Source organism: Gymnoscopelus microlampas (assembly GCF_963454915.1).
Source record: "Gymnoscopelus microlampas genome assembly, chromosome: 13".
NCBI lineage: Eukaryota > Metazoa > Chordata > Actinopteri > Myctophiformes > Myctophidae > Gymnoscopelus > Gymnoscopelus microlampas.
Window position 1 is genome coordinate 13,844,655 of NC_139950.1, and position 61,843 is coordinate 13,906,497.

The window sequence follows — 61,843 nt, forward strand, 5'->3', positions numbered from 1 at the left end:
ACTTAATGCAGTCTAATCCAGATCGTGTTTGTTAATCTAAATACATATAACCTGAGGAGATGAGATGGGGTTTTTAATCAACTTTATGAGAATTGGTCATTGTAGTATTATTATTTTTTCCCCTTTCATTTAGCTACTAGAACAGTAATTCTCCTGGAAAATCCCATTCAACACACATTATAATTTCATTTCTGCTCTCAATCATGTCGAGGGTAATCTTAAATAATCCAATAAGATTAATCATTATTTCTTTTCAATTTACTATTTATTGTTATATGTTTGTTTTGCCCCCAATAGATTGAATGGAACGGTGTCTGTCACTTTGGCTTATTGGTTTTGTTTGTCATTGTATCATTACCCCACTTACAATGAGGAGGGATTGAATTTGTTTTGGCATTAATCTGATATGTTTGTGGTTTACTTTCACTTAGACAATTCCTTGAATGTATGATTGAGCTTGGACACTGTAGGAGCGCTATGAATGTTATTACTGCATGTAGGCTAAAGCATAAATCACTTTATCACCAAGACAGATGTATGTTTATTGTACCTTGGCTGTTCAATTGGTTCTGATTGTTAACCAGTGAGTAATCTCTCAAAACACATTGCTAACAGCAGAAAACAATGGAATTGTCTTTCCCTTTTGTTCTTACCGAATGGTTTCCCAGCTTGACCTGTTCGAGTTTATTTGTATAGCACATTTCAACGAGGCCAGTTCAAAGTCATTTACATTAAGATATCAAGACAAAGAGCATAATAAATACATTTTAAATGACATTTTGCAAAAATCGACCTGCTGGTGTAACATGCCAATGTGAAAAGGGTGGCATTTCTTCCTCGGCCTAGTGTGAATGTGCGTGTAAAATTTCACGGAACTAGCTCGCTGCGTTCATGATTTGAGGCATTTTGTTCAATACGGACAAATCCTGCAAACTTTGGAAGTCAATCGTAGCCAATCAGGATGGAATATGGAAAGTCGGACAGATCCGTGTTTATCGCATGACTTTAGACGAATCCACAGACGCGCTGCCTGTAGCTGCCTGTAGGCGGCCATTGCTGCGGTGTCGCGTCCGCGGAGCATTGACACCGCAGCAATGGCCGCGCGCAGGGCAGCGCTCCGTGGATTCGTGTATAGAGATACTGTATACCGATTTGCGTGATGTTTTGACAAAATATGTAAATGAGTAATATTTAAAAAACTGTTTACAAAAATTGGCCTCATGGTGACGCTATAACAGGCCTATCAGAAACATTGGGGGCAGAGGTTCTGCTCTGGCATCCAGGGAGTGTGTGCACAGTTTCGCAGCGACCGGGCCAACAGTGCCAGTAGTATTTTGAAATGTACAGGGAGATCTATAAAAACTGGAGTGATATGGTCCACTGTGTAAAATGTATAATGGATAGATCTAATAGGATAGCTTATTGTGTTAATGTGATCATGCTAACTGATAACATTCAATAGTTGTGTCAGCTGTGTCACAAATAGTGTTAATTTGACTCTGAGCGTAGATGTGACTGTGTATCAGGTGAAAGCATCCATCCATAACGAACTGTTGGTTAGCATGTTAGGGCGTGGGTCTTCAACAGGGCGCCCAGGACACCTAGGCTTGTCGATCTGCTACTTTTGCTATTTTTGAATTTGAATCCTGAAAAGTTTTGGACTTATGAGGTTTCCACCCGACAGAGACGATATACAGAGAATAAGGTAGCCTACAGCTCAGTCCAGATGTCCTGCCAACGCTGCATCTTTTAATCCATGCACAAGAAGTACCTCCTCGTCTTACAAGATGAAAGTCAATCTTCAATTAATTATTATTCTAATATACTTACACTGAATTATATCCCCTCCATAAATCCTTCAAATTATTCCCTAATAATCCCTCTCATGGAATCTCATGGCTCAGATGTATGGCTCCAACTAGTGAGAGCTGGTCAGTCACATGGTTGAATTAAGGTTATTCTTGGGCAGGCAGGCAGGTGTCCTCTGAAGGAATGTGTGGACAGTGAATTCAATTCAATTCACTTGTAATAGCAACACCATGGTAAGTATGAAGCAAAGATGCAGGTAAGAGCAGAGAACAAGTACAGAATAAGTAGTAGGATGCATTTATCCGTTTCATCATCTCCTGATTGGATCAATTTAGTATCCTGATCTGAACATTTATTTTCTGTTAATTAAAGAGTTGGAGAGACAGGGAGACCCCTGTTCCTAAACATTCTATAGCAATGATTGCTATGGTAATGTAGAGCTATTTAACTTCTTTTAACCACAAAATATCACTTACTGCACCATAGTAGGGTAAACACAGGTGTAACTAATGATATTAATCAAGGCTTTGTTCCATTTACTGTAGCTGAGTCTTTTACAGTGTGCCAACATGCACAATAGCAGCACTTAAAATCACTTAAGGTCTATTTTATACTTCCTCATATGCCAGTGGTGTGCTGCAAAAACTGCCGATCTACTTGCCAATCTGCCATTTTCAAAAGAACAATATCTTTTGAACATTTCAGAAAATCGTATTTTTGAGAAATTGCAAAACGTTTTATTTTAAACAAAGATTATGTAGAACATTTTGGAAAATCTTGGCCTATAATGATGGCATGCCCAAAATAGGGACAGTGCAGGTTGAAAGTGATTTAAGGAAAGGTATTGTAAGGGTGTCCTCATATCCTCTGTGGTGTGTTGTCATGCCCTGTCGGCAAACCCTCCAGTTTTTCATTTTGTTGGGACTGCATTATAGTCAATCCAATTTTCATTTACTAGCACGGCTCCTCTAAAGGGGATGAGTGAATAAAACCACTTTGTTTCATTGTATGATAATGTTTCCAGAGGCCTCGCGCGCAGCACGACATATAATAATATTAATGGGATAATTTAATGCAATTTCCTTGACGTGATGCACCCTGATGCTCTGGGCTAATCTGAAAGCATTGTTTAAAATAAATTGAAACAACCGAGAGGAAAATAATAGACGAAGCGAGGTTTAATCTGTGATCCAGGGCACCCTGACACGCACAGGTGGAGGAGAAGAGAAACTTATCAGGGTTGAATAAGGGGGAAGTTACCAGACTTCAACGGACAGAAGCTTTCCAGCTTCCTTGTGTCTATCCTTTTGATTGTTGTGTGCTCATTTTAATACATTTCTGTTTCCATATGTTGACCGCTGGGTAACTTTGTCCACAGACTGAGCTCATAAGAGACTGAGAAAACAAATGATAGAGCATGACTTATAGCCTTCACTTTTTAATGCATTAATGGACTCGGTACGTTTTTTTTTTTATAGATTCACTAAAGGGTTTTATCATAACCGAATTTGCAGCACACCATACGTCAGTGCTGTATGAACAACATACGGTACATCCATTGGTTTAACACTAGTATTGCACAGATTGATGATCAAACACACACACACACACACACACACACACACACACACACACACACACACACACACACACACACACACACACACACACACACACACACACACACACACACACACACACACACACACACACACACACACACACACACACACACAGGCCTGATTTTATACTTCAAATTATCGTATTTTTAGGGTAAAAATAGCCAATCTGCAAGCTCACAACAGGGGGTCCCGGACCACACGTTGAGAACCGCTGTCCTAGACCAGCCCTAGCCTGGGATCAATACCATTTTCAGTTTTCTGATCCGGTCTGGAGCGGAAATAACTTCGCGGCATCCAAAATGATTCCCCTAGTTTAACTTTTTTTGGTTTATTGGTACAATCGTTTAGTTTCTTTTGGTATAATAATCGTTTGGTATATCTATCTTTTATTCTAACTTGTAGCGCGACTAGCGAGATCAACTAACTGATTCGCATTATGCGGGGAACAAAAATAATGCGACGCCATTCACACCAACAGGAATCCACCACCGGAACCCAATTTATGTATTATTTCTACCTTTTTTCTAAACTGGATCACACGGACCAGCCCAGGGCTCTAAATGAATGGTAAATAAATGGCAAGATTGTGCATTACATTCACCCATTCACACACACATTCATACACCGATGGCGCAGGAAACCATGCAAGGCACCAACCTGCTCATCGGGTTCAGCGTCTTGCTCAAGGACACTTCGACTCGGAGACCAACTCTGGGGGAGCCCGGGATCGAACTGGGAACCTCGCGGTTCCCATCAAACCGCTCTACTGGCCACTCTACCCCTGAGCCACTGCTGCAAATGAACTCTTCATTCCAGTCATGGAGAGAAGAGCTTATAGCCTCAGAGCCCAGTGACCTCAAGCTAACTTCCTACGTCCTAAATTAGAGTTTCGCCGCGCTAAGCTCCTCAATTCCTCCTTCCAGGCCGTGTCCCCCTTAATTTCCTGATAACCTGTTAATTGTATTGTTTTTGTTCCACTTGCATTACATGATTACCACAACGACCGGGTGAAAATCAAATCAAATCACTTAATGCATTACCCAGGGAGGCCTCCTCCTCTCTCCTCTGCCACAATAACTGTTGATATTTTGCTTTTAATTTAAGCAATCCCTGTACAAGACTCATTACTGCGGTAGATTAACTCATTCCAAAGCGGAGGTTATCCTTCTCTTAATGCCTTTTTTCCTCCCCATGCATGGCGGATAATCCCAGTTAACTTGGGATTGGAGACCCTACATAAGCAGTGAATGTGAAGGGGGGGGGGGGTTCCATTCTGAGCTGTGGGTTTTCTGACATCCAGAGAATAAGGATTGTTTCGTTTTTTTGTCATTTCTAAAACATCAGCCCCGCCCGGGAGGACTGCCAGTTTGATAATTTTGATCTCTGGGACCCCCAAACTATACACTGCACAATCTTCAGTGTTTAAAGGTGCTGTAGCAGCAAGTGATTTAAAAAATTGGTGGAAACAAAAAACTGTTTTTTGTTAAAAAGTTAAAGCTTTATATTATTATATTATCACCATCAGCTTTAGCTTAAATTGTATAGTGTTCCAGTTCCAATTTTGTCTGCTCATTTATGTGTTTCATCACTTCCAATTTCACTTATGATGTAGTATGACTTCTCTCTCCCGATTGGATTGGATTAAATTAATATCCCAACCTGAAAATGTCTGTTTGCTTAAGAGTTGGAGAGACCCCTGTTACTGAACAAACACTCTATAGAAATAATGACTATCAGTAGAGCTATCTAATACTTATTTTAACAAAAGAAAAGCACTTACAGCACCTATAATTTAACTCTAAGAGTGTGCAAATGTAACACACTCCAGAGTTACAGACCCCCGGAACCCTCCTTGAGAATCAGTGTCCTAGTCTAAAGACGGGATCTAATAACGACAGACAGACACACTTGGCAACAAAATGATTGTATTTATCCAGTGTTGTGTGTGTGTGTGTGTGTGTGTGTGTGTGTGTGTGTGTGTGTGTGTGTGTGTGTGTGTGTGTGTGTGTGTGTGTGTGTGTGTGTGTGTGTGTGTGTGTGTGTGTGTGTGTGTGTGTGCGCGTGTCCGTGCGTTTGAGTTGGGGGGGGTGTAATTTAGTCTTGACGTGGGTTTTAGCTCTTTAATAAATACTAAGTACAACAAAAACAGATTTCCCCCCAATGTCATGACAGGCAGCAGAATATTAGATAATCCATCAATAATGTAGGAACCCATATATGAGTTGAACGGTCTGCATGTTTCTATGATGTTGCTTCCATCTAAAGACACCATATGTCTCTTAACATATGTGACTATCCGCTCTGACACAGAAAAAGGGGCAATAGCTTCTTTTTTTAAACCCTCTAATAACAATAATCCATCCTTTTTTAATATTACAGTTGTTTCTCAAAAGCTGCGGCGGTGGATTCAACTTTCATCTCCTTTCATCTAATACTCTTAAAGGTTGCTCCTTTATCAAATGGTAAATGGACTGCATTTACATAGAGCTTTTCTCCATAGCGCTTTACAATGTATTTCACATTCACTTTCTCTTGTGTTGCCGACCACTTAAAGCTGCAATCTGGGACTTATTTTAATGAATAAAAGGTTACTTTAACCAGTCTGTCAGTGGATCCCAAACTGAGGGTCCCCAAATGATTGTGGGGGTCCCCAGATGATTAGCTTGATGTGCAACATTGTTTTTTCACTAAAGAGTACAAACTGTATACAGGGTATCTGTATTTCTAAAGTGTCAATTTAATGACTTTTAAGACCTTTTTAATACTGTACCTCTAAAATGAAAAAATAAATAAATAAACTAATAATGAGACTATTACTACCTCAAAAGTAACCAACAAACTATACTATAAAAACAATAAAACAAAAAATATTGCCTATGAAAGAGGCAAACATTTTGATATCCGGCTATTTTCACAATATTTATCTGTGGAACCGAGTCAAACTAAATGTAATGCCTCAATACTTACGATTCCAAGTGCTTGTCAGGGTTGGGGGGTCCCTAATTCAAACATGATTATTTTGGGGGGTCCCCAGTTCAAATGTGATTATTTGGGGGGGGTCACAACCTGAAGAGTTTGGGAACCCTTGTGGTAGAGCAGTGATTCTCAAACATTTTCATATCAAGGAGTCAGGACCCCTAAATTGTTACATATTCGGCCACTAAAGCAATTTTGTGCCAGAGACCCCATAGAGAGAGATTTGTTGACTTTTTTTTTAATGGCAGATCTACAGCAGTCATCATCAGCCACTGGAGTAGTCTGGTCGTGTTTACCTGCAGAAACACATCGCCCTCTCACTGTATTATGGTGTTTTCACTAGTTGTTTTGGTGACCCAAAAACGTCCCCGTTTACCAAAACAAAAAACACCAAAATACAGTAAGATGGCAGTGTGTTTCTGCAGGTAAACACCACCACAGATACTACTCCAGTGGTCGATGACTGCTGCTATGAAAGGATTGGTAAAACAATATATTTATTGTTTTGTTATATAGACAGAGGGCAGAGTTACATACGCCCTATTCTATTTAACCAAGTTCATATTTGTTGAGCAGTTAAATAAGCTTTATCACAACAAACAGTATTGAGTATTGAGGTCTAATTTGTCAACAGTATGGTGAACCAGTGATTCCCTCCACGGTGACCACAGACATTGTCATGGCAACACACCGTACCTAAACAGCTTACCAGTCAATAATCAATAATGCCAATAATTAATCATGTTCTCTTATCAGAGTAAGGTGATAGACTAGCTTGGGCTGCCATAAAGCAACGGCACACAAGCACAATTATGCAAATTATTGCATAACACTCCATGGATTTGGGTGTTAACTGTAATGGCTAAATAGTGAAGTTAGTTAGTTAATAATATCATGTAGTTATGGTTATGTTTTGGACTTAGATTTAGCGGTTATGTGTTGGATTACTGCAGATATAGCAGATCTACAAGCTCATAGTGCAGCCCGAAGTGACGCGCTATAAGCTTGTATATCTGCTATTTTTCAATAGCCAAAGTATAAAACATGGATAAAGTGGTTAAAATGATTGTGACGCTATATAAACTACTTTTGCTGAGGGTCCCCGGACACCACTTTGAGAACCAATGTGCTATATTCGGATATATAGCTAAAATCTAAAATGACGATTCTTTCCCTGTTTTAATGGGTTAAACTCTTCATGTTGTTCATGTGCACACACAGGTCATAATTAGAGTTTAGATTTAATTCCAATGGTAATACTGAAAATAACTTTACATTTCACGGTTCAAATATTTACCACCGAAGCCGAAATTAGCCGACCTACACGATCACAGCGTTGGATTTTTTTTATATTTCATGACACACAGAGGCCCAATATAGGCCAGGGGCACCGGGTTGAAAGTGGTTAACAGGGATCATTTTTCTTATTAAGTACTCAGGCTGTTTAATTATAGCAGTGGTTCGAGGACCCCCAAATTAATATATACCCCCATCTGAAAATATTTTATAACAGGGACCCCCATACAACATGTGTGTTGTTACAATGTTTCCAAAATGTATTTCACATTTAAAAAATCACACCCTGTGTGAAGGAAGCGGTGCCTTTGGGGCGGGGCTTAACTCATTTCAGTTCGTCCCTATTGGTCTGAGTCCACTTACCAAATTTGTACTTGGTAGCATGCTGCAAACTGGAATGATGGCTGTTTAAAGCCCAGCCAATGGGCAGACAGAGGGGGCGGGGCTTAAGTAATTACAGTTCGTCCCTATTGCTGGTTTTAGTGCATGTACAAAATTTGTACTCCGTAGCATGCTGCGAACTTGAGTTATGGCTGTTTGAAGGCCAGCCAATGGGAAGACAGAGGGGGCGGGGCTTCAGCAATTCATGCTGGTCCCTATTGGTGGTCTAAGTCCACATACCAAATGTGGACTTGGTGGCATGCTGCAAACTGGAGTTATAGCTGTTTAAAATCCCGTGCTCACACGGGCGGACGGACATAACATACGCTGGGGGTCCCTGGACCCCGCTTTGATAACTTCATCAATTCATGCTCGTCCCTATTGGTGGTCTAAGTCCACATACCAAATGTGGACTTGGTGGCATGCTGCAAACTGGAGTTATAGCTGTTTAAAATCCCGTGCTCATACGGGCGGATGGACATAACATACGCTGGGGGTCCCTGGACCCCGCTTTGATAACTTCATCAATTCATGCTCGTCCCTATTGGTGGTCTAAGTCCACATACCAAATGTGGACTTGGTGGCATGCTGCAAACTGGAGTTATAGCTGTTTAAAATCCCGTGCTCATCCCGTGCTCATACGGGCGCTGGGGGTCCCTGGACCCCTCTTTGATAAATTCATCAATGCATGCTCGAGCCTATTGGTGGTCTAAGTCCACATACCAAATGTGGACTTGGTGGCATGCTGCAAACTGGAGTTATAGCTGTTTAAAATCCCGTGCTCATTCATCCCAGGCTCAAACAAACGGACACACAGACAGAGTCAAACGTAGAGCGGTTGGCACCGCTAAAAATATATATATAAAGATTTGTTTTTGAATAGCAGATCTACAGTACAAGGTCACAACATGTAGTATCAGGAAGTGCTGTGAGCTTGTAGATCAGCTATTTTCAAACAGCCATTGTATACTGTAGGGTCAAAATGGTTAAACTGATTTGAGTTATTAACCAATTTTGCTGAGGAACCCCTCTAAGACCCTTGGGGTGCCCGGACCCCACTTTAACTATATAGAAAAGACAGTGTTTTCTGTATTTTATTACAGTATATGTATAAGCCACATTAAAATGTGACCTGACAAACTGTCTTTTCTATATATTATATTGTAGAATATACAATGGTCAATATGTTTCACAATTGAATTAAACTTGGAATGAAATCACATTGAAACTACCTTGATATAATTGATTAATTAATCAATCAATTCATTCATTCATTGTGTAACTAATTGTCTAATTGTTTAATTAGATCTATCAAACTACTTGTTTAATTATATTTTCCACTCCGTGCCTACAGCACGGCTGTTGAAATAATTGACTGGGAGGTCAGTTCACAGTGTAAGCGATAGCAGTAATTGCAGCCGTATATGATTCTGGTTCCAGACATCAGTCTCCCGCCCCAACACACACACACACACACACACACACACACACACACACACACACACACACACACACACACACACACACACACACACACACACACACACACACACACACACACACACACACACACACACACACACACACCCCGACAGGCAGCAGCAGCTCTCCATTGTTGGTGGTGTTGTTAATTGTTTTGCTGGTCTATTGTTTACCAAAGACAACGGAAAAGGGGGTGTGTGTGGGGTAGGGTGGGGGGGGGGGCTGTTGACAACAATAGTCTCGCCACGCGCCAGCCTCCTGCAGAGAAAGGGCTCTAGTTAAGGCTAAGTAATTATTCAAAAATGCACATTTATGCAAATAGGCTCCCCTTCCCTTATAGATTAACCTAATTCAGTGATGTAAACAACTCAGTGTCTGCCTGGGATTAAAGTTTTTTTTGGTCAATTAGAGACTGAAAGTCTGGAGTATGTGTACTGTCTCTTATTGACCCCCCCATCTCACACACACACACACACACACACACACATACACACACACACACACACACACACACACACACACACACACACACACACACACACACACACACACACACACACACACACACACACACATGCACACACATGCACACACGCCACCTCATTTACATGTCTGTAATCTCGGCCCTTAAAGTGATGCCAAGCCCCAGACATTATTAATAATAAATCTGCCCACAAACAGCACCCAGGCACATGGAGGGAGGAGATTGCATACTGTCTGGTAGCATTAACGCTAATGGCTAATGATTAAATACGTTAATGCAGCGCTGATGTCGTCTGGGACGCGTTTTCCTTAAACGTATACACCACCAACCGTCGGCGTGGCACACTTAAACTAACAGTGTCACCCCCATAATTGCAACGCGTGCCGTCCCGCGACCATATAATCTTGCATGCGTTATTAGGAGCATTATGCTAATTTACAATCGCTAACCACCGGTCTCGCTATACACGTTGTTTTTGCTTTGTTTTGTTTTGTTTTTATCAGTGGATGGGGGGGGGATGCACTTCTGTGTGCCATGGGGGAATCTGTTTTCCGATTTTAATCACTTAGTTTCAACCTGGGGGTATCCCTATTTTGAGGCATGTTATAGCCGGTCTGCTATTTGAGCTATTTCCGGGGGGAAAAAATATGGATAAAATATGGCTTTGGTGGTTAATTAAGCACTTCATACTGACACTGTGAATGCTGTGGAAAAATAAGGAAAGAAAAAGCGAAAAAACCAAAAGGTTGTATATTATGTCATTATTGTTTGTGTACATCCATGCGCCCGTGGAAACTGTCCAGAGGAGTCGGATGTCACTGATCTCTTAGGAAGAGGCGACAGACACTTTCACAGACCAATATCTCGGACCTTTGACCTGACACCTCCCCACACACACACAAACACACACACACCCTAAACCCCCACCACTCCTAGACCCACCCCACTAGCTGACCCTGGGCACTGCGTGAAGCGTGTAGCCTACTTAACCCTAATCCTAACGACCACTACCCCACCCCTGCTGTCCACTCATAGTCGAATAATTGATCTAAGGTAGTGTAAGTGATATTTTATGGTTGAAAGCTCTACATTCTGATAGTAATCATTGCTATAGTGCGTTTCTTCAGTAACATTGTTTCTCCAGCTCTTAGCAGTCAAACACAGAAAATAACTTTTCATGTGGGTTGTCCGTTTTATTCAATCAGGAGAGGGTATACCCATTTATCATAATTATAGTGTTCCAGTTCCAATTTGGTGTGCTCTTTCTTTCTTATCCTGTATCCTGTATGAGTTCTCTCTCCTGTTTGAATGTCAGAATACAGAGCTATTTAACACTTAAATAAAATAAAAACATTTATTTATATACTCTTCCCTGCTGAATGAAAAATGTCTGATGAACAATGAGCACATATCTTGTAAACTCTGGATATAACTCTTTAACTCTACCAGTCTACAGGCAAATAGCCAGCAGTCAGTGAGAAATCAATAGAGTGTTCAGTCGTCAACCTCACCAACCTGCAAAGGATGCTCTCTGCATGAATGTATGCAGCAAACATTTGGTTCCATTTGTACACTCAAAAGTTATGGGGGTCCGTTATGGGGGACCAAAGACAACGGAAAAGGGGGTGTGTGTGGGGTAGGGTGGGGACCCCTATCAAACTAGGGGTCCTTGTTAATTCAAATGTTTGTGAATCACTGATTTAAGCAGTCCAACAGAGACAGACAAAAAGTGAATGCAGACAGGAAGGACATCTATCACCAAGGCACCATCCAATCATATAACACTTGAAGTCCAGTTGTCTCTGGATGTCACTAAAAACTAAGCTTCAGACCTCCCAAAACAAACTGATACGACTACTTCTCGGCCTTAAAGGGCAAGACCACTTTGGTAGAGGTTTGGGTTGTGTAGTTACCTTGCCATGATGTAACTCCAAAGGTGGACAAGAAATCAAAAATAATTGCTCCATTGATTAGAAATTGATAATTCAAAATATGCTCCTCATTGACTTACATTGTACGGTAAAACAGCTCTCAAAGTCACTATTTTAGCACATAAACGAACACAAACAAACCTAATTCAGACAATATAGAACATCACCAAACCCAGTACTGTTTATTTTTTTTATAAAAATGTCAACTTCCTGCTGATTCTACTATTTGAAGATCCGGATCCGGATCCACGGATCCAGTCCGGGTTTTCTTCTTAATAAAAATCGCAAAATCAACGGGAAGTTAACATTTTTATTAAAAAAAAAAAACAGTACTGGGTTTGGTGATGTTCTATATTGTCTGAATCAACTTTGTTTGTGTTCGTTTATGTGCTAAGAGTGACTTTGAGAGCTGTTTTACCGTACAATGTAAGTCAATGAGGAGCATATTTTGAATTATTAATTTCTAATCAATGGAGCAATTATTTTTGATTTCTTGTCCACCTTTGGAGTTACATCATGGCAAGGTAAATACACAACCCAAACCTCTACCAAAGTGGTCTTGCCCTTTAAGCCCATGACCCACCTAATTCCATAATTTGCTTGTTTGGGATGGCTCAGCGTAGAAGACAGGGTTAAGCAAATATCACTGGGATTGGTATTTAAGATAGTCAAAGATACCTCATACCTGACTAACTGCTTCTGAGTGACACCCACAGACACAACACTAGACTAGAGGGAGCGACCATGATCTGGTACTACCCAAATTTAGAACAAACATGGGACAATTCTCATTCTACTACTCTGCCACCAAAATGTGGGATGCCCTGACACTATCCATTAAAATTTGGCCTAGAAAAACATTTCACTAATAGTTTACATGGAATGTAATGTGTCACCTATGTTATTCACTGGTAATAAGGTGTGTTGTCTGTGTACCATGTGTGTGTGAGTATATGCACTGTGTTAGCAGTTAATTTACTGTACGTGTGGAGTCGTCAAAAATGCTTCTGATGACATTTGATGATTAGAATGAAGTTAAATGGTGTGTGTTCTGTGAAAGCACACAGGACTGTGTCCTCCAGAGAAATAATTATAATTATGTTCTACTGAAGCAGTCCAGCAGTCTAATGCGCTGGTCACACGGTCAATGAACTCTAGACCTCGACTCTCCCTTAGAGATGATGATTGATCTGACACACACACACACACACACACACACACACACACACACACACACACACACACACACACACACACACACACACACACTGGTAATTCCGTCCTACTTACAAGTAAGACGCGAACGCGGGAAGCGAACGGGGAAAAAAAAATGAATGAAAAAAATATATTAAAAAAAAATATATATACAAAGAAATTCTGCGTTAAAAGGAGCATCTTAGAAAAATACAAATGCACAAAAAAAAACATTGAATGGTTTTGAACAATTCAACAAAGTGTTTGAAGTGCCTGTTTCACCCACTTCCGGGGGGCGGAGCCAAAATCCGAGCCCGAAGTATTTGTTCGTAGACCCCCACTTAGGCGGGGTAGAAAAAGTTTCGGAGCGATTCGGGCACTTTTCATTGGGGTTTCAATGGGGAGTTTTTAGGAGCCTTCTCCGGGGCATGGCTTCCGGGGGAAGGGGCGGGCTTAAACGCAACCTTGACAGGTGTGTTCAGTTTTCAAAGACCTTTCATTTGATGTATGGTACATCTATATTGGACATTTACTTGACTGCACACAGGCAGTGCACACAATAGTGCACACAGAGAGATACACAAGCCGAGCACAGTGTCATAGTAAGCTCCACTTCCGCGCCTCTGCGTTCGCAATTAGTGTTGAGTTGAGCCACAAAGTCAAAGACGTCTATTGACACCGGACACTCATTCTACAATTAAAGCCATCATTATCAGCTCTATAAGACCTCAGTGGAAATAACGACCACATTTCTACAAGCTGTGAGTTGATGCCCCAACAGGAGATCACATCATCACCAACCTCGCGTCAGCCAAGCTTTTCCACCACGGAGGAAAGCCTGGTCAAGCCCTGTGATCCGGTTTAGAAAAAAGGGAAATTGGGTTCTAGTGGTGGGTTCTGGTTGGCATCGCATTGTTTTTGTTCTCCACATAATGCAATGCAAATCAATTCGTTTAGTCTCGACTCTCGCTAGTTGCGCTACGAGTTAGAATAAAAAATGTATACCAAACGATTATTAAACCAAAAGAAACAAAGCGATTTACCAAACTAAACGCATTTTAAACTAGGGGAATCATTCTGGAGGTGCACGGCGCGTTTGGTTCCGGACCGGTCGTGGGTTCCGGCCGACCTGATGACGTAAAGTTATTTCCGCTCCAGACCGGATCAGAAAACCGAAAATGGTATTGATCCCAGGCTACGTCATCACAGAGAAGCTGTGTAACCATTCTAACCAATACATCACACTGAAGCCTCGTTATAAAAGGACCTCATTTTCATATCCTGTCTTAATGGGGGGATTTAACCATACCAGTTCCATTGGGTGTGGTTACATAGCAGGTAGGGACAATAGGAATCTTGAAAAGCCATTAAACACACACACGCACACACTGTCCATTTAGTCCAGCGGTTCCCAACCCTTTCTGGAACAGCCAGGGCCCACTTGAAAATCTTAAAAGCAATTGCATTTTCAGAGCATGTTTATTTTAATGATCAATCAATCGATATTGTTCGAGCTTGGATCAATGGAACTAACATAGTATACTATAAGTTCCTATTCAATTCAATTCAATTCAATTCAAAGGGCTTTATTGGCATGAGAAAACATACGTTTACATTGCCAAAGCAAAAAGCGGTATCACAATGAAAACTATATTTTAAGGTTTTAGAGAAAGAATAACATGACTTTTTTTACTTAAAGGTAGGTAAGTGATACTTTTTGGTTAAAACTAAAAGTTTTTTGTCAAAAGGTTAAAGCTCTATATTGTGATAGCAGTCATTGCTATAGAGTGTTTGTACAGTAACAGGAGTCTCCCTGTCTCTCCAGCTCTTTAATAAACAAAAAAAAAGCTGTATTCAGCTGTATTTCAGAACGATCAGGAGAAAGTACTCACTTATCAGCTTCAATTTTATAGTGTTTCAGTTCCATTTTTTTCTGCTCAATTTTGTGTGTCACCACTTCTTTTTTTTTCAATTAATTTTTTTAGCGTTGCAACTTGCCAATCATTTTTTCTCCCGGCTTTTTCTCCCCAATTTAGTCGTTATGCCAATTGATTCCTCCCCACACACATTTATGTGTTGTCACTGCTGTGACTCACCTGCCAGTGAGGAGCCCCCACCAGGACGATGTAGAGCCTTTGTCCTACTCCTCCCGCCCAACACTCCCCGCTGACAGGTGAGAGCTGGAGGGACAGGGAGAAATACCAATGAGTACTATCAGAATATAAAACAAGTTAACACTTATTTTTTTACAAAAGAATACCACTTACCCTACCTTTAAAATGTTTAATATTATGTTGTATTATCAATACATTTTTTTTTGCAGTATCCTCATGGGCCACAGGTAGGGAATGGCTGGTCTAGTGCTGATTACTCAGCCAGGGCCGACAGGCATCAAGGTCAACACTCAGCATGTTCCTCATGTCCCTTCCCTTAATTACTTCAATCAGTTGAATTAGGTCTACAACCATGGTGTGTTTGAATTAGGTCTACAGCCATCGTGTGTTTGCAGATCACATGCAGTTAATTCCACCAGAACAGACAAAAGTATAAAACAATGAAGACATGGACAGGATGAAAGGTCAAATCTGAGCCGGGATGAAGAGCGCTGAAAGGAGCAAAGAATAAAAACAGATTAAGGTTGATGTGCCACATAATCAATCAATGCCCTTCTACGTGTAATTGTAATCCGGGTTGTGATTTAAACGGAACATAGGTTTTAACAGGGCGGACACACACACACACACACACACACACACACACACACACACACACACACACACACACACACACACACACACACACACACACACACACACACACACACACACACACACACACACACACACACACACACACACACTAGTAATTCTCACTTTCGGTTATTCCCACATACACACGCAACCTAATCCAAACATAGATGGGAGCATGTACTTTTAAGATTATAACAGTAGTAAAACTGCCGTTTTGATTTAGAGAATATAAAGATTATAATCTGCAAAACCTCAGCAATGATTGGAGCTGCATCATTGTTTTATTAAACTACTGACTGCATGCGTGTCAGCGTGTGTCCTTCATCTTGAGTCTTATAACTCAATTTACTTTACTGTTTTGCTCTTTTGGGCTATCAAACTGATCTACAAAAGATCTACAAACTCACAAAGCGTTGACGCTTTGAGAGTTTGTAGATCTAAGAGATTTGGATATAGATTGAAGGGGGGGGGGGCTGTCAAGCATAGATCCCTGGAGGACCCCGGTCAACAAAGTACAGGTTTATGTGGTTACCCCATTTTTTGATTTGAGCTAAAAAGCATTATTTTACACTTTGTGCCGCGCTACGAGCTTGTACATCTGCTATTTTTGAAAAATCGTGAAAATGTGTGCAAATCTTTGAATATATACATATATTTTAAGGCGAACATTTTTAACTCAAATCTTTGCTTATGGGGGTCCCTGGAACAAAATATTTTGATGGTTGTCCACGGCCAAATACATATAATTTTGGGGGTCCTTGACATGAAAAATATTGAGCACCACTAATATAGAAACATACGTTTTTCAGAATACTGTTGAGATTTAGGAGACATGTAGAATCGGCTTCAGGTCTCAAATTAAGCTAGATTCCTCTTATCTCCGTATTCTCCGTATTATTTTTTCTGGGCTTTTTTTTAATAAATGAACGCCCTACTTGATCATACATCATACTGCAGCGTCACACAAAGGCATCAAAAGTAGCAGATCTGCAAGCTCAAAGCGGCACATTTTGAGCTTGTCGATCTGCTACTTTTGCTATTTTTGAATTTGAATCCTGAAAAGGTCTTTGTATAAACGCAGCAGTGTGTGACGTAATGCTGCGGTTCTCAAAGTGGGGTCCCCGGAACCCTTCAGGGGTCCTTGAGGGGGTTCCAGGGGGTCTCCAGGAAAATGAGTCAATAGTATAAAAATCCGTTTTAAGATCATTGACCCAATTTTATACTTTGGCTATTTGAAAATAGCTGATCTACAAGCACACAACGCATCCAATCGCGATGTGTTGTGAGTTTGTAGATCTGAAAAGAATATTGGCCGTGTAGAATTGTGAACAATTTTCAATACTTTTGCAACCTTTTCATATGGGGGTCCATATATAATACATATCTGGGGGGTCCTTGACCACTTGAATATTCTCCCATATTCTGGGGGGAACATTAGCCAAAAATAGCCGACCAGCTCAGAACGCATGGCCTTGTGACGCGTTGTGAGCTTGTCGATCAGCTATTTTCAGCGAAAGCTTGGCCCAGAAAACGGAAAAGACACTAGTATAGAGCCCTGAGGGACGACGCGGTCAACCATATAGGGTTTAAGTGGTTAAATGTTTGAGAAACACTGTTTCTGTAGTGTTTACAGCAGCTTCTCTGTGATGACGTGGCCTGCTGTTGGTGCATGGACTCACAGCTTGTGAGTGCTATTTCCACTGAGGTCTTATAGAGCTGATAATGATGGCTTTAATTGTAGAATGAGTGTCCAGTGTCAATGGATGTCTTTGACTTTGTGGCTCAACTCAACACTAATAAGTAGGACGGAATTACAAGGGCGTGCGTGTGTGTGTGTGCGTGTGTGTGTGTGTGTCTATGTGTGTGCGTGTGCGTGTGCGTGTGCGTGTGCGTGTGCGTGTGTGTGTGTGTGTGTGTGTGTGTGCGCGTGTGCGTGTGCGTGTACGTGTACGTGTGCGTGTGCGTGATTACCACTCTGTAAGGGATAGTTACTGGAGAGCTGAGAACATCTGGACTGACATGTCCTTCACATCTGCTTCTGTAAGGGATGCTTGTTGAATAAAGCCAGACAATGTTCTGCCCTGGGTCCTGCAGACATGATTAGACCACTATAAACAGCAAATAGAACACCACATTATTTGTAACAAGGTTAAGGTTGAAATGACCCCCCAATGTTTTTCAATAAATATACTTTTATAGCATTGATGATCTCAGTCAATGAAGTATAGGGTAAAAGTACTTTTCTAAATCTGTGTCATGCAGCATTTTCTTTTGTAAATATGGACAATGTAATATGTGACTGGTCAAAAGTATGTTCTATTTTATTTCTATCATCAACAATCATGAATAAATAAATATAAATTAAAGACATCCTACAGTATATTAGAAAATAAAAATAAATACACGTCTCATCACTTCCTTACCAAGAAGAACAACAGTGCATGTTGTGGTTAGAAAATCTAAAAACGTATTGTGGTGAGCAATATCATCTATTTAACACTTAATAACAATTTAAAAATCACTTACTGCGCCTTTGGTTAACACAGCATCAGTCAACAATCACCACATTACAATTCACAGGAAGAGAAAAAAAGAGTTAGAAAAAAAGAGTAAATCCTCTCCAAATTGAATTGGAAAAGTTAATCTCAATCTCTCTTAACTCAGAAGATTTAGTCAAGTGTTTGATCTGACAGTTGATAAGGGGCAGACATTGATTGTCAAATGATTAGTTACAATCAGTGTTGGACAGTAACTAAGTACATTTACTTGATTACTGTTACAGATCTGCTATTTTTGCTATTTTGCTATTTTAAATGTTCTAAATTTCAAAACAGCAACGCCAGTGATATTACAAAGAAAATGTAATTTGCACTTTTAGATATTTACTGATTAGTTACAATCTAATCTAATCCCGTTCAAGGGACACACGTGACCATGTGCCCGTGCAGAAAATTAGAGCAAAAAGAGATTTTTATGTGATATATTAAGGTCTTTTAAGAGATTAATGATCTTGACAGCTGATTGACATCCCCCCCAACCCCCCGCCCCTGAAAATCTTCTCTGGAGAGAGAAAGAGAGAGATAAAGATAATAATGAGCAAAGAGAAACATTTACTGATTAGTTTAAATCCAGATAATCCTGGAGGTCTGATGACACTATGAAACTAGGCTTCTGGTAATCTGCCCTCTTAAAATAGTGTTTTTCCTTCTCTCTCTCTCTCTCTCTCTCTCTCTCTCTCTCTCATACTCTCTCTCTCTCCCTCATACTCTCTCTCTCTCCCCTCTCTCTCTCTCTCTCTCTGTCCCTCTCTCTACCTCATACTCTCTCCCCTCTCTCTCTCTCTCTCTCTCTCTCTCTCTCTCTCTCTCTCTCTCTCTCTCTCTCTCTCTCTCTCTCTCTCTCTCTCTCTCTCTCTCTCTCTCTCTCTCTCTCTCTCTCTCTCTCTCTCTCTCCCTCTCCCTCTCAAGTGACACGCTGTGAGCTTGTAAATCTACTATTTTTGAAAAGCCAAGCTAAAATCTAAAATGACACAGATGCTTTACCGGTTTTAATGGGAAGAGCACTTCACCCATTTTCAACCTCATCTTGATATAATTGGTTGATTGGTGCAGGCTGTGGACAGTTCAGAAACCTTAACCTGCCTACCAATGATGTCATTGATGGGGATTCCAAGCTAATAGAAATGGCCTTTCTCAAATTACTTAATACATGTAGATGTTATCATGTCAAGACCAATCTTATAAAATATAAGATTAATATTGACACACTTTGTTCTTTTTGTGGAAATGTTGACGAAACAATATCTCATTTATTTTGGGAATGTACTTACTGACATGTCATATCTTTTAGATTGATCTTGAAAATGCCATAAATTCCAAAATTGATTGAATATTCAGCATCTATTATTTGGACTTTCAAAAAATCATCAAATAAGCGTAGACAAAATGTATGTTATCAACCTTCTCTTAATTCTTGCAAAATGTCATATTCATTCATTTTACCAAATTTTCTAACCAAAATACATCATCCAAATGATGTATTTTGGTTAGAATCCACATCCACTTATTGTTGTTTTTAAAGCCTTATTATTATTGTCATACTTAGAAACCTTTAAACATTGTACAACACTAAAGCTATGAAAACCAGAAGAATCTGTGATGAATATTGCCTAAAGTCTATAACCTTGGGCTTATTTTTAAAATATATTTCCTTTATTTTTCCAGTATTGTAACTGCATTTTGTCCTGTTATTTGTAACGCTGATATTTTGTCAATACATTTTTTTTATTTTAAAGGCCTTTCTCTTCCTTTTAGCACAATACAAACTGATCTCCAAACATGTCCGTAAAGTTCAGAAATGCTTTATTCTCTGTTCATAGTTCTCTGTCACTTTCAGCGCAACAAATATTATAAGCAAAAATACAGCCAAGCTTGAACAGATCACGGCACAGCATACAGACCACCAGCCACAGCATACAGACCACCAGCCACAGCATACAGAGCACCAGCCACAGCACCAGCCCACACAGCATACAGACCACCAGCCACACAGCATACAGACCACCAGCCACAGCATACAGACCACCAGCCCACAAAACATACAGACCACCAGCCACACAGCATACAGACCACCAGCCACACAGCATACAGACCACCAGCCACAGCATACAGACCACCAGCCCACACAGCATACAGACCACCAGCCACACAGCATACAGACCACCAGCCACAGCATACAGACCACCAGCCCACAAAACATACAGACCACCAGCCACACAGCATACAGACCACCAGCCACACAGCATACAGACCACCAGCCATCACAGCATACAGACCACCAGCCCACAAAACATACAGACCACCAGCCACACAGCATACAGACCACCAGCCACACAGCATACAGACCACCAGCCATCACAGCATACAGACCACCAGCCACAGCATATAGACCACCAGCCCTCACAGCATACAGACCAGCCCTCACAGAATGACCACCAGCCCTCACAGCATACAGACCAGCCCTCACAGAATGACCACCAGCCCTCACAGCATACAGACCACCAGCCCTCATGAACACAGTCAAAAGTCTGCCAATCAGAAAAACCTGCGCTTGATTAGAGACCTTGATAAATAACCTGGCCAACCTTGGCCTTGACCATGACCTGCAGTGACGTCATTGAAGGAGCAAAACAGCAACAGAAATCATATATCTCCCTTTCAGATGCGTTGCTATAACTTGTGTTCTTTTTTGGAAAATCAATGTTGTGATATTATGGGCTTTGGGTTACTTTTCGTCTCTCTCTCTCTCTCTCTCTCTCTCTCTCTCTCTCTCTCTCTCTCTCTCTCTCTCTCTCTCTCTCTCTCTCTCTCTCTAATATTGATTATTATTAATATTAATAATAAATAAAATAAAATAATAATAATGGTTATTATATATATATATATATATTTTGTATTATTATTATGTATTTTATGTTGGCTGATTTGCTGAGATCAAACATTGGCATTTGGTTTCATCCCAGAAATAATGCAAATAAAAAATCAAGGACATTGTACTTCATTCATTAGTGGTTGTTGCAATAATATTAATAATAAGCATTATGATTGTGAATAAGATTTATTTTATTCATTCAATTCATCATTTGATGTGCTCATTTTGTAATTTTATTTAACTTTAATTTCATAATTTTACCAGTAGACCTACAACACCTATCTGTGGATAATAGCATGTCTGTTTTTCTATTGTTTCAAACACTATAATGTGAATGTTTTATTACTGTAGTGTTATAGTGTAACCTATACTGGATTTGTCCAAATTCATTATATTAATCATTTATTTCCCTTTGATGGATCCATGCACTAATTGCAGATTTCCAATTTTTAAGCAGCAACTATAGTCATAGATTAAATTACTTTAATGCATTTTGGTTTAATTATCTTTTAGAAGATGAATGATCTAATTACTTTTTTAAAAGCATTCAAAACCATTACACTTAAATAAGTTAGTTCTCATATTATTCTCTCCCCTCTCGCTCCCTCCCTCCCTCGCTCCCTCCCTCGCTCACACGCACGCACGCACGCACGCACGCACGCACACACACACACACACACACACACACACACACACACACACACACACACACACACACACACACACACACACACACACACACACACACACACACACACACACACACACTTTACTTTTAACTTCAATAAGAGACTCTCAAATCAATTAAAATACAAACCAAATAGTTTGATTGATTATCTTTCATAATAATATGTTCAGAGACAGGCAGACATACAGACACACAGACAGACAGACAGATATTCCTGGATTACGGTCTCCCGCAGCGCACGCCCACTGAAAGTGTTTCGTGCATGGCGGGGGGGCTGTGTGCACACACACACACACACACACACACACACACACACACACACACACACACACACACACACACACACACACACACACACACACACACACACACACACACACACACACACGCTCGCACTCGTGCCAATAAGTTAAGGCAGTGGTTCTCAAAGTGCGGTCCGGTCACAGATGGGGGTCTGTGGCCAAACACTTATTAATGGGACCCACCCACGCCCCGGACCCCCCACTCCCCGTGCGATATAAAACGCAACAAGTCATGTGCATGTTTGCAAACACATTCAAACGGTTCGTTTAAGACGGCGCATAAAAACCAAATAGATGATCATACAATAATACAACACATATTTAAATACTAAACAACTCCTTTATGACGATGTTTTAAAAACAATTCGGATCATTATAGCATTAAATGAGAGAGTCCTCATTTGTTTTCACGGTTCAAATTGTATTTTAATAGGCTGCCAGCTATACCTATATATTACCAAATGATGTTATCAAAGTTTATTCACTCGCATTACGCAGCGTGCCGTTTTGTTTGGGGGAAATGCATATAAAAACATATTGGACATATTATTTAATAATTAATACATAGTATTTTAATGTATTTATTACTTTAAAATGTCTTAATTTTGTTGATCAACAAGATGTAGGCCTATCCCACATTAGTCGATGTGTTAAATCTAATTTAGCCTGCACTACACACACTAGTATGCAAAGAATCAAACTGATAAATAAAACAAACAAGGTATTAATGTATGGGGGGGGGGGCATTAAAAAAACATACATAAATAAAACAAAACAAAACAAAAAAAGTTGAAATACAGAGATAGGTTTATGTTTCAATGATATCAAACTGGGGGTCCTTGGAATTGAAAACGTATTTTTTGCCCATATAAAGGAGTTGTCATTCACTGCCGACTTCCCTTTTTCTCTTTTACGTAGCCTACAGTGTTTGTTGATGACATGTAGCCTATAATTGTGTTATTTTTACGCTATGTTGATTAATTGAATAGGATCACAATTGAAACAAGTCGCCAGGACTTTTTTGTGTTCCTTTTAGCCTTAACGTCTTACTGTACCTCATGCTGTTTACATTTCTGACTAATAATAAAGTATTCAATCAATCAATCAATTAATCAAAAAAGGTTGAGGATCAACCACATTAGCCTATTTGTTAAATGTAGGCCTATATACTTCATATTATACAAAGCATGTCGGATGCCAAAATGACATGATCTATAAGTTTGTTTTTTCTCCACACGCTCAGACGAAGGCTAAATTAATCTTCGGAAGCCGCTGGTATAAAGACAGCCAGTGGAAATCAAATCCCAATGGGATTGGATTGAATTGAATTGGGGGGAAATTGGTGGCAATTAATCCCTGGGGGATTATTGAAAAAGGGAAACGCCCCATTTCGGTCACATCAGAACTGATCCCTGAATGGTCGCTGGGGGGGTGATCCTGATCCCTGATTGGTCGCTGGGGGGTGATCCCCGCAAATAAATGCGTGACCCGCCACTTGCCATCTCAGTCTGTTCAGCATCACCACCGTCATCATCCCATTTTTCATTTAACTTTCCCGGTATTTTTTCTGTATTTTCTCACTTCGATCTGGACGCAGATACAACTGGAATTGTACTTTTCCCGTGTGTTTTACAGCGGAAAGCAGTTGTTTTGTGTAGTTTTATGTAAGACAGAAGGATAAATAGAGTTTTTCCTACATCCGAACTGGACGTGTGACAGTGCAGTTATTTTGGTGTCTGTAGGCTATAGTTTATTTGCTGTCAAAGAAAGCAGCATAAATATAAATATATCTGGTTTTAATTTGGACCAAAGCATGAGTGTATCTGGAGGAGAGAGAACAGAGGAAGACAAACCCAAGGTCAAGATGTTATCTCCAGGGTTCAGCATCGATAAGTCCAGGCTCCACCAAGGTTAGTATATTACACTTTTTTTTTGTCATTATTTTTTTCGGTTTCACTTTTTATTAAAATTTTAGTTATTGTATTTTTTTTTTTGTAATGGGGTGGGTAGGGGCGAGATTCATCAAGTTCAGAAAAAAATGCCTGTCTACAAGCTCACAATGCCTCGCATCGGAACATGTTGTGAGCTTGTAGATCAGCTATTTTCAGTAGAAGATTTTGGAATTTTTTTTTGGCTTAGTTTTGCTTAATCTTGCAAGCACACAATCAGTTGGTTATGTTTTTTGTTCTTTTTCAACGGAAAAAGTTTTAGCTTTAGTTATTTCGTTAGCTTTAGTTAACTAAATGTTTAATTCTAGCTTTAGTTATTTCGATGGCTTTTAGCTAAATGAAATTCTTTTCTATTCTAATTTGAGTTATTTCATTGGTAATTACATGTTTTTTTTCTATTCTAGTTTAGTTATTTCGATGGCTTTTAGCTAAATTAAATTATTTTCTATTCTAATTTGAGTTATTTCATTGGTAATTACATGTTTTTTTGTTTCTATTCTAGTTTAGTTATTTCGTCATTTCGTCAGTTAACTTCAATGTTAAAAAATAAACACATCCCATTCTAGACTTGTATTTACTTGGATAATAACCCTGCGGTCTCCCCACGCAGGGACCACCGGAGGCTACAGGGCTAAAGGGGGCTTCGCCATCACCGACCTGTTGGGCCTGGAACCGTCCGGCCTGCAGGCCCGTCCGCCCGGCCCCGGGGCCTTGGGGCCGGGCGGGGAGCTCCATCAGACAGCGGCGGCCCTGGGAGGCTTCCCGTTCCCCGGAGGCTCCTTGCCGCTCGGCCTGGGCTTCCTGTGCAGCCTGGCGGCCCAGCAGCCGCCCGGGGGTCCGTGCTTCCTGCCGGGGGCCCACCATCTCCCCCTGCTCCAGACCCGGACCCCCACCGAGGGCCACGGTCACTACATGCACCCGAACCTGGAGCCACACAGGGACCCTTATTCCGGTATGGATTGGCTTGCCTAAATGTCTGGAATTCGAAGAGTAAAAGTACAAATGTATTGGTATCAAAATGTACTTACATTTTCAAAAGTATAATACTCATTATGCAGAATGTCCCAAGTTTTCAAATGTAGAAAATGTATGAAAAAATCTTTTGAAAATAGCAGATCTACAAGCATCATGAAGCATTGTGAGCGTGTAGATCGGCTATTTTCAAATGGCCAAAATGTAAATAGGGTTGAAGTGGTTAAATGTAATAACAATCAAAATCTATCTGACAGCAAATTAATGATTAATTCATATTTATCGGCTAACTGTCATGTTTTTCTTCTCCAGATGAAGAGTGTTTGTCTGACAGAAACGACTCCAAAAGCTCCTCAAACTCCCAGAAGAGAAAAAAAAGGAGACACAGGTAAGAAGATAAAAACACTCACCTAAGCACCTTTCTTTCTCCACCAATTCATGGACTAGATTTTAGTTCATTCTAAAGGTCTCTCTCTCTCTCTCTCTCTGTCAGGATTCAAATTCAAAAGTAGCAGATCTACAAGCTCAAAACTTTCGAGCATGTAGATCTGCTACTTTTGATACTTTTGTGTGCAGTCTAAACAGTTAATATGGAGATAAGAGGTTTCTGCCCGACAGTTCATTCATATTGACATGACGTGATTGACAGTTTACATCTACATTTATATGTTTATTAATATTTACATGACGTGATTGACAGGACTGTTTATATTTATATGCATGTGTTTATTCATATTTAAATAATGCGATGGACAGGACAGTTTTTACATTTATATATTTATATTCATATTTGCATGATGTGATTGACAGGACTGTGTTTACACCTATGCTTATTAATATTTACATGACATGATTGACACAACTTACTTCTATAGTATTAATATTGACTTGATATGATTGACAGGACTGTGTTTACATCTCATCAACTGGAGGAGCTGGAGAAGGCCTTCCATGAAGCCCACTATCCTGATGTTTATGCCAGAGAGATGCTGGCCATGAAGACTGAACTCCCAGAAGACAGAATACAGGTAGGATTCATGATGGGCTTTTAGTAATAATAATAATAATATAAAATGTTGCAATGCATGTATAAAAGCGGCAATAATGCAATATTATTATAATTAATAATATGTTTGGCTCTTCATAATCTATTCGTATTAGTTGTAGTTGCAAAGACTATTACAAATCCTTATGTCACTTCTATATTTTATTAATGTTCTCAACATATATTAGCACAGTTAAGCCAAAACAAACATCTCTCTGTGTATATGTTTAGTTGTGGTTTCAGAACAGTAGAGTAACATCTCTCTGTGTGTATTATGTCAGGTGTGGTCAGGTGTGATTGTTTCAGAACATTAAAGTAACATCTCTCTGTGTGTATTATGTCAGGTGTGCTCAGGTGTGGTTGTTTCAGAACATTAAAGTAACATCTCTCTATGTGTATGATGTCAGGTGTGGTTCCAGAACCGGCGTGCCAAGTGGAGGAAGAGGGAGAAGTGCTGGGGCAGGAGCAGTGTGATGGCGGAGTATGGCCTGTACGGAGCCATGGTCAGACACTCCATCCCCCTGCCAGAGTCCATCATCAACTCCGCCAAGAGCGGCATGATGGGCTCCTGCGCCCCCTGGCTGCTAGGTGAGCCGCCTGCAGGTCGTTCACTTTATTTCATCAATATATTTACATATAGGCCAGTGATTCAGCCAGTTTGATATGCATTAGGCCACGGAACCCTATTTGATATAGTTTTAATTTGTTTAAATCCCAAATCTACACTGTAAAATCCTCAGTGTTTATTTAACTTTGAGAGTGTGCAAATGAAACCACAGGTCCATTTGGTTCCATTTGCACGCTCTCAGAGTTATACAGACCTGTAAGGGTCCATTTGGTTCCATTTGTAAGCTCTCAGAGTTACAGACCCTTAAGGGTCCATTTGGTTCCATTTGTACATCTCAGTTACAGACCCTGGTGGTCCTCAGACCGGACATTGAGAAACAGTGACATGGGGGATTATCAATGAATTCTAACAGTAAATAGTAGCCTACACAGGGAATTTCCCAAATGTATTCACAAGTTTCCTAGGGTGTTGTGGGCATCACTTCCTGTCGATTTGATCCCTGATACCTGTTCAAATCAACAGGAAGTGATGCCCACAACGCCCTAGGAAACTTGTGGATAGAATAAAGTTGATTCTGTTTTATGATCCAGGAATATTTGCTTTAGCTTTTTATGTGTAGGCCTAGCTGAGTTGTGTACAGAGTGCCTTCTATATAGGATACATTTAGTTATGATTAGGCTACTCTTTTATGTTTCTCCTTTTTAAATATATCACTTATGCTGCTACAATGTCTGAGGAGCCGAGCCAAAAATCTATTTTACTCATAATGTTCCTGAACACAAGATTTAACCATAAAGACCACCCTGAACCTTGAAGGTTTTCTAATCGTTAAACCCTACCCAGACCTGTCATATTTCCTTTGAACCAGTTCAGGATTTTAAATTAACAGATTTTCCTGTGCGTTTCTTTTCTCAGGAATGCACAAAAAGTCGTTGGAGATGTCTAAGAAATCCCCGGGGACCCCGGACTCCGCTCACTCCGACTCCTACCAGGAAGAGAACAATAATAATACCAACACTAATAACAATATTAAAGGGGAACAGCGAGACGTGAGAGACTGGTGCGGTCAGGACACAGAGGACACGGCCATGGACCTGTCCAGCACGTCCAAACAGGACAGCGGAAATAAGAGCACCTCGTTGAAGTCCCTGTCACCGCCCAGGGGACCGGAGAGTGACTCGGACGATGACAGTTAACCCCATTAAGACCCGAGGCCGATTCTACAAATGTCTATTTATATGTATTTGGGGACCCCCAGAAGCAAAGATTTGAGTTAAAAAATGTTTGCTTTCTGATTGAAAGATCAAAAACAGCAGATCTATAAGCTCATAGCGCATTACAAAGTGACACGCTATGAACTTGCATATCTGCTATTTTGTGAATAGCCAAAGAATACAATTATGGTTAAAGTGGTTCAAATGATTGTACAAGCTCTACAACTCTACAAGCTCACACGATGCCTCTCACATTGTGAGCCGTTGTGAGCTTGTAGATCAGCTATTATCGGTGAAGAGATTGTGGAGATTTGTAAAACAAGTAGGGGAGCTATGTATGGACCCCTGGGGGCCACCAGTAAATGAACTATAGGGTTTGAGTGGTTAAACCTATCAAGACATTTGTATTTCGAACATTATAGAAATGGCAGGTGTTTTTGTATCTAATGGATGTACAGTGTATATAGTTGTCGTCTTATCTTTTCTGTTAATTATTGTATTTGAAAGTATCTTTTATATAAATTTTGTTTGAAATAAAAGAGATTATTTAATGTGCTACTCCTTTGTCTGATTTAATGCGTTAGTAGGCTATACTACTATACCACTATACTATACTACTATACTACTATACAGTAGGCAAGTGGTTCTCAACTTTTTCAGGCCGCAACCCCCCAAATTAATCATATTTGAACTGGGACCCCCCACCCTGACAAGCACTTGGAATGTAGAAGTTGCGGCATTAGATTTAGTTTGACTCGGTTCCACAGATAAAATATTGTGAAAATAGCAGCTCCTCAAGTTCACAACGCAAGGCGTTGTCTCTTTCTTATATAATTTCACAATTTGGCCAATGTTTGACCAGTTCTTAAAGTATCAATTGTTGATTACTTTTGATGCAGTAATGGTCTTTTTCTTTTCTTTCTTTTTTGGGGTATTAAAATTGTGACTTCATTGTCATCTGGGGACCACCCCCAAAATCATGTGGGGACCCTCCTGGGCGTCCCGACCCACAGGTTGAGAACCGCGGCAGTAGGCTACGTATTCAGGGTTTGACTGGGACAGAAAGTCGTCCCTGGACGTTTAGGCCCAGACCGGCCCACCACAACAGACGTGTAGATCATTGGTTCTCAAAGTGGGGTCCGGGGACCCCCAGGGCTACTTGAGGGGGTTCCAGAGGGTCCCCAGCTAAATGATGGACAGGAACCAAATGGACCCTTATGGGTCTGTAACTCTGAGAGTGTACAATTACATTTGTACACTCTCAGAGTTAAATTAACATTGGTTTTACAATGTGAATTGGGGTCCCAGAGGTATAAATGCCATTAAATGGGGGTCCGTAGCCTAATGCATGTCAAACAGGGGGTCCTTGAAATTAAAATGGTTGAGAATCACTGCTAGAGCCGTAAAAACCTTCTCTTATTGGGGTCCCTGGCTTATCTTTTCAAATGGGGGTCCGCGGGGTAATAAGTGTCAATTAGGGGGTCCTTGACATGAAAAAGTTTGAGAACCACTGGTGTAGATACTCTACCAAGCCGCCCCATCGAAGCACATACAAACACAATTTCAGCACTTAAAGGAGACATCCGGACATTTTAAGTGTTATCTTTGATGTGTCGCTAATCACTCACCAACATTGAAAGGGACGTTGAGTTATTCCCATTGATTCCCCTTCGTCCAGTCTAACGACCCCCTCCGTTGGCATAATGGGAGCCCGTGGAATGCTGAAATTCGCCTAATATAACAGATGCAAAGTTAGTTTTTTCTCTACTCCTGCTCATTGTTGAGTGTCATGATACTCAAACATGCAGTGAATGTCGCGAACGAGCGACCATTCGTGCAGAACGAGACGACGCATGTTGCTTGTTTTTTCTAGACGCCAGGTTCTATGGAAGAAACAAGCTACCTGCGTCATCTCGTTCTGAGCGTACGGTGGCTCGTTCGCGACATTCAGTACATGTTTGAGTATTATGACACTCAACAATGAGCAGGAGTAGAGAAAAAACGAACTTTGCATCTGTTATATTAGGCGAATTTCAGCATTCCACAGGCTCCCATTATGCCAACGGAGGGAGTCGTTAGACTGGACGAAGGGGAATCAATGGGAATAACTCAACGTCCCTTTCAATGTTGGTGAGTGATTAGCGACACATCAAAGACAACACTTAAAATGTCCGGATGTCTCCTTTAAGGAGCAAACACAGGTTAAAATCCGGGGTAGAAGAGGAAAGTTACATAGTGCTGCTTTAAACTTTAGTATTTATTTATGGGAATTATTAGATTTTATTTATGAAATACTTTTGAAATTGTTTTTTAATTGATGAAAAGTTGGGTTTTCTTTGGTTTAAACCTTTTTAAATCTTTTGAAATAATAAATATATATACACATTTCAATGAAGGAAACAGAAAAAAAATGATATTTACTCAAGACCCATGCATAAAAATTGGTCCGCGACCCAAAGATGGGTCCCGGGCCACCGTTTGGGAAACAGTGATGTAGAACATAAACTAACTGGAAGTGAATTTGGTGTGATCTCTGTTCTCTCACCGTCAAGAGCAGGCTATGGAAGGCTTCAGTTGAGGAGGTCTGGTGGTGGTGGTGGGGGGGGACTCAGGTATGAGATGTCTGTGAAAACAAAGTCCTCTCCACAGCATCAGGGCACATAACTTCTCACAAGCGTTGGTGCCTCAATCGGTAGATCAACCCAAACAAGCAAAGATAGGAGAATGAATATGTAGGTTAAAAAACATGCAGATCCACAAGCCCGAAGCGCGTCGCTTTGCGCCACGTTTCGACCTTGTAGATCTGCTACTGTACTTTCGACACTTTTGTGTTACGCTGTAGTATGATCAAGTAGGTAAAAGAAAAACACAAAAAGTGAGAATATGGAGATAAGGTTGCTGCCCGACAGATATACACATTATATTTTAATTATATAAACATAATCATCCACTTGTGAAACATTTTTATTTTTTTTTGCTTTTGACATTTGAGCTTTATGTCTTTCTTTGGTGTTAAGAGGTCTGATAATGCAGGTGATTGGACTGTTCAGTGGAAATTATTTAACATGGGGGGGGGGGGGGGGGGGGGTAAATTTAATCAATTTCCGAAAACCTTTTCATATGATGCAGCGTGTGGTGAGTTTGTATATCTATTTACTGAATTGTAATGGAGAATAATAATAAAGTTTCTGCTAGTTATTGTTCGAGACAGTGTGCGCAATTAAAAACTTTATTTTCAAACAATTCTCAATCTGGAGGAATGTAAATGATACAAATGCCATTCAAATGTGTACATCTGCAAAAATATATTTAATGCAACCCGTTTTTCATTTTAATTTTGATTGCAAAACACGCACCACTGGACCAAGCATGAGTCAACAGATCTGTCATACTGTCCTGAGGTTCATTGAATGGACTGCCATACACAGGCAAGCAGCAAATACTTTTGGCAACTAATCCTAAACTACTTTATAACGATTACTTTTATTTGTGTTGTAAAGACGAGCTGAAATGGTATTTTGCGAGTATGTATTTTGTATTTCCTAGTCAAACAGGAGCAGTGCACGTCTTAGCCAATGATAGCGGTGAACCGGATTGAGCTTAACCCATTTAGACCTGAGGCCGATTCTAAAAACACCTTCTAAATCCCGACCTAACTTTTCTGAAAAACTTGTATGTTGCTATATACTGTACATAGCAACAGGAACCCCAAAAGGGGTTACCGTCCTGAAAAGTATAGTTACAAATAGGGGTTCCAAACCAAAATGGGTTAATGGCAACATCCAGACACCTTTTACCCAGCTATAAGCACTCCTGGGCATGGCGAGCACTATGACCCGCCTGGATCCACAAAGTAAATGAATGTGAAACAAGTTAGTGACGAATCAAGTTTGCTACTGCATTGCCTATTTCTTGCCTCAAATGTTTTCAGAAACATATTTTACTCTTTAGCTTTAAAAAACATGTTCTTTACATTCAACATACAGCCTGCTGATGTAAGCAACAACAAAAAAAAACACAATAAAGAATATATGCCGTCTTCTTTTTGGGGCATATATTACAATGTCCTATGTCTGCAGATATGCTCTTGAAGGGTGAAAAATGTCTTTCATTTCAGCTCGTCTTTAAATGTCAAACAAGATCATCGATTTCACACCGGCCAATACCTCATGGATCAAAATGCCATCACTATTTGTAGCTAACATTTTAACATGCTAATAGCAATAAATTATAAAGAATGTTTTTGGGGAGAATTATTCTCTGCTTTTTTTACTCCTCGGCTTTTTATGCCATTTGGGGTCGTGTGCAGGAGACCTGCTGCTGTTAGTGTTTTCTCCAACGATCACAGACACCACGTCCACGTCTGTCGCGTTTTCTCCAACGACCACAGACACCACGTCTGTCGTCCGTCTCCGGTGACCCAGACTCTGCTCATGGGCCTTTAGGAAAGTCAGCAGGCGGAAGTGTTTCCCACAATCCTTACAGCTGTACGGCATCTCTCCGGTGTGGATGCTCTTGTGTCTCATAAAACTGGTAGACGTGTTGAAGGTCTTCTCACAGGTGGTGCATTTGTATGGCTTCTCACCTGTGTGGGTGTACTTATGGTCTCTTAAAGTCTCTTTCAACCTGTAACTCTTCCCACAGATGTCACAGTGAAATGGCTTCTCTCCCGTGTGCGTCTTCTTGTGCAATTTAAACTGCGAGCCGTTCAGGAACTTCTTCCCACAGGCGTCGCAAGTGAATAAACTATGTTTGGCCGGCAGCTCTTCGGGCGGGAGTTCGTGCGAGTGCTTGCTGATCATGTGGTTCTTCAGGCCCCTGTAGCTTTTACCACAGATGGAGCAGAGCTGCTTTTCGTCCGTGTGGATGGCTTGATGGGCCCTCAGGTTCTCCGCCTGTGTGAACCCTTTCCCGCAGGTCGTGCACAGAAAAGGCCTCACCTCCCTGTGCACCTGTTTGTGTCGCGTCAGGTGGCAAGCGTGGTAAAAGCTCTTTCCGCACACGTCGCAGGTGAAGGTCTTGTCGAAGTGGGTGAGCCTGTGCGTCTTGAGGAGACTGACACAGGAGTAGCCCTTGCCGCAGACGTCGCAGTGGCAGGTCTTCTCGCCGGTGTGCCGCGACTTCACGTGCACGTTGAGGTGAGCCCTGTGGCTGAAGCTCTTGTCGCAGTGTTCACAGTTGTACGGCAGAACGCCGTGAACTTTCAACTCGTGCTCCCGGAGGTTAGGGACGCTGGTGAAGAGCTCGCCGCAGGTCTGACACACGGGGTGCGCCTTCCCCAGATGCTCGGAGAGACGCTCCTCGCTGGGGAAGATCATGGTGCATTTCGGGCACTGATGCTGGAACTCCATGCTCTCTTTGATGGACGCGTCCTTCTTTCTCTTGCCTCCGCCGGCCATTTTCTTGACCTTCCTTTTCTTGCGCCGTGCAGCGTCGTCCCCGCCCTCGTCCGTAGAGGACGAGGGCGGGGACGAGGGCCGGGCGTATCCGTGGTCTGTGCACTCGGGCGGGGTTGGAGGGGGCGTGGAGTCCTCCTCATGGTCGGGACAACTTCCTGAGTCTTCGTCATCGTCTACAGAGTCACAGGGTTTGTTTTTCCCTACAAGGACGAGAGGAAAAGCAGCAGTGACTACAACATCTACAATAGGGTGATGGTCAAATAAATAGAGTTCTAAGAATACAAGTAGCTTAAATACTACAACGTTGCTGTCAGGCAGATACCTCTTATCTCCGTATTTTTTCATAAATTCACGCCCTAGCTGATCATACTACAGCGTCACACAAAAGTATCAAAAATAGCGGATCTACAAGCTCGAAATGCGGCACTTCGATCCGCTATTTTTTATACTAATTTGAATCCTGAAAAGTGATAGTTTTGGACATATGAGGTTTCCACGCGACAAGACAATAAGTAATCTAGTATAGCAGGCTGGCAGCAAACCTAGCATCTGTCCAAATAACATGCCATCTAAATCAGTAGTTCTCAAACTTTTTTTTTTCCCCCAAGGATATGTATTAGCCCAAAAAAAAACATTTATTTATAGTAAATGTTTTAAGGTTTGTGCTTTCAAAAGAAGAGAAAACATGACACATTCACATTGGGGCTGGCAATGCTGCCTTTTAAAAAATATATTTTGGGGGCATGAGTTTTGAAAAAAAATTGAAAGATAATGACATGCAATCAATATGCATCTATGTTGCACTGTTCTCACTGTAAAAAAAAAAGTGTTTTGGGAAATCATTTCAAAAAGGAATATTGTCCTAATCTTTAATTAATAGATTTGAGACATGGAGTCTTTGAACAGCCTTTTAAAAATCTTCTGATGTGAGAGGGTAGTCTTTTAATAGTCTTTTCGAAATATAGTCAAGGTCTTGCAGTGTATTGGAGGCATAAGGGGTCCATTTGGTTCCATTTCTACAATCTGAGAGTTACAGACCCACAAGCATGGATGAAAGCAAAAATATTGTGATTTGTGAAACAGTGTGAAAGGTCTCAAGCTCTCGCATTGAATGCTTCTTGATCGGCTATTTTCTCTGCGCAACATGCTTCCATAGAAGACATGCTGGCTTCTATGGAATCCAAATGATTTAAATCAGTCATGGCGACTGAAAACTTTAAGCCATGCATAAGTGTCCCCTGGTGGGTCCCGGGCCTCACGTGGACAACCCGTGGGCTACATAATGTTTTCCATGTCAGTATTTCTCTTACCAGTGTCACAATTCTCGGCCAACACCAGTGGATTCTTCTTATCAGAAACTGGATTCTACAAGACACAAACGGGGAAAACAAACTTAATTATCTGTACATATTGTAGGTGTTTATCCCATTAAGACCGGGAAAGCCTATACCTATACATGGTTATACCTTTAAAACCGGGAAAGCATCTGTATCCTTTTAGATGTTGCTATGTATATAGCGACAGGAATTTTCGAACATTTTTGGAATTAAAAAAAAGAGAAGATTTTTTAAAGTTAGGATTTAGAAGGTGTTTTAGACCTCACGTCTAAATGGTTTCAGGGAATAAAAAGTAGTACTGACCCCACAAATCAAGATAAATGTCTGGGCCTCTGGTTGACGTGGTCCACAGTTCTCTTTTCCTGAAACACGCAGTGTCACACACACAGAAATTCAGAAACGTTTTCTTTGTACCATATGTTTTAAGTATGTACTGTTACTATGTTAACCCACTGTATGTGAGGTGTGTTGTCTCTTTACCATGTGTGTCAGTTATGGTTGTTAGTTCATGAACGTTAGTATGATTCAGATAAAACATAAGATTCTGACCTTGTGGTGCCTGTATTGCGTCTTCTTCTGTCTGAGAGGACTTGTTTAATTTGATTGAAGGTAGATCTTGTTGTTTTGTTGTCGTCACCAGGTCAACAATCCTCAGTATCTTGTCGATGGCCTCCACACACAACTCATCCACCAGTGCATCCAGCTCTTCCTGAAACAATAAGCAGAAGTGTACATTCCAGGGACGCAAGACAACAAACTGTGTTTGTGGATGGAGAAGTCTCAAAATCAGTGGTGAAAAGTACATATACTCAAGTAGTGTAATTAAGTACCATTTTGAGCTACTTTTACTTTACATGAGTATTTCCATTTTTCAATACTTTATACTTTGACTCTTTGTGGGAAATATTACATGATTGTTTTACACAATAATTTGACAAGTTCAGTTATGTTTCTATATCTAGCTTTTTCACGTCAAGGACCCCCAAAATTAAATATATTTGGCAGCCGACCCCTATCTGAAAAGGCTTTGTTCCAGGGACCCCCAGAAGCAGCAAAGATTTGAAAATGATATTAAAAACGTTAGCTTTAAAAAATATATATATTCAAAGATTTGCTCAAATGTTCAAGATCGTTCAAAAATAGCAGATCTACAACTTCATAGTAGCCTACAGCACGGAGTGATGGGCTATGAGCTTGTAGATTTGGGGGGTTCTTGAAATTAAACCAAAGTTTGAGAACAACAACTGATTAATTCAACTCCAATAAAAGAATAAAATAAATAATAATATAATTACAAAAAATATTATACAAATATATATCTATAGTGTTATGTTGTATAATTGTGATATGGATCTCCCTGGGTCTGAGATAAAGATTGAATTGAATATATATATATATAATAGAAAAAATAAATACATATAACAATAAAATAAAATAAAAACTTCAGCTAAACCTGTTAGCATAATAACGTTACCTCATTTCCTTGGAAAGAATAGAATAAAATACAAATATAAAATAATAATATAGTTTAAATATATAAATATAATAATAATAAATAAAATAAAAGACAAACTTAAGCTAAACCTTTTAGCCAACAGGAGTTAGCATAATGGAGTAGAAGTACAAGTACAGACAATTGGAAATACTCCAGTAAAGTAAAGCATACCTGAAAATGTTAATTCAGTAAATATACTTAGTTACTTTCCACCACTGTAACTGTTCAACTGCAAAAATAATAATAATTTAATAACAACAAATACCTCAAAATTGAACTTAAGTACAGTACTCGAGTACATATACTTAGTTACTTTACACCACTGTTCGACTCCAATAAAGAGAAACTTCAGCTAAAGCTGTTAGCATTAGCATCATAATAACATTACCTCATTTCCCTGCGCCTGCTTGTTTAAAGTGCACTTCTCGGCCGCGGTGATGATCTCTGTCACCACAGACTTGGCCAGGTTGTTCACCACAGATGTCAGTTCATTCTTCAATGACATAACGTCCAGCATGTTGAAGCTTTTAGGAGATATTTATGTTTCATAAGAAGAAGCCCTGCATGGAGCTAAACGCTGGCTAGGCTAGCTGTTAGCAGCAGCTGCGTCATTCACAACCAGTGTTGCCAGATATTGCGAGAGAAATCCTATGGTTGTATAACTATTTCTGACAGGAAATGCACAATCTTTATAACGTTTAAGATAGTCTTTCCTAACACAGCTCTGTTTACACTTTTATTTTATTTTATTTCTATTTATGTTCGTTATGTATTTGTAGGCCACATACATTGTTTTGTTTTGTTTTGATTGTTTTGTTCCACTCTTGCTTGATACAAGCCCAAAAGAACTACAAGCAACTTTACAGAAAAACAAGCCCAAAGTCGCTTATAATAAAAGGACATGGCAACACTGGTCCGCCGGAAATCAACGGTTGATACTGTTCCGCCTTCAAAATAAATGTTAATGGGGGGGGGGGGGGGGTTCTGAGCAGCTTGTGGACAAAGTAGAAAGTACTCCAGTACTGAGTCCTGGTTCAAATATTACTCTACTACAGCACTTTGGCCAATGTTTACACGTCCTCAGACCCTCAGACGAGACGTGAGATCTGAGCGGGCCGTACGTACGTCAAAGTCAAATACATAGTCCGGGACTTTATTTTGAAGAAAGTCACCGGAAGTCAAGCTTTTCCTCATGCTAGTAGACATGACACCGGTTCTAAGTTGTTGTTGCTGCTAGCTTAGCCTAGCCTAGCTACAGTGTGTCGATCACCATAAAGTTGTCAATATGCGTGACACAGTGTCTTTAAAGAATGAAGTCACATCTATTGTGAACTACCTGGCGAAGTCCATTGTCACAGAAATAATGACAAAGCAGTGCACTTTAAAACAAGGACATGAGGTAATGTTATTGTGGACAACTTGAGCTGTATTTTGAAGTGACTTGTATTTATTTACAATAGGCTCTATGCACAGCAGCCATATTATCACTTCCTTCACAGGTGTTACCAATGATACTAATGAAGGCTCTGTTCCATTTAGTCTAGCGCAGTGGTTTCCACGACCCCCATAACTCTGAGAGTGTACAAATGGAACCTAATGGACCCGTTTGTACACTTTCAGAGTTACACACCTGCAAGGGGCCATTTGGAAGCCATGAGGGTCCCTGGACCCCAACTGTAGACCCACTGGTGTAGCAGAGTGTTTCCAGTGAGTCAACATGCACAATATCAGCACCCTGACTCTGTTTGACCAGAATGGAACAGAGCCTTCATTAGTATCATTGGTAACACCTGTGAATGTCTTCACAATATGGCTGCTGTGAATAGAGCCTATTCATTTAGACTAACCTACGAATATATATACCAGTCTCTACGTGTCTGTAGCAGACAGTCAGACACGTTGGCATTACGGTTCAATTCAAAGGGGCTTTACTGCCAAAGCAAGTGGGAAATAAAAACAATCTAAACCAGGGGTCTTCAACGTTTTTCAGTCCAAGGACCCCTTAGCTGAGAGAGAGAGATGAAGCAGGGACCCCCACTATATTGTATACAACTGTGTTGCAATGTGTGTAGATTTATTGTCATAGACTTGTTTGTCAGCACCATCAATGATAGCGTTGTGTTGGATTCATATTTTCAGGCAGATAACTACTTAAACCTTCAAAACTTGTACTTGGTCTGCTCTTTTTCCCCATACACCAAACCTCTTTGCCGAAAATAGCAGATCTACTAGCTCACAGCTTGTATCTGCCATTTTAGGTGAATGTTCCTCTTCAGAATAGGGATGCTAGGGTTCAAGTGGTTAATGTAAAAGAACAAAAAAAAAGAAAAAACACAATCACACAATGATTTGGCGGCCCCCCTGTAACTCCGAGGCCCAGACCCCCTGGTGAAGACCCCTGCTCTAAATTATAATTGTGCATTTTGCTGGGAACCCCATTAAGGACCCCTGTGGGTCCCTGGGTTCCTCTTTGAGAACCACTGATCTACTATAGATTCCTGTTTCTGATCCATTGCTAATTTGTAATCATGCACCTTATGTGCTGCATATTGGACTTGGTATGATGATGTGCTTGTCTGTGCCTTCCTGTGAATTGACTTGTTCTATGTTCTGCGTTCCTTATTTCTTCCCTATTCTAAATGCAAAGTTAGAATAGGGAATTTCACCCACTTTTTTTACACCTGTAATCATGTGATGTGACAGTTGAAACAGTTGTGAAAGAGTGAAAGAGGCTAGTGATTCTTACGTCCTTAGATTGTACTATTATTCTTTGTTTACTTTGTTGTTTATATATTTTATTATTTGAATGTCTCTATCCCAAATACAATAAAGGCCGTTTACCTATAAAAATCCACCTTAGTGCCTTGACCTGAATACCTTTGATGCCTTTTTGACATAATTTGTCCTCTCTCCTGTACTTTTGTTTATTGTTTCAGGAAGAACTGGATGCACTGGTGGATGGTTTGTGTGTGGAGGCCATCGACAATATACTGAGGATTATTGAGCTGGTGACCACAATAAAACAACATGATCTACCTTCAATCCAATTAAACAAGTCCTCTCAGACGGAAGAAGACTTGAACAGAGGTCAAGGTCAGGATCAGTGTTTGTTTTATTCTCCCAAGTAATAATACACTTTATTTGTATGCACCTTTCATACAGGGTTGCAGTTCAAAGTGCTTGACAGGCATGACAGAATTAAAATACTTCACAATTAAGAGAGATAAGTCAGATATAAAAGGTTAACAAAGCACAATGTTTTTATAGTATAGTTTGTTGATTACTTTTGATGCGGTAATGGTCTTTTTCTTATCTTTTCTTTCTTAAATGTTTCATGAATTAAAAACAAATTCAATGATACTTCAAGGAATTTCATGAATAAATAAAAAAAGAAATCCAGAAATTAGAAAAGAAGTAGTGAAAATATCTACAAGCTCACAACGCATCGCAACCCGTTTAGAGCTTGTAGATCTGCTATTTTCACTAGCTTGGGTCCTGGGGAGGTATCAAAAACCTTGGGAACCTGGCCTTAAATTATGGCTTGTCTACAAAGATAGTTTTATGAGATTGTAGTGAAGACATATTGTTTGTTTGATATATGTGTGTGTGTGTGTGTGTGTGTGTGTGTGTGTGTGTGTGTGTGTGTGTGTGTGTGTGTGCGTGCACACGTGTGGTTGTTTTAAGGAGAAGAAACCAGTGCGTCAGAGAAAAGTGTTCCACACCAACCAGCGGCCAAGACAATTATCGTGATTTATGGGGTGATTGCTGTTAATATCTTTTCTGAAAGCATGGATAAACATTTGAAATCATGCAGAAATGAAGTTAGTGTTTTTCCTGTTTCACCCTGTAGAGTGCACTGCCTAATGCCAAGAAGCCACTGGTGTCAACAGAGAACCGTGACTCTGGGATGAACAACTGGTCACTGGATGCTGACAATATTCAGGAGGTTAAAGGAGGTTAAATGACATATTTTCTATCAATTACACACCCCATAAAGCCTTGAATTCATGGAGAATTGTTTTTGTCTTATTCCTAAGCCAATCATTTGATGAGTCTCCCACTGAGTCTCCTATTGACCGATGACCCGGTCTCCAAATTATTGGCTCAGGAATGCGACAAAAAATGAAGCATAGCATTAGTTTGTGCAGGACACGGAAGTCTAGCACGCCTCAGCTGTAATCGGCCGTCAGTCAGCTGATTGTAAAAAATAAAATAAAAACTACTGCAGCATTAGGTTGTCTTTGTGAGGCTAACCTTCCACGCTCTCCTTGCAGGAATGAACACACCCAATGTCTCTGTAGACGAGGACCCAGAAAACGGTCCTGATGATGAGGACTCCATGTCCCCTCCCACCCCGACCGACCGCCAAGACCACGAGTACGCCCAGCCCTCATCCCCGGTATCTACTGACGAGAACACCGGCAGTGCTACGCAGAACAGGAAAAGGAAAGGAAAGAAAATGCCCAGCAAACGCAGGAGAAAGAAGACCCTTAAGGCTCCAGAGCCCATGAATCATCCGTGCACGCAGTGCACCGGGGTTTTCCCCAGCGCGGAGAGACTCTCTGAGCATCAGAGGAAGGCACATCGAGAGTGTAAAGCCTGCGGGGAGTTCTTCCCCGGTGTCATAAAGCTCCGGGAGCACGAGATCAAAGTCCACGGGGTCTTGCCGTTCAAGTGTGAATACTGCGACAAGAGCTTCATCCACAGAGGCCACTGCGACACGCACATGAAGTCGCGGCACACCGGAGAGAAGACCTGCCACTGCGACGTCTGTGGCAAGGGCTACTGCTCCGTCACTGCCCTCAAAACGCACAAGCTCACCCACTCCAACAAGACCTTCACCTGCGACGTGTGCGGGAAGAGCTTTTACCAAGCCGGCCACCTCGTGCGACACAAGCTCGTGCACGAAGAGGTGAGGCCGTATCAGTGCGAGTTCTGCGGGAGAGGCTTCACGCAGGCAGAGAACATGATGAAGCATCGGGTCGTCCACACCGATGACGCAAAGCAGCTCTGCTCCCTCTGTGGCAAAAGCTACACGACGCGAGACGGCCTCAGAAACCACATGATCAGCAAACACTCGCACGAACTGCCACCTGAAGAGCTGCCGGTCGAAAAGAGTATAATTACTTGCGACGTCTGCGGGAAGAAATTCCTGCACCCATCACAGCTCAAGTTACACATAAAGACACACACGGGAGACAAGCCGTTTCACTGTGACGTCTGTGGGAAGTGCTACAGGCTGAAACAGATGCTCATAGACCACAAGTACACCCACACGGGCGAAAGACCGTACAAGTGCACCGTCTGCGACAAGACCTTCCACTCGTGCCTTGGTTTCACGAGACACAAAAACACCCACAGTGGAGAGCTGCCGTACCGCTGCACTCTCTGTGATAAGAGCTTCAACAGGATCACCAGTTTCTCGAGACACAAGAGCATCCATTCTGGAGAGATGCCGTACAGCTGCAATGAGTGCGGCAAACACTTCCGCCTGCTGACTTTCCTGAAGGCCCATGAGCAGACTCTGGGTCACCGGCAACGCGTGACGTCAGGCTTAAAAGGGGAGAACGACGGTTCAACTCAAGAAACAGACTTGTAAAAACAGGCTCCAGAGTACAAAGTAGGGATGGAAGGGTTCTCGGATTAACCCACTAAAACCTGTAGCCGATTCTACAAATGCCTTCTGAATCCTAACATTGTTTTGAAAAAACGTATGTTGCTTTATCAGTGGTGCTCAAACCTTTTCATGTCAAGGACCACCAAAATGATATGTATTTGGCCGTGAACCCCCATCTCTAAATGTTTTGAAAAGAAATGTTCGCTTTAAAAAATATATATATTTAAAGATTTGCAAACATTTTGAAGATGCCATTTTTTTGCAGATCTACAAGCTCAAAGTGTGGCACGATGTATATAGCTAATTATGAATAGCCAAAGTATAAAATAGTGGTTAAAGTGGTGAAAATATCACAGATGCACGAGTATTGAATATTTCGTTTTTTAAAGCGAACATTTGTAACTCAAATGCTTGCGTCATGGGGGTGCCTGGAACAAAACATTTTGAGATGGGGGTCCGCGGCCAAATACATATCTAAAAATGTTTTCTAAATCCTAACAGTATGTTGCTATATCAGTGGTGTCAAGGACCCGATATATATTTGGCCGCGGACCCCCATCTCAAAATATGTTGTTCCAGGGACCCAGAGATTAAAACAATGTTGATGCGTTATTGATGTGAAGGGATGTTTTTCTTTGCAAAGTAAGTGACATAAGGTTATTTTTTTAATGTTTTCATTATGATGAAAAGAAGACAATGATGCTGGCACATACTGGAGTGTGACCCAATGGAAAAGATGTATTTAATAAAAAACAATTGGTAAAGCAATTTCTTCTTGTGAATATTTTCACAAGGCTTAGATGAATCCCCTAAAACCTTGTGGACACCTCAACGTTAAATAGGCACTTTTTTCCTAAATGTAAAAAAATTAAATAAAGAATGGTAAATGAACTGCATTTATATAGCGCTTTTCTACAAAGTGCTTTACAATGTGCATTACATTCACCCCATTCACACATACATTCACACACCGACGGCGGAGGAAGCCTGCTCATCGGGAGCAATTAGGGTTTCATTGTCTTGCTCAAGGACACTTCGACACCATCTCCTGGGCGGCATCGAACTAGGAACCTTCGGTTTCCAAAGATGCCGGTCTACCTCCTGAGCCACTGCCGTCGCAGAATAAATGTATGCTTTGGAAAATGCTCTGAAAATACTTTGTGCCAGTGAACCCCCATACAAGATTTGTGTTTCACATTTAAACAAATTATAAAATGAAAAAAAGCTGATCTACAAGCTCACAACTCATTGCGATGCGACACGGTGCGAGCTTGCTATTTTCAAATGGCCTATGTATATAGGGTTCAAAATGGTTAAACTGATTTTGATGCAATATTAACTCATCTTCCTGGGGACCCTCTGGAACCAGGTACGAGGACGGGGTGCGACCGTGCAAACTTGCACTCGTCTAGCAAAAAGGCAAGAAAAGAGGGGAGTGTTAACAGTTAACATGGGATTGATTGTCAGTGGTGGAAAAAGTACTTGCATGTTTTACTTATAACTATAGAGCACATTACAATGACCAAGGCCAACCAAAGTGCTATACAACACATCAATCGTTACAATTCATACAGTGCAATATATAAGTAAAAGTATCAATACTGCAATGTAAAAATAGTCTGTTACAAGTAAAAGTCCGGAATTACAAATTTACTCACAAGACAATTGGCATCAAAATGTACTTAAAGGGTTAGTTTGGATTTTTGGACTTACTGTAAAGCTGTAGGAAATACTTGCCATGAATGTAGTGGTTGCAAAGGTATTAATTGATTGCCCGAGTCCCGTGGTCAGAGTTCTGATCCGGTTCTGATGAATATTAAGTAGTTCCATGATTTGGTGGGGGCCGCTCATTAAAGATAAAAATGTATTTAAAAAAATCACACCCTGTGTGAAGGTAGCGGCGCCTTTGATACATTTTGTCATCGATATGTGTTTATAATGTGTTTATAGCCACGTGTCACGTTAAGCTTGACCAATCACTTTGTTGACGTACGCACCTGACCAATCAGAACGTTGACGCACACGGACAAAGTCGGTATAAAGAGCGGCTAGCGCCGCTAAAAATCACACCCAGTGTGAAGAGAGTGTTGCCTTTGAAAGTGTAACTGGTTGCATCCTTGTGTTGCAATCAGCAACAATATGTTGTCACGTGACACGTGACAACATATTGTCACGTGTCACGTGAAGCTTAACCAATCAGCCGGGCTCACGGACATACGGACGGATGGACATACGGACACACGGACAAAGTCAAATGTAGGAGTGGTTGGCACCACTCAAAAATAGCGTCATTTGTATTGTTGACCTATTTGTACCATATTGCTCTATATGGTACAAATAGGTCAACATCGTTCAACTTTGACCCCTCTGTCACATGGTACTATTTTTTTTTGTCATATATTTTGAATGGACCCTTACTGTATGGATCTGTAACTCTGAGATTATGATTTCAGTTTTTATCAGTTTTTTCATATTAAAGATGAAAGCGTTTTATAATGGGTAAAACGTGCAATAGAACACATGCCACTGTTTCACAAATCACCGGTAGAGGAAGAAGTACTCAATGTTTTTACTTGGGTAAAAGTATCAATACCACCATGTAGATACTCTGTTACAAGTAAAAGTCTGGAATTCAAAGTAAAAGTACAAAAGTGTTGGTATCAAAATGTACTTAAAGTATCAAAAGTACAAAGTACTCATTATGCAGAATGTCCCATTTCACTAGTCTTCAAATGTATAAAATGCATAAAAATCCTTGGCTGAAATGTATAGGGCTGAAGTGGTTAATGTATGTTTTGTAATAATATTTAAAATCTACAAAGTATAGCTAGTAACTAAAATGTTCAAATAATTGTAGTGGAGTAAAAGTACAATATTTGCCTCCGAGATGAATAGAAGTATTGAAAATTTGAAATACTCCAGTAAAGTAAAAAATCACACCTGTGTGAAGGTAGCGGCGCCTTTGATACATTTTGTCATCAATAAGTGTTTATAATGTGTTTATAGCCACGTGTCACGTGACGCAAAAGCCAGGTAGGCTAGCGCCGCTAAAAATACCTCAAAATTGTACTTAAGTACAGTACTTGAGTAAATGTACTCGGTTACTCCACACCACTGCACGTTGGCGCATGCTTCACAGCTGCACCAAACGTGGGAGAGTTTTGGGGGATATAAAGACGGGTGTCAGCGCCGCACTGGCACATTAGTACACTTTCAGCTGTAGGGAGATATGCGCCGAAACTAACTGAATTACACGTATGTTCAACGTCAAAATGCTCGGTGCAGGCGTCACGGCGGCGGTGACACTCCTCGGCTATTATTACATGACGAAAAGAGACAGAGAGAGACGAAGGCTCCGGGAGGACGCCCTCCTGCAGGCCATGGAGGAGATGAACCGGGCCTTCACCAAGGAGAGGAACACATGGCAGGAGACCAAGGACAAATTGATCGAGAAGCTCCTGTCGCAGGAAAAGACGATTCAAGGCCTGGAGGAGGAGCGGAAGAGTGCGGAGACGAAACTTCTGAAGATGGAGAAGTTGCTATTGGAGGAGGTGGAAGCGGAGGAGAGGAGGAGCCAGCGGGTGACCGCGGCCCTCGAGGAGTCCAGGCGGGCCGAGAGGATCGAATGGGACGAGGAGAGACTCCGGCTGATCGTAGAAAAGGAGGCTTTGTCAAAAAGGTTGACCTCTGCCGAGCGGAAGAGCGAAGAACTGACTAACAAGATGAAGACGAGAGACAGCAAGGTCTCGAAGATGGAGAAGCAGATTAAAGAGCTGGAACAGGAGAGGAGAGAGGAGAGCAACCAGTGGGAGGAGCGGCTGATCATCATTAGAGAGAAAAACTCTTTGTCACAAACGTTTGTCTCTGCCGAGCAGAAGAGCGAAGGCACGAAGAGCGAGATACGCAGAGACACGACGGAGAACAAGGTCCGGACAATGGAGGAAAAGACGCAATATGTTCTACTGGAGAGTACGTGGACCAATCGATGCTCTCAGTCCGACGTACGCCAACTCACGCTGGACCCGAACACGGCGCACAGCTACTTCGTGCTGTCCGAAAACAACAAGAAGGTGACAAGGGTGACGGAGAACCAGTCGTATCCCGATAACCCGGACCGATTTGACTTCTGTTCACAGGTTCTGTGTAGAGAGAGTCTGACTGGAAGGTGTTACTGGGAGGTAGAGTGGAGAGGAGGGGTTTCTATAGCGGTGGCATACAGAGGAATCAACAGGAGAGGATTTGGTAACGAATGTCTGTTCGGATTGAATGACAAGTCTGTGAGTCTGGCGTGTTATGACGGTCCCCACGGGAACTGGTACACCGTCCTTCACAATGCTACAAAAACAGCGCTCCCTGTCCGTCCCTCTGGCTCCAACAGAGTTGGAGCGTATGTGGACTGGCCTGCTGGCACTCTGTCCTTCTACAGAGTGTCCCCTGACACAAAGAAGACACACCTGTACACCTTCCAGTCCACATTCACTGAGCCCCTCTACCCTGGGTTCTTCATAGGGGAGGGCTCCTCAGCGTGTCTGCGTCAGGTACAGGAGGTAAGGTAGCATCCTAGTGTGTCACGGAGGAACGCTGCTGCACACACGCACACAAAACACAAAAACGGTACTGACGTCATAGACTGGCCTGGGCTCCGGGTGCATTTGTCCTTTCCGACATGTCGCCTTTCCGACGTTGACTAACCCTATACATAACCCTAACCCTAACCTTAGCCGCACGCGGAAGCCACTAGTCGGAGTAGTGAGAGTCGGAATGGAAGGAGCACCGGGCTCCATATTTGCGCATTGGCTGACACGGACGTCCATATATTGACATAAAGGTGACACACACACACGCACACGCACACGCACACGCACACGCACACACACACACACACACACACACACACACACACACACACACTGTAAATGTCACTGTCTCTCTTTGTCACATTTACTTTTGTTTGCACATTTAGCCTGTACATTACACTTCGCGCCTTCAATAACGATGATGTAGTTTATACTAAACTATACTTTCTTTGTACTTGTAAATATATATTTTAGATGGGGGAAAAAACTACTCTGGTTTTACATGCAATTCTATTGTTAGTTTTGCATTGTTCATTTTTTTAGTTTTACATTTTTAAGCTTTAGTTTTTAAATTAGTTTCTGATAATAATGTTTCCCTTTAAGCACACACACATTTTAACCATGTATTTGTCCACATAATGGAGAAACATACAGGGACACAAATATTATAGGTGCAGTAAGATTACATTCACAAAATTCTTCATGATACAATAAGCATGTCACTCAGTACTCTATGGGTATAAGTAGCAGCGTCTCCTTTATACAGTATGTGGCGGCTGCCAATTATAGCAGAGACAGCGCAATACTTTGCCAGCCTTTTTGCCTCCTTTTTCGGCATCCCAAGTTGTTGAAACGTTCTAACAACCAGTCTGTGGGTATGTCCTAGGCTGCCAAATATAAAATACAAATAGTCTGCACCTATAACCTAGCTCTGAGATGGTATGTAGGAGTGGTTGGTATTTAATGATCGTGGTCATGAAGTCTCCCTCTAGGCTAGGTCAAAGGTGCATGCCATCTCTAATACAGACGCTTCCTTGGACTCTTCATCAACCACAACATCTGGTGTATTGAGATGTAAAGATGTCTGGGTTATCACAGAGATGGAACATGGATGAAATAACACGGGAATGCTTGTACATTCTCACTGTGATACATGATATTTTGAGATGTCCTTCGCTATGACTGCCACTATTCTATTGTGACGTGCTATGTATGCATGGCAGCCATTCAAGATGTGCGACAGTCTTTCGGTGAGCTGTCCTGTTCTGTGGTAGGGTGCAAGCAATGAGGAACCTGAGTGGTGGGGACCCAGGTCGAAAGATTGAGTCTGGTGGGAAGGACTCGTAGTCTGGCTTTAACTGTGGATGTGATGATTCCCCCATTGAGTGCAGTGTTCTGAGTGCGAGACAGAGTGATCAGCAGAGGGAAGACATGCAAGTTTCCCCTGGGGTTTTAGTCCAGTCCAGTGTTGCTGTTGATGTTGGTGTGTAGATCCATGAGGACTCGTCTGGCACCTGTAGCTGTTGGCAGGTGACTGTGACCAGCATACGTGACTGTTGCCCTGACCTGGATGAGGGGGTCAGTTATAATGCCCTCCGAGACCCTCACAGTCCCAGAGTCAGACCGCACCCACTCCAGGGACACTCCAGTGTGGATACAGAGGTCGTTCAGATCGGGCCAATCTGACCAGACCCCAAAGCCAGGGTGTCAAGTTTCCCCACTGGGTTTCCTCCTGAATCCAAGAAAGTGGGGCTCTGACTCCTTGGCCTGTGGGACCTTACGCTTCCTTAGGTTCAGTAACAGGCCAGGGAGGATCGAGACAGCTCGTCGTCGTTGAGCATTTTCAGGAGGTGGGAAATCCTCATGCTGATGTATATCCATTCCACTTTTGGCAGCCCTCCCTCCCACTGTTGATGAAAGATGACACTCACTCACACAGACACATACATGCACGCACGCACACACACACAAACACTTCTATTGAACAGGGATGATTTCTCAGAGGGTCTTTACTTACTGGAGTATTTCCATTTTTCTATACTTTTACTTCTACTCCCTTACATGTCAGAAGCAAATATTGTACTTTTTACTCCACTACAATTATTTGAGAACTTTCGTTACTTTGTGGATTTTGATTATTATTACAAAACCTACATTAACCACTTCAGCCCTATTTAAACTTTGGCTATTTGAAAATAGACGATCTACAAGCTCACAATGCGACGCGTTGTGCGCTTGTAGATCGGCTATTTTCAAATAACCAAAGTTTAAATAGGGCTGAAGCGACGCGTTGTGAGCTTGTAGATCTACTATTTTCAAAAGATTATTTATACATTTTAAACATGATAACTTGTGAAACGGTAAGTAAAGAAATGTAGTACTTTTTTCACCCCTGGACAAATGTTTGAGTCATCATCAGGGCACTGATGATGGTCATATGACTGAAACGTTTGTTTTGCCGTGAGGATATTGCGAGTGGGACCCCAAATAATTGACAAAACACTACGATTTTAGTGATTGTATAATATATATATATTTTTAATATATGTAAATTTAAATTTTATATACATACAAATGTCACAGTATTTTTCTTTAAAATGGTGAAAAATGTGTTTTCATCGTTAAAGTATAGTATGTTAGTTCCGTTGATCCAATCCAGAACACAATCATCTGATCATTACAATGAAGTGTGTTAAGTGGTCAGATGGGTGGGCATAACCCTAAACATAAACGCTTTTGAGATTTTCAAGTGGGCCAGAAAAGGTTGAGAACCACTTACACTAGAGCACTTTTTTTGAGCATGTAAAAACAAAAGATGAAAAAACAAAGAAACCATTGTCTACGTCTCGTCTACGTATACGCCGAATATCTAATGGAACAAAATTGGACCCTTACTTGTCCATTTGGTTCCATTTGTACACTCAATGTTATGGGGGTCTGTGGCCCTAATGCTGTGTGCAGAACTGGGGGGTCTTTCAAATTAAAACGTTTGAGAACCTCTACTGTGCACAATACACAATGTAACTTTACACTACCATTTATGTCAATGTGGCTGCCATGAAAAAGGCCAGTGGTGGAAAGTAACTGTTACATTCACTCAAGTACTGTACTTAAGTACAATTTTGAGGTACTTTTCCAATTTTCAATACTTTAACTTCAACACCACTACATCTCAGAGGCAAATATTGTACTTTATACTCCACTGCAATTATTTCAACACCTTAGTTGCTAGTTACTTTGTAAAACATGCACTGACCACTTCAGCCCTATACCGGTATATATACTTTGGCTATTTGAAAATAGTCGATCTACAGGCTCACAACGCCTTGCTTTGCGACACGTTTTGAGCTTGTAGATAAATTGTAGCAAATTTGGTATAATGAATGAATATGAAATTTTGCAAGAATTAAGAGAAGGTTGATAAGATACATTTTGTCTACGCTCATTTTATCATTTTTTGAAAGTCCAAATAATACATGCTGAATATTCAATCAAACAGAATATTCAATTTTGGAACCAATAGGTATGAGAGGTTATATATATAGGTGCTTCATAGATGTTATCCTGTCATCTTATAAAATATGAATGAATGAATGAATGATTTTTATTTTGAAACAAATTAAACAAATATCTAATTTATTTTGGGATTGTACTTACTGTCATGTCATTCAGATTGATTTTAATCATTTCATAAAACCCATGTCTGTCTTGGGCCATCCTCTCCAGCTTCAATTCAATTTTATTTAAGTGTCAAATCACAAGTTGTCTCAAGACACTTTACATGTAGAGCAGAGACCCTGAGCAAGCAATCCAGCTGTTCCCACGTCAGTCCCTTCTATGGATGGATTGAAGAAGGAATCTCCATAATTATGGAAAATAGCCTGTTATTAGCGGTGCCAACCGCTCTATACGTGGCTTTGACTCGGTGTCTGTGTCTGTGTGTCTGTGTGTATGAGCCCGGGATGAGCACGGCAAAGAAGCAACACATACAAACACACGCACACACACACACACACACACACACACACACACACACACACACACACGGACTTGGAGATTGCCTATGCCATCTCTCCTCTCATTTGCCACACGTGCCACCGGTTATCAAAGAGGGGTCCAGGGACCCCCAGGGACGTCCGCCCGTATGAGCCCGGGATGAGCACGGGATTTTAAACAGCTATAACTCCAGTTTGCAGCATGCCACCAAGTCCAAATTTGGTATGTGGACTTAGACCACCAATACGGGCTGAGCATGAATTGCTCAAGCCCCGCCCCCTCTGTCTTCCCATTGGCTGGCCTTTAAACAGCCATAACTCAAGTTCGCAGCATGCTACGGAGTACAAATTTTGGACATGGACTAAAACCACCAATAGGGACAAACTGTAATTACTTAAGCCCCGCCCCCTCTGTCTGCCCATTGGCTGGGCTTTAAACAGCCATTATTCCAGTTTGCAGCGTGCTACCAAGTACAAATTTGGTAAGTGGACTCAGACCACCAATAGGGACGAACTGAAATGAGCCCCGCCCCAAAGGCACCGCTTCCTTCACACAAGGTGTGATTTTTTTTTAAAGATTAGAGCATTTGAAGTGTTCAAGCTAGTTTAGAAGAATCTTCCATATAACTAATGATCTTGGATATTTCATTAAAGCAAAGGTTAAAGCCTCAGTCTGTGATTTCTTCACCTGATTGGCAGTGTGTAGAACAGCAGGGACAATATTACTAAAACATCATCATTTTACATATGTTTTTCACTTGTGAGATTTTATTTTGCTTTAATCCATGGCATACAGACCATTCAGCAACACATTTCCAGTGTAAACTTTTAACAGTATATCCCATTTAGGCCTGAGGCCGATTCTATATGTATAGCAACAGGTCTAAATGGGATATACAGTACAAATCCCAATAAACGCTGCAACAAGCTTATTTGAGTCTATTAATACAAATGTATTATACATATCATTGCTGTCGGGCAGAAACCTCTTATCTCCACATTGTAACTTCTTGTGTTTTTTTCCCCCGTAACTTAACGCCCTACCTGATCATACTACAGCCTCACATGAAAGCATCAAAAGTAGCAGATCTGCAAGCTTGAAACGTGGCACGAAGTATCGCGTTTTTGAGCTTGTAGAACTGCTGCTTTTGCCGTTTTTTAATTTGAATCCTGAAAAGGAACGGTTTTGGACATATGACGTTTCCACCCGACAGAGACGATATGCATATTTAGGACGGTTTAGGAACCCTAGTATTCTCCATAATTTTGTGGAAAGCATACCCATATTGCATTAACCACTTTCAACCTGCCATCCCTATTTTGGACATGTCATTATGTAGACAAACGCTTTCTACAAGTCAAGTGTTGGGAGCTTCAGAAGGTGTAGTTCCAGATTCTATATAGCATTCATTCGGAGATTGTGGAATAGTTGTCTGGCTACGCGAGACTAATTTGTTGGTATATTGGGTTAAAGTGGTTATCGCCTCTTTAGTTTTCTGGTTGTTACACCAGTGGGAGATAAACTCTGAAAATATAAGGAAGGATACAAACAAATAACATTACAATGTGCACATCTGCAAAAGTATATTTAATCTGACAGTGTTGGTGAGCATTTCAATGTAATTGCAAAAACAACGCTAAGTGAAATGAACACAGACGCAGAACATAACCGACTCATTCTTACATATTTGCATTATAATTGTTACTTAATCTTTTAAACCCTGAAGCTGAGACCTTTGCCCACATAAAGGTGAAGGGATTTGACCAGATGATTACTCATTTCAGATTTTTTTCATTTCTCTTGGAGCTCAACCGATGATTACCGATTATACCAATATTTTGACCGATAGTTTGTATAAGAAATAAAAAATAAAAAAGAGAAAGGAACAAAAACAATGCAGAATCAATTGTAATCAATTTGAAAAAGGTAGATCTGATCGAAAATTCAAATAGCCTATCTACAAGCTCAAAACAGTGTAGCTTGTAGATCTGCTATTTCTGAAAACTTATGAACTTTTCATTTTTTTAGCAGCAGTAGGAGGCCTGCTGCTGTTAGTGTTTTCTGAGGACGCCATGTCTGATGATGTCCGTTTGCGGTGAGCCAAAGTCTGCTCATGGGCCTTTAGGAAAGTCGGCAGGCGGAAGTGTTTCCCACACTCCTTACAGCTGTACGGCATCTCTCCAGAATGGATGCTCTTGTGTCTCATAAAACTGGTAGACGTGTTGAAGGTCTTCTCACAGACAATGCATTTGTATGGTGATTCACCCGTGTGGGTGAGCATATGGGTATTTAGCATTTGTTTGTGCTTGTAAGTCTTCTCACAGACGTGACAGTGAAATGGCCTCTCTCTTGAGTGTGTGACCTTGTGTAATTTGTACTGTGAAGGGTGCTGGAACTTCTTCCCGCAGACGTCGCAAATAATGACACGCTCGTTGGCGAGTTCAGAGTGCTGGCTGACCATGTGGTACCTCATGCTCTCTTGTGTGTAGCTTTTGCCGCAGATGGAGCAGAGCTGCTTTTCCTTCACGTTGTGGATGGCGGCCTGATGCCTCATCATGTTCTCCGCCTGCGTGAACCCTTTCCCGCAGGCCGGGCACTGATACGGCTTCACTTCTTCATGCACGTATTTGTGTCGCGCGAGGTGCACGGCGTGATGAAAGCTCTTGCCGCACACGTTGCACTTGAAGGACTTGTCGAAGTGAACGACTTTGTGTAGTTTGAGGGCAGCGTCACAGATGTACGCCTTCCCACAGATGTCGCACATGAAGGCCTTGTCTCCGGTGTGTTTTCTCTTCACATGTTCATCGCGGTGACCCTTGTGGCTGAAGCCCTTGTCACAGTAGTCGCATTTGTATGGCAGAACCCCGTGAGCTTTGATCTCGTGCTCTCGGAGCTTCTTAATGCCGGGGAAGAGCTCCCCGCAGGTTTGACACTCTGGGTGTACCTTCCTGTAATGCTCGGTCAGTCGGAACACGCTGGGGAAAATCTTGGTGCACCGCTCGCACGGATGATTCATGGGCTCTGGACCTAGTTTGCGTTGGTTGGGCATTTTCTTTCCTTTCCTTTTCTTGTGCTGTGTGGCGCCGCTGGCGTTCTCGTCTGCAGATACCGGGGATAAGGACCGGGCGTACTCGTGGTCTTGGCGCCTGGGAGGGGTGGGAGGGGAGTGGGACATGCCCCCATCATCCCCGTCATCAGGACCGTCTCCCGGGTCCTCTTCCTCAGGGCCACAGGGTTCGTTTATTCCTGCAAGGAGAGCATAAGAAAGTTAGCCACGCAACGACAACCTGAATCTCACATGTTCAGTTTTCACTGTGAGATATTTGGTCTGGAAAACATCCATGGGAATCGAATGAGCCCAGTAGCTGGACCAATCCGTGAAATATTGGGAGTGGGGAACTCTCAGAGTTATAGATCTGTAAGGGTCCATATTTTGGAACCCCCTCAAGGAAGCCTGGAGGGTCCCTGGACCCTACTTACACTTACAGGGAGCATGTGGTCCTTGTGCCATCTCTCGCTCTCACTCACACACACACACACACGCACGCACACGCGCACACACACGCGCACACGCACACGCACACACACACACACACACACACACACACACACACAGCATGTGAGGTGTGTTGTCTCTGTACCATTTGTGTCAACGTGCAAGTCTTCTGTCTCTTCGATTTTGATTAAAGGTATTGATCGTGTAGATTGTTGTTTTGTTGTCGTCAGCTCAACAATGCTCAGTATCTTGTCGATGGCCTCCAAACACAAACCTTCCACCAATGCATCCAGCTCTTCCTGAAACAATAAACATAGAAGATTAGAGCAGTAGTCGGTTGTTCCTGAAGTAGAGGACTGCAGTCCTAGGACCCCATACCACCCCCGCTTCTAGGACCCTGGTTTTTAGCGACAGTGCCACCTAGAGAATATCAACTCAATGTGGAATTGTGAGGTTACGTTTAGGAAGAGGGTTAAGTTTAGGCATAGTTTTACTGACGTTACGTTTAGGAATACCTGGATACCAGATTCCCAGATTACCCAGATTTGACCCGGGGCGAGCGTGTTTTGGGGCGAGCATTCTTGTATTACATTTTGTATACTATGTTGATGAATTGAATACGTAGGACCACAACAGCTTTTTGGTGTTATCCTTTAAGCCTTAATGTCTGACTGTACCACATACTGTTTACATGGCTTACTAATAAAGTATTCAATCAATCAATCAATCAATCAGTATGCAACGTGGACCAAGTTGCAACTTGTCCTCCATTATTGTCAACTTTGACTGAATACATGTTTTCCGCCAGAACATTCAAATGGATATGCTATGATTGATACTAGATGAAAAGAGCTGGGCCCCAAGTCACAGCAATGTAGGGTGAGTAGCCTACACCAGTGGCTCTCAAACTGTCAGGGACCCCCAAATTAAATGATATGTATTGGTCGCAGTCGCAGACCCCAATATGAAAATATGTTGTGCCGGGTGGGACCCATACAAGATGTGTGTTGTTGAAACGTGAGCTTGTTAGGTCAGCTAAAAGCTGATACATTTAGGGTTGAAGTGGTATTAACTGATTTAGATGCTGTATTAACTAATTTTGCTGGGGACCCCCTGGAACTCCCAAGGACCCCTGGCCTACATAAATAGCCCCACCAAGCTAGAATGCCAGTCAGTCTGTCAGCCATTCTAGGACTAATATCTACCTAGCCCTGATACAGGCATGAATGAACATCAACTAAGTGTTTGCACTTTCTCCCTTTTGGGCCCGTACATCTACACAAACGTTCAGATTTCAAATATAAAAAACTTTCCCCATGGCCACGGATGCTGCAATTATGCAAGGACCCTCAGAAGTACCTGTATCTTTCATATTGTTTAATAAAAAGCATTTTACTCGGATTGGTGGCCATTTCTCCGTATTTGTTCATGCTTTCAACTCCGCAACCCTATCGGTTGGGAGGTGTATTGCACTCTGATACATTACAATTCTGTGATAAAATGGCCACCAATCGGATTAAAATGCTTTTTTTATTGAACAAAACGGAATATACGGGTACTTCTGGGGGCCGTACATAATTTCAACATCCATCACCATAGGGTAAGCACTTTATATTTGAAATCTGAACGTTTATGGGGCAAAAAGGGAGAAAGTGCAAACACCAGGTTGAAGTTCATCCATGCCTGTCATGACAGATGACCGTCTTGGATCCATGGCTAATATCTACCCCACTAAATGAATTTATACTTTATCTTACGAGGGTTTCGCATCATGCCATAAAAGAACAGATGACACAAGCTAAACAACGCTAGTTTGCAGATCTTTTTTTTTACAGTAATGTAGTTTATTTACCAGGTCTTCTTCCACGTTGCTTTGGACCTTTATCTGTGCTATGACCGCCTTGGTGAAATCATTCATTATTACAAGGAGTTGAGTGTTAAAAGACTCTAAACTCAACATGGTGTCGTTTTTAAAACACACTGCTTTTAGCGTCTTATCTTTAGTTTTAGAAACACTGTAACTGTACTTTATCTTCTATTATCATTATCAACCAAACAGCAAATATTTTAGAACTGGGAAGAGGGAACACTAAACCCCGCCCTTTCCGGACCGGGCAGTAACAACCAACGTTGCCAGATTTTGTGAGAGAAATAAGGAACTAGGTCTATGAAATCATGCCCAAAAGAAGTGACGTGCTTCGGCTATTTGAAAATAGCAGATCTACAAGCTCACAAGTCACAACGCATCGTGATAAGACACGTTGACACATTTACAAACAAAAAAAAAGATCTAATACAAGCAGGGGTCCCTGACACACAATATTTTCAGATGGGGGTCCTTCTTGGATATATTTACATACTAATTTGGGGGTCCTTGACATGAAAATGTTTGAGAACCACTGGTTTAAATGACATCAGGAAACAAGCCCAAAATAAGCAACTACACTTGAGTTTAGAAACATGCCCCAAAAAACCACAACCCGCAAACTACCAATATTTACAAGCAACTTCACAGAAAAACAAGCTCAAAGTAGCTTATAATAAGCTGACATGGCAACACTTGTAACGACGACACATCCGGAAGTGCCTCGATAGGCCTTCAAAACAAAACAAAACAAAACGCCAAGTTTTTATTTTCTTGATAGCAGTGGTGGAAAAAAGTACTACATTTTTTTCACACAAAATCATGTTTGGCCAATTTGGCCAATGTTTGTCCAGTTTGTATTATATAGTTTGTTGATTACTTTTGGTCTTTTTTAATTTAATTTATTTCTTTCTTTTTTTAGGTATTAAAATGGTCTTAAAAGTCCTGAAATTGTCACTTCACCTTCATCTGGGGCCAAGGACCCCTTAGCTGAGAGGTCCATTTGGTTCCATTTGTACACTCTCACATTTACAGACCCATAAGGGTCCAATTGGACCCTCTGGTGGTCCCTGTACCCAACGTTGAGAAACTGTGCTTTCCCAAACACTGGGTTGGGCCCCTTTAGTGGGTTGCGGACCAATCTTTATGGGTTGCGCTAAATGTCCCTTTATTTTTTTTGCCTTAATTATTTTTTCAAAATATATTTTTTTAATGCACATTTTTTCATGAATTAAAAACAAATTCAAACATTTTCCAAAAATAACTTCATAAATAAATACAACAATCAAAGACATTTCATGAATTAAAGGAAAAACAAACACTTTTAATCTTCTTTTTAAATAGTGAAAATAGCAGATCTACAAGCTCACATTGCATCACATCAAGACGATCTACTTTGGACTTGTTTGAAACAGCACCTTGTAGATCTATCTACAAGCTCACTGATCATGTCACCATGTTGACAGTTTAACTGTATGTTTTCATTCAAGATTTATTTGTATTGTTGTTTATTGTACGCTAATGAATTTAAAAAAGGGAAAGAAACTGGAAAACAATTTTCTGTTTTGAATTTGGTTACACTGTTGTGAATTGTAGATCTGCTATTTCTGCTATTTTTGGAATGTTTGAAAATGTAGAGAACTAGAAGTTTGACGCGTCGTTCACTTTGCAGTGCCACCTTACAGGCACCTCACAGTGTGAGAGAGTTTTGTGCTCTCCTAAATCCACGGCAGGCTTTGAAAGTACCCACTTCAGAAAGAGGTGACGTGCATCACCTCTCCAATGACCAAGACCCACTATGGAAGCCGTCGAACTGGTGCGATCTGACGGCATCCTAGAATTTATAGGTAGGATGTGATGTCATGCGTGATGTCATGCTGTTTGTGTCCATATTCGGGACGACCGTCTCATCGTGATGTCATCGTGATGTCAGATTACGTCACACTGGCTACATACGTACATACTGACAACCGACATGGCGCAGGATTCAAATTGTAGAGAACTAGAAGTTCGGGCCGCTACGCGGCCCGAACGTCTAGCGCGACGCGTCGTTCACTTTGCAGTGCCACCTTACAGGCACCTCACAGTGTGAGAGAGAGTTTTGTGCTCTCCTAAATCCACGGCAGGCTTTGAAAGTACCCACTTCAGAAAGAGTATATATTCACCTGTTTCCTAGGCTGTGTGTTTTCCACTTCCTGTCGGATTTCATTGGATATCATTAGTCATCTGACCAGTTTCATTGGATTTCATTGGATCAAATCGACAGGAAGTGGAAAACACATAGGAAGTGGAAAGCCTAGGAAACAGGTGAATAGATTTATAGGTAGGATGTGATGTCATATACCGTCTCATCGTGATGTCAGATTACGTCACACTGGCGTGATGTCAGATTACGTCACACTGGCGTCGCATACGGACAACCGACATGGCGCAGGATTCAAATTGTATATATATAGATATAGATGACATCTTTTTCAACATGGAAACGATTACAGCAACCTTTTTGAAATGAAGTGCCATGTTTTTATTTTCTAGATAGACAGTGTGCCATGTTATCACACCACATAAAAATAAAATATTTCCAGCAGATTTAAATTGTCCATAAATCTAACTTTTCCCCCCTTCTTTTGAAATGTTTTATTTCATATCAAGACATTGTAATAAATAATGATCATTAGACTGTGTAACCCATCTACTTTATCTCCTAGACTCCATCCCCGGTCAGAGTTCAGAGTTTGAACCAATGTAGAATTATCTTCATGGTGTAATTTGCATACAGATGTGAGGAGACTTAACCTATTCAATCCGGGAACGCGTCTACAAATGTCTTCTAAATCCTGACTGTTTTCTGAAAACCATATGTTGCTACAATATCAGGGGTTCTCAAACGTTTCCGTGTGAAGGACCACCCAAAAGGATTATGTATTTGGTCACGGACCCCCATCTCAAAATATTTTGTTCCAGGGACCCCCCCCACCCCACCAAGAAGCAAAAATTTGAGTTGCAAATGTTCGCTTTAAAAATATATATATTCAAAGATTTGCAAAAATGTTCATGATTTTTCAAAAATAGCAGATCTACAAACTCATATGAACGCACATGAGCTTGTATATTTACAATTTTTGAATAGCCAAAGTATGAAATAATGGCTATACCACTAAGTGAAATGAACAGTGTATGATCATGCTCATCTGACACAGAACATAACGGACTCATTCTTACATATTTGCATATTATTGTTATTTAATCTTTTTCACCCTGAAGCGGAGACCTTTGCCCACAGAAAGGTGAAAAATAGAATAAGCAGGTAGGGGGGTTCAATGTCTTCTTGCTCAGAGACACTTTGGCTGGTACTGGGATTTGAACCTATGACCAGAAAATCTTACTCATTTCAGATTTTTTCATTTCTATTTACCGATGATGATAGATTCTTGGGGTCCGATGCCAATCGATGCCATTTTGGAGACTCCTCGATCACCGAGCTGATCTTATAAGCTCACAACGCGTAGCTTGTAGATCAGCTATTTTTTTTGAACTTTTCTTTTTTTTAGCAGCAGTAGGAGACCTGCTGCTGTTAATGTTTTCTGAGGACGTCATGTCTGATGACGTCCGTCTCTTGTGACCCAGAGTCTGCTTATGGGCCTGCAGGAAAGTCAGCAGGCGGAAGTGTTTCCCACACTCCTTGCAGCTGTACGGCCTCTCTCTTGTGTGCATGCTCTTGTGTCTTATCAAATAGGTGGCATACGGGAAGGTCTTGTCACAGACGGAGCATTTATGTGGTTTCTCACCTGTATGGGTGTACTTGTGTTGTTTTAGCTTTTCTTTGCTCTTGTATGTCTGCCCACAGATGTCACAGCCAGATGTCACAGCCGGTTTCTTCCCCTGGTGGATGTACTTATGGGTTATTAGCACATGTTTTGTCCTGAAGCGCTTCCAACAGACCTCACAGTGAAAGGGCCTCTCCCCCGTGTGTATCATCTTGTGTATTTTGTACGTCGAACGGTTCGGGAACGTCTTCCCACAGACCTCGCAAGTAATTAAACTCTCTGGCAGCTCGTCGGGTGGAAGCTCATGCGAGTGTTTAATGACCATGTGGGTCTTCAGGCTATCTCGCGTCGTGTAGCTTTTGCCGCAGAGGGTGCAGACCTGCTTTTCATTGGTGTGGATGGTATGATGGGCCTTCAGGTGCGTCATCTGTGTGAAGCCTTTCCCGCAGGTCGCGCACTGATACGCCTTCACCCCACCACACAAGTGTGTGACTCTGTGGTCTTTGAAGGAAGAGACGGAGGAGAAGCCCTTGCCACAGATGTCGCAGAGGCAGGTCCTCTCTCCGGTGTGCCGGTACGTCCTCAGGTGCGCACGGTACGAAGTCCATGTCTTGTAGCTTTTGTCACAGCATTTGCATTTGAACGCCAGAATCCCGTGAACCGTCAACTCAAGGGACTTCTTTCTCTTGCGTCCGCTGGGCGTTTTCTTTCCTTTCTTTTTCGTGTGCCGTGCAGCACTGTCGGTGCTCTTGTCCGTAGACACCGGGGATGAGGGGGGAGACGAGGGCCGGGCGTACTCGTGGTCTTGGTGCTCGGATACAGTGGGAGGGGACACGCAGTCCTCGTCATCAGGACCGTTTTCTGGGTCCTCGTCTACGGGGACGCATCGCCTGTTTATTCCTACAAAGAGAGTGTGAAAAGTTAGCCTCACGATTTTAGGCAACCTAAATTCTCTCGTGTTCAGTTTTCACTAGTGAAATATTCAGTCTGGAAAACATCCAATGACAATGAATTGAGCCCAGTAGCTGGAAGCTGGACCAATCCGTGAAATATGGGGAGTGGGTGGAGCCTGCTGTCTGACACACTGGTTTCCTCTCCCGAAACAAACAACCAAACAAACATGCCACGCTCATAATACATGAGCATACATACATGCATACATACATGTACTGTGTTACTATGTTAGTTCACTACAGTATGTCGTCTCTGTCGTGGTGGAAACCTCATACTTTATGTCCAAAACTGTTACTTTTCAAAAGCATCAAAAGTAGCAGATCCACAAGCTCGAAACTCATGCTTGTATATCTGCTACTTATGCTTTTGTGTGACGCTGTAATATGATCAAGTAAGGCATTCATTTACGGGAAAACACAAAGTTCGAAGATGGAGATAAGAGATTTCTGTCCGACAGGCAGAGATAATATGAAGTGTGTTGTCTCTGTATGTGTCTCAGTGTGTACTGTGTTACTGTTGTCCATCATAATGTGCCAGCGCCGTGCCTGGTGTGAATTGGACGTCAGAATCGGATCTTCCAAAGTTTCGTTGGAAGTTTCGTCATGCACTCCAATTAAATCAAATTCTTTCTTTTTTTCTTGTTGTGGCTTTTTACCTCTTTTTCTCCTCAATTTAGTCATTATGGCAATTTATTCCTCCCCACACACATTTCTGTGTGTCACTGCTGTTGTATCCTACTGACTCACCTGCCAGTGAGGAGCCCCCACCAGGAGGACATAGAGCCTTCGTCCTACTCCTCCCGCCCAACACTCCCTTTCCTTTCTTTTTTGTGTGCCGTGCGGTGCTCTTGTCCGTAGACACCGGGGATGAAGGGCGAAACAGGGGCCGGGCGTACTTGTGGTCATGGTGCTCAGTTACGGTGGGAGGGGACACGCAGTCCTCATGATCAGGACCGTTTTCTGGGTCCTCGTCTACGAGGACACAGTGCTCGTTTAATCCTAGAAGGAGAGGGTGAAAAGTTAGTCATGCACTACAATTAGATCAAATTCTTTGGCATAATGACTAAATTGAGGAGAAAAAGAGGTAAAAAGCAACAACAACAACAAAAAGAAAGAATTTGATTAATTGGAGTACAACAGCAGTGACTGATGACAGGTGCCGCCCCAGCCTGTAGGAGTACAAGCAGTGAATAATATCACACTCCCGCCCGGCTAACCTCACCCCAAACACGGGCCAATCGTGTTCGTC

General features: G+C 41.5%; 4 protein-coding genes across 4 annotated transcripts; 2 read left to right on the forward strand and 2 right to left on the reverse strand.

Moving 5' to 3' along the window:
* Positions 1-24,158: 24,158 nt before the first annotated feature.
* Positions 24,159-28,075, forward strand: vsx1 (visual system homeobox 1 homolog, chx10-like; the record flags this gene model as incomplete). Its single annotated transcript, XM_084076014.1, has 6 exons — positions 24,159-24,255; positions 24,905-25,246; positions 25,579-25,654; positions 26,171-26,294; positions 26,719-26,914; positions 27,795-28,075. 6 exons carry the CDS (start codon positions 24,159-24,161, stop codon positions 28,073-28,075), a joined length of 1,116 nt encoding a protein of 371 aa, XP_083932140.1.
* A 3,233-nt stretch (positions 28,076-31,308) lies between these two features.
* LOC311058464 (uncharacterized protein) lies at positions 31,309-36,926 on the reverse strand. Its single transcript, XM_084075924.1, has 5 exons — positions 36,713-36,926; positions 35,379-35,538; positions 35,133-35,191; positions 34,803-34,857; positions 31,309-33,692 (listed from the first exon to the last, which is right to left on the reverse strand). Exons 1-5 carry the CDS (start codon positions 36,839-36,841, stop codon positions 32,347-32,349), a joined length of 1,749 nt encoding a protein of 582 aa, XP_083932050.1. The 5' UTR covers positions 36,842-36,926; the 3' UTR covers positions 31,309-32,346.
* Positions 36,927-37,550: 624 nt separating this feature from the next.
* Positions 37,551-42,424, forward strand: LOC311058977 (uncharacterized protein). Its single transcript, XM_084076542.1, has 5 exons — positions 37,551-37,723; positions 39,261-39,417; positions 40,009-40,082; positions 40,175-40,280; positions 40,599-42,424. Exons 1-5 carry the CDS (start codon positions 37,610-37,612, stop codon positions 41,921-41,923), a joined length of 1,776 nt encoding a protein of 591 aa, XP_083932668.1. The 5' UTR covers positions 37,551-37,609; the 3' UTR covers positions 41,924-42,424.
* A 9,662-nt stretch (positions 42,425-52,086) lies between these two features.
* LOC311058465 (uncharacterized protein) lies at positions 52,087-56,064 on the reverse strand. Its single transcript, XM_084075925.1, has 3 exons — positions 55,863-56,064; positions 54,156-54,309; positions 52,087-53,760 (listed from the first exon to the last, which is right to left on the reverse strand). The coding sequence occupies exons 1-3, from the start codon at positions 55,968-55,970 to the stop codon at positions 52,520-52,522; spliced, it is 1,503 nt and encodes a 500-aa protein (XP_083932051.1). The 5' UTR covers positions 55,971-56,064; the 3' UTR covers positions 52,087-52,519.
* Positions 56,065-61,843: the final 5,779 nt, after the last annotated feature.

What these genes read in the sequence shown, in the direction of transcription:
- LOC311058977 (XM_084076542.1), top strand. Translation starts at nt 37,610, where the DNA reads ATGCGTGACACAGTGTCTTTAAAGAATGAAGTCACATCTATTGTGAAC. An exon ending in CAATTATCGTGATTTATGGG is followed by an intron (nt 40,083 to 40,174) that starts GTGATTGCTGTT and finishes TTCACCCTGTAG; the next exon opens with AGTGCACTGCCTAATGCCAA. An exon ending in TATTCAGGAGGTTAAAGGAG is followed by an intron (nt 40,281 to 40,598) that starts GTTAAATGACAT and finishes CTCTCCTTGCAG; the next exon opens with GAATGAACACACCCAATGTC.
- LOC311058464 (XM_084075924.1), bottom strand. Translation starts at nt 36,841, where the DNA reads ATGCTGGACGTTATGTCATTGAAGAATGAACTGACATCTGTGGTGAAC. An exon ending in CGCAATACAGGCACCACAAG is followed by an intron (nt 35,192 to 35,378) that starts GTCAGAATCTTA and finishes TGCGTGTTTCAG; the next exon opens with GAAAAGAGAACTGTGGACCA. An exon ending in CATTTATCTTGATTTGTGGG is followed by an intron (nt 34,858 to 35,132) that starts GTCAGTACTACT and finishes TGTGTCTTGTAG; the next exon opens with AATCCAGTTTCTGATAAGAA.
- LOC311058465 (XM_084075925.1), bottom strand. Translation starts at nt 55,970, where the DNA reads ATGTTGAGTTTAGAGTCTTTTAACACTCAACTCCTTGTAATAATGAAT. An exon ending in GCAACGTGGAAGAAGACCTG is followed by an intron (nt 54,310 to 55,862) that starts GTAAATAAACTA and finishes TTATTGTTTCAG; the next exon opens with GAAGAGCTGGATGCATTGGT. An exon ending in CTTGCACGTTGACACAAATG is followed by an intron (nt 53,761 to 54,155) that starts GTACAGAGACAA and finishes CTCTCCTTGCAG; the next exon opens with GAATAAACGAACCCTGTGGC.